A 62,326-nucleotide genomic window follows, 5' to 3' on the forward strand; every position below is an offset into this window, starting at 1 on the left:
CGTCTCTATCAGTCTTAGTTTCACTGGATCTCAGTGCAGCATTTGACACAGTTGACCACAACATATTACTCAAACGACTGGAGAACTGGGCAGGTTTTTCAGGAACTGTACTAAACTCGTTAAAAAACATACTTGAAGACTCACCTGTTCTCAGCTGCATTTGAATAAAGCACCAAATCCACACTTTTAAGCTTAAATTTCAAAACTAACATTTTAACTACTGATTTTATCTATTTCTGATTTTATTTGTTTGCTTGTTTAAATAACTTTTAAATCTTGCTTTTTATTTGTTTTTGTTTCTAATGTCTCTGTAAAGCACTTTGAATCACCTTGTTGTTGAATTGTCTGTGAAGGTTCTCAGTCATCCAGGTCATCGTAGTCAATGGAGCTTGCAAAGAAAAGCGTCTGGACTTCTTTAAGTTGCTTGAAGACGTTTCACTTCACAGCAGGGGCCCTTGACTCCAGCAGGGGCCCTTGACTCCAGCAGGGGCCCTTGACTCCAGCAGGGGCCCTTGACGCAAGTTGGTGCCCATGACTCCAGGTATGCGTCACTGGAGGCGCAGGGGCCCTTGACTCACGCAGGGGCCCTTGACTCCAGCAGGGGCCCTTGACTCCAGCAGGGGCCCTTGACTAAAGAAGGGGCCCTTGACTAAAGAAGGGGCCCTTGACTCCAGCAGGGGCCCCTAACTCCAGCAGGGGCCCTTGACTCCAGCAGGGGCCCTTGACTAAAGAAGGGGCCCTTGACTAAAGAAGGGGCCCTTTACTCAAGCAGGGGCCCTTAACTCAAGCAGGGGCGCTTGACTCAAGCAGGGGCCCTTGACTCCAGCAGGGGCCCTTAAGTAAAGCAGGGGCCCTTGACTCCAGCTGGGGCCCTTGACTCACGCAGGGGCCCTTGACTCCAGCAGGGGCCCTTGACTCCAGCAGGGGCCCCATTACTCAAGCAGGGGCCCTTGACTCCAGCAGGGGCCCTTCACTCCAGCAGGGGCCCCATGACTCCAGGGATGCGTCACTGGAGGCGCAGGGGCCCTTGACTCCAGCAGGGGCCCTTGACCCAAGCAGGGGCCCTTGACTCCCGGGACGCGTCACTGGAGGCGTCTCTATCAGTCTTAGTTTCACTGGATCTCAGTGCAGCATTTGACACAGTTGACCACAACATATTACTCAAACGACTGGAGAACTGGGCAGGTTTTTCAGGAACTGTACTAAACTCGTTAAAAAACATACTTGAAGACTCACCTGTTCTCAGCTGCATTTGAATAAAGCACCAAATCCACACTTTTAAGCTTAAATTTCAAAACTAACATTTTAACTACTGATTTTATCTATTTCTGATTTTATTTGTTTGCTTGTTTAAATCACTTTTAAATCATGCTTTTTATTTGTTTTTGTTTCTAATGTCTCTGTAAAGCACTTTGAATCACCTTGTTGTTGAATTGTCTGTGAAGGTTCTCAGTCATCCAGGTCATCGTAGTCAATGGAGCTTGCAAAGAAAAGCGTCTGGACTTCTTTAAGTTGCTTGAAGACGTTTCACTTCACAGCAGGGGCCCTTGACTCAAGCAGGGGCCCTTGACTCCAGCAGGGGCCCTTGACTCCAGCAGGGGCCCTTGACTCAAGTTGGTGCCCATGACTCCAGGTATGCGTCACTGGAGGCGCAGGGGCCCTTGACTCACGCAGGGGCCCTTGACTCCAGCAGGGGCCCTTGACTCCAGCAGGGGCCCTTGACTAAAGAAGGGGCCCTTGACTAAAGAAGGGGCCCTTGACTCAAGCAGGGGCCCTTGACTCCAGCAGGGGCCCTTGACTCCAGCAGGGGCCCTTGACTAAAGAAGGGGCCCTTGACTAAAGAAGGGGCCCTTAACTCAAGCAGGGGCCCTTGACTCAAGCAGGGGCCCTTGACTCCAGCAGGGGCCCTTGACTCCAGCAGGGGCCCTTGACTCCAGCTGGGGCCCTTGACTCACGCAGGGGCCCTTGACTCCAGCAGGGGCCCTTGACTCCAGCAGGGGCCCTTGACTCCAGCAGGGGCCCCATTACTCAAGCAGGGGCCCTTGACTCCAGCAGGGGCCCTTCACTCCAGCAGGGGCCCCATGACTCCAGGGATGCGTCACTGGAGGCGCAGGGGCCCTTGACTCCAGCAGGGGCCCTTGACCCAAGCAGGGGCCCTTGACTCCCGGGACGCGTCACTGGAGGCGTCTCTATCAGTCTTAGTTTCACTGGATCTCAGTGCAGCATTTGACACAGTTGACCACAACATATTACTCAAACGACTGGAGAACTGGGCAGGTTTTTCAGGAACTGTACTAAACTCGTTAAAAAACATACTTGAAGACTCACCTGTTCTCAGCTGCATTTGAATAAAGCACCAAATCCACACTTTTAAGCTTAAATTTCAAAACTAACATTTTAACTACTGATTTTATCTATTTCTGATTTTATTTGTTTGCTTGTTTAAATCACTTTTAAATCATGCTTTTTATTTGTTTTTGTTTCTAATGTCTCTGTAAAGCACTTTGAATCACCTTGTTGTTTAATTGTCTGTGAAGGTTCTCAGTTATCCAGGTCATCGTAGTCAATGGAGCTTGCAAAGAAAAGTGTCTGGACTTCTTTAAGTTGCTTGAAGACGTTTCACTTCACAGCAGGGGCCCTTGACTCCAGCAGGGGCCCTTGACTCCAGCAGGGGCCCTTGACGCAAGTTGGTGCCCATGACTCCAGGTATGCGTCACTGGAGGCGCAGGGGCCCTTGACTCACGCAGGGGCCCTTGACTCCAGCAGGGGCCCTTGACTCCAGCAGGGGCCCTTGACTCCAGCAGGGGCCCTTGACTAAAGAAGGGGCCCTTGACTAAAGAAGGGGCCCTTGACTCAAGCAGGGGCCCTTGACTCCAGCAGGGGCCCTTAACTCCAGCAGGGGCCCTTGACTCCAGCAGGGGCCCTTGACTAAAGAAGGGGCCCTTGACTAAAGAAGGGGCCCTTTACTCAAGCAGGGGCCCTTAACTCAAGCAGGGGCGCTTGACTCAAGCAGGGGCCCTTGACTCCAGCAGGGGCCCTTGAGTAAAGCAGGGGCCCTTGACTCCAGCTGGGGCCCTTGACTCACGCAGGGGCCCTTGACTCCAGCAGGGGCCCCATTACTCAAGCAGGGGCCCTTGACTCCAGCAGGGGCCCTTCACTCCAGCAGGGGCCCCATGACTCCAGGGATGCGTCACTGGAGGCGCAGGGGCCCTTGACTCCAGCAGGGGCCCTTGACCCAAGCAGGGGCCCTTGACTCCCGGGACGCGTCACTGGAGGCGTCTCTATCAGTCTTAGTTTCACTGGATCTCAGTGCAGCATTTGACACAGTTGACCACAACATATTACTCAAACGACTGGAGAACTGGGCAGGTTTTTCAGGAACTGTACTAAACTCGTTAAAAAACATACTTGAAGACTCACCTGTTCTCAGCTGCATTTGAATAAAGCACCAAATCCACACTTTTAAGCTTAAATTTCAAAACTAACATTTTAACTACTGATTTTATCTATTTCTGATTTTATTTGTTTGCTTGTTTAAATCACTTTTAAATCATGCTTTTTATTTGTTTTTGTTTCTAATGTCTCTGTAAAGCACTTTGAATCACCTTGTTGTTGAATTGTGCTATACAAATAAACTTGCCTTGCCTTGACTCCAGCAGGGACCCTTTACTCCAGGAACGCGTCACTGGAGGCACAGGGGCCCTTGACTCCAGCAGGGGCCCTTGTCTAAAAGCAGGGGCCCTTGACTCCAGCAGGGGCCCCATGACTCCAGGGATGCGTCACTGGAGGCGCAGGGGCCTTTGACTCCAGCAGGGGCCCTTGACTCCAGGGATGCGTCACTGGAGGCGCAGGGGCCCTTGACTCCAGCAGGGGCCCTTGACTCAAGCAGGGGCCCTTGACTCCAGCAGGGGCCCATGACTCCAGGGATGGGTCATTGGAGGCGCAGGGGCCCTTGACTCCAGCAGGGGCCCTTGACTCCAGCAGGGCCCATGACTCCAGGGATGCGTCACTGGAGGCGCAGGGACCCTTGACTCCAGCAGGGGCCCTTGACTCCAGCAGGGGCCCTTGACTCCAGCGGGGGCCCATGACTCCAGGGACGCGTCACTGGAGGCGCAGGGGCCCATGACTCCAGGGATGCGTCACTGGAGGTGCAGGGGCCCGTCACTCCACCAGGGGCCCTTGACTCCAGCAGGGGCCCATGACTCCAGGTATGGGTCATTGGAGGCGCAGGGGCCCTTGACTCCAGCAGGGGCCCTTGACTCCAGCAAGGGCCCTTGACTCCAGGGACACGTCATTTGAGGCGCAGGGGCCCTTGACTCCAGCAGGGGCCCTTGACCCCAGGGACGCGTCATTTGAGGCGCAGGGGCCCTTGACTCCAGCAGGGGCCCTTGACTAAAGCAGGGGCCCTTGACTCAAGCAGTGGCCCTTGACTCCAGCAGGGGCCCTTGACTCCAGCAGGGCCCATGACTCCAGGGATGCGTCACTGGAGGCGCAGGGACCCTTGACTCCAGCAGGGGCCCTTGACTCCAGCAGGGGCCCTTGACTAAAGCAGGGGCCCTTGACTCCAGCAGGGGCCCTTGACTCCAGCGGGGGCCCATGACTCCAGCAGCGGCCCTTGACTCCAGGGACGCATCACTGGAGGCGCAGGGGCCCTTCACTCCACCAGGGGCCCATGACTCCAGGGACGCGTCACTGGAGGCGCAGGGGCCCATGACTCCAGGGATGCGTCACTGGAGGTGCAGGGGCCCTTCACTCCACCAGGGGCCCTTGACTCCAGCAGGGGCCCATGACTCCAGGGATGGGTCATTGGAGGTGCAGGGGCCCTTGACTCCAGCAGGGGCCCTTGACTCCAGCAAGGGCCCTTGACTCCAGGGACGCGTCATTTGAGGCGCAGGGGCCCTTGACTCCAGCAGGGGACCTTGACCCCGGGGACGCGTCATTTGAGGCGCAGGGGCCCTTGACTCCAGCAGGGGCCCTTGACTAAAGCAGGGGCCCTTGACTCCAGCAGGGGCCCTTGACCCCAGGGACGCGTCATTTGAGGCGCAGGGGCCCTTGACTCCAGCAGGGGCCCTTGTCTAAAGCAGGGGCCCTTGACTCCAGCAGGGGCCCTTGACTCCAGCAGGGGCCCCATGACTCCAGCAGGGGCCCTTGACTCCAGCAGGGGCCCTTGACTCCAGCAGGGGCCCTTGACTCCAGCAGGTTCCCTTGACTCCAGCAGGGGCCCTTGACTCGGGAAGGGGCCCTTGACTCCAGCAGGGGCCCATGACTCCAGGGATGCGTCACTGGAGGCGCAGGGGCCCTTTGCTCCAGCAGGGGCCCTTGACTAAAGAAGGGGCCCTTGACTCCAGCAGGGGCCCTTGACTCCAGCAGGGGCCCCATGACTCCAGGGATGCATCACTCGAGGCGCAGGGGCGCTTGACTCCAGCAGGAGCCCTTGACTCCAGCAGGGGCCCTTTACGCCAGGGATTTTCCATTGGAGGCGCAGGGGCCCTTGACTCCAGTAGGGGCCCTTGACTCCAGCAGTTTCCCTTGACTCCAGCAGGGGCCCTTGACTCCAGCAGGGGCCCTTAACTAAAGAAGGGGCCCTTGACTCAAGCAGGGGCCCTTGACTCCAGGGACGCATCACTGGAGGCGCAGGGGCCCTTGACTCCAGCAGGGGCCCTTGATCCAAGCAGGGGCCCTTGACTCCAGCAGGGGCCCTTGACTCCAGCAGGGGCCCTTGACTCCAGGGATGCGTCACTGGAGGCGCAGGGGCCCTTGACTCCAGCAGGGGCCCTTGACTCCAGCAGGGGCCCTTGACTCCAGGGACGCGTCACTGGAGCCGTCACTGTCAGTCTTAGTTTTACTGGATCTCAGTGCAGCATTTGACACAGTTGACCACAACATATTACTCAAACGACTGGAGAACTGGGCAGGTTTTTCAGGAACTGTACTAAACTGGTTCAAAACATACTTAGAAAACAGGAAATACTTTGTATCAATAGGTAACTTCACATCTGAGCAGACAAGTATCACATGTGGAGTTCCCCAAGGTTCCATCTTGGGACCCCCTCTCTTTAACATTTACATGCTCCCACTGGCACAGATTATAAAGAACAACAAAATAAACTATCATAGCTATGCAGATGACACACAAATATATATCACAATGTCACCAGGAGACCAAGGCCCTGTACAGGCTCTTGGTAAATGCATTGAGGAAATTAATGACTGGTTGTGCCATAATTTTCTCCAGCTAAACAAAAACAAAACTGAAGTAATACTCTTTGGCGCCAAAGAAAAACGATTACAGGTCACCAGAGAACTTCAATCTATACACCTAAAAACCACAAACCAGGCGAGAAATTTGGGTGTAGTGATGGATGCAGACCTAAACTTAGAAAAACACATTAAGACAATAACAAAATCAGCTTACTATCACCTCAAGAATATATCAAGGATAAAAGATCTGATGTCTCAACAGGACCTGGAAAAACTAGTCCATGCATTCATCTTTAGTAGGCTTGATTATTGTAACAGCATCTTTACAGGTCTACCTAAAAAATCAGTCAGACAACTACAGCTCATTCAGAACTCTGCTGCTCGAGTCCTCACTAAGACCAAAAAAGTGGACCACATCAGTCCAGCTCTGAGGTCTTTACACTGGCTGCCTGTCCGTCAGAGGATAGACTTTAAAGTTCTGATGCTGGTCTATAAAGCTCAGAATGGTTTAGGACCAAAATACATCAGTGACCTCCTGACCCAGTATGAACCTTCCAGATCCCTCAGGTCATCTGGATCCGATCTTTTATCAGTTCCCAGAGTCAGAACCAGACACGGAGAAGCTGCATTCAGCTTTTATGCTCCTTATATCTGGAACAAACTCCCAGAAAGCCTCAGATCAGCTGAAACACTCAGTTTATTTAAATCCAGGTTGAAGACTCACCTATTCTCAGCTGCATTTGAATAAAGCACCAAATCCACACTTTTAAACTTAAATTTCAAAACTAACATTTTAACTACTGATTTTATCTATTTCTGATTTTATCTGTTTTGATTTTATATACTGTTTTGTTTGTTTGTTTGTTAATTAGTTAGTTAGTTTGCTTGTTTTAATCAATTTTAAATCATGCTTTTTATTTGTTTTTGTTTCTAATGTCTCTGTAAAGCACTTTGAATCACCTTGTTGTTGAATTGTGCTATACAAATAAACTTGCCTTGCCTTGACTCCAGCAGGGACCCTTTACTCCAGGAACGCGTCACTGGAGGCACAGGGGCCCTTGACTCCAGCAGGGGCCCTTGTCTAAAGCAGGGGCCCTTGACTCCAGCAGGGGCCCTTGACTCCAGGGATGCGTCACTGGAGGCGCAGGGGCCTTTGACTCCAGCAGGGGCCCTTGACTCCAGGGATGCGTCACTGGAGGCACAGGGGACCTTGACTCCAGCAGGGGCCCTTGACCACAGGGACGCGTCATTTGAGGCGCAGGGGCCCTTGACTCCAGCAGGGGCCCTTGACTAAAGCAGGGGCCCTTGACTCCAGCAGGGGCCCCATGACTCCAGGGATGCGTCACTGGAGGCGCAGGGGCCTTTGACTCCAGCAGGGGCCCTTGACTCCAGGGATGCGTCACTGGAGGCGCAGGGGCCCTTGACTCCAGCAGGGGCCCTTGACTCAAGCAGGGGCCCATGACTCCAGCAGGGGCCCATGACTCCAGGGATGGGTCATTGGAGGCGCAGGGGCCCTTGACTCCAGCAGGGGCCCTTGACTCCAGCAGGGCCCATGACTCCAGGGATGCGTCACTGGAGGCGCAGGGACCCTTGACTCCAGCAGGGGCCCTTGACTCCAGCAGGGGCCCTTGACTCCAGCGGGGGCCCATGACTCCAGCAGCGGCCCTTGACTCCAGGGACGCGTCACTGGAGGCGCAGGGGCCCATGACTCCAGGGATGCGTCACTGGAGGTGCAGGGGCCCGTCACTCCACCAGGGGCCCTTGACTCCAGCAGGGGCCCATGACTCCAGGTATGGGTCATTGGAGGCGCAGGGGCCCTTGACTCCAGCAAGGGCCCTTGACTCCAGGGACGCGTCATTTGAGGCGCAGGGGCCCTTGACTCCAGCAGGGGACCTTGACCCCGGGGACGCGTCATTTGAGGCGCAGGGGCCCTTGACTCCAGCAGGGGCCCTTGACTAAAGCAGGGGCCCTTGACTCAAGCAGGGGCCCTTGACTCCAGCAGGGGCCCTTGACCCCAGGGACGCGTCATTTGAGGCGCAGGGGCCCTTGACTCCAGCAGGGGCCCTTGTCTAAAGCAGGGGCCCTTGACTCCAGCAGGGGCCCTTGACTCCAGCAGGGGCCCCATGACTCCAGGGATGCGTCACTGGAGGCGCAGGGGCCCTTGACTCCAGCAGGGGCCCTTGACTCCAGCAGGTTCCCTTGACTCCAGCAGGGGCCCTTGACTCGGGAAGGGGCCCTTGACTCCAGCAGGGGCCCATGACTCCAGGGATGCGTCACTGGAGGCGCAGGGGCCCTTTGCTCCAGCAGGGGCCCTTGACTAAAGAAGGGGCCCTTGACTCCAGCAGGGGCCCTTGACTCCAGCAGGGGCCCCATGACTCCAGGGATGCATCACTGGAGGCGCAGGGGCCCTTGACTCCAGCAGGGGCCCTTGACTCCAGCAGGGGCCCTTTACGCCAGGGATTTTCCATTGGAGGCGCAGGGGCCCTTGACTCCAGTAGGGGCCCTTGACTCCAGCAGTTTCCCTTGACTCCAGCAGGGGCCCTTGACTCCAGCAGGGGCCCTTAACTAAAGAAGGGGCCCTTGACTCAAGCAGGGGCCCTTGACTCAAGCAGGGGCCCTTGACTCCAGGGACGCATCACTGGAGGCGCAGGGGCCCTTGACTCCAGCAGCGGCCCTTGATCCAAGCAGGGGCCCTTGACTCCAGCAGGGGCCCTTGACTCCAGCAGGGGCCCTTGACTCCAGCAGGGGCCCTTGACTCCAGGGATGCGTCACTGGAGGCGCAGGGGCCCTTGACTCCAGCAGGGGCCCTTGACTCCAGCAGGGGCCCTTGACTCCAGGGACGCGTCACTGGAGCCGTCACTGTCAGTCTTAGTTTTACTGGATCTCAGTGCAGCATTTGACACAGTTGACCACAACATATTACTCAAACGACTGGAGAACTGGGCAGGTTTTTCAGGAACTGTACTAAACTGGTTCAAAACATACTTAGAAAACAGGAAATACTTTGTATCAATAGGTAACTTCACATCTGAGCAGACAAGTATCACATGTGGAGTTCCCCAAGGTTCCATCTTGGGACCCCCTCTCTTTAACATTTACATGCTCCCACTGGCACAGATTATAAAGAACAACAAAATAAACTATCATAGCTATGCAGATGACACACAAATATATATCACAATGTCACCAGGAGACCAAGGCCCTGTACAGGCTCTTGGTAAATGCATTGAGGAAATTAATGACTGGTTGTGCCATAATTTTCTCCAGCTAAACAAAAACAAAACTGAAGTAATACTCTTTGGCGCCAAAGAAAAACGATTACAGGTCACCAGAGAACTTCAATCTATACACCTAAAAACCACAAACCTGGCGAGAAATTTGGGTGTAGTGATGGATGCAGACCTAAACTTAGAAAAACACATTAAGACAATAACAAAATCAGCTTACTATCACCTCAAGAATATATCAAGGATAAAAGATCTGATGTCTCAACAGGACCTGGAAAAACTAGTCCATGCATTCATCTTTAGTAGGCTTGATTATTGTAACAGCATCTTTACAGGTCTACCTAAAAAAATCAGTCAGACAACTACAGCTCATTCAGAACTCTGCTGCTCGAGTCCTCACTAAGACCAAAAAAGTGGACCACATCAGTCCAGCTCTGAGGTCTTTACACTGGCTGCCTGTCCGTCAGAGGATAGACTTTAAAGTTCTGATGCTGGTCTATAAAGCTCAGAATGGTTTAGGACCAAAATACATCAGTGACCTCCTGACCCAGTATGAACCTTCCAGATCCCTCAGGTCATCTGGATCCGATCTTTTATCAGTTCCCAGAGTCAGAACCAGACACGGAGAAGCTGCATTCAGCTTTTATGCTCCTTATATCTGGAACAAACTCCCAGAAAGCCTCAGATCAGCTGAAACACTCAGTTTATTTAAATCCAGGTTGAAGACTCACCTATTCTCAGCTGCATTTGAATAAAGCACCAAATCCACACTTTTAAACTTAAATTTCAAAACTAACATTTTAACTACTGATTTTATCTATTTCTGATTTTATCTGTTTTGATTTTATATACTGTTTTGTTTGTTTGTTTGTTTGTTTGTTTGTTAATTAGTTAGTTAGTTTGCTTGTTTTAATCAATTTTAAATCATGCTTTTTATTTGTTTTTGTTTCTAATGTCTCTGTAAAGCACTTTGAATCACCTTGTTGTTGAATTGTGCTATACAAATAAACTTGCCTTGCCTTGACTCCAGCAGGGACCCTTTACTCCAGGAACGCGTCACTGGAGGCACAGGGGCCCTTGACTCCAGCAGGGGCCCTTGTCTAAAGCAGGGGCCCTTGACTCCAGCAGGGGCCCTTGACTTCAGCAGGGGCCCCATGACTCCAGGGATGCGTCACTGGAGGCGCAGGGGCCTTTGACTCCAGCAGGGGCCCTGGACTCCAGGGATGCGTCACTGGAGGCGCAGGGGCCCTTGACTCCAGCAGGGGCCCTTGACCACAGGGACGCGTCATTTGAGGCGCAGGGGCCCTTGACTCCAGCAGGGGCCCTTGACTAAAGCAGGGGCCCTTGACTCAAGCAGGGGCCCTTGACTCCAGCACGGGCCCTTGACCCCAGGGACGCGTCATTTGAGGCGCAGGGGCCCTTGACTCCAGCAGGGGCCCTTGACTACAGCAGGGGCCCTTGACTCCAGGGATTTTTCACTGGAGGCGCAGGGGCCCTTGACTCCAGCAGGGGCCCTTGACTCCAGCAGGCTCCCTTGACTCCAGCAGGGGCCCTTGACTCGGGAAGGGGCCCTTGACTAAAGCAGGGGCCCTTGACTCCAGCAGGGGCCCTTGACTCCAGGGATGCGTCACTCGAGGCGCAGGGGCCCTTGACTCCAGCAGGGGCCCTTGACTCCAGCAGGGGCCCTTGACTCCAGCAGGGGCCACATGACTCCAGGGATGCGTCACTGGAGGCGCAGGGGCCCTTGACTCCAGCAGGGGCCCTTGACTAAAGAAGGGGCCCTTGACTCAAGCAGGGTCCCTTGAATCCAGCAGGGGCCCATGACTCCAGGGATGCGTCACTGGACGCGCAGGGGCCCTTGACTCCAGCAGGGGCCCTTGACTCCAGGGACACGTCACTGGAGGCACAGGGGCCCTTGACTCCAGCAGCGGCCCTTGACTCCAGCAGGGGAGCTTGACTGCAGGGACGCGTCACTGGAGGCGCAGGGGCCTTTGACTCCAGCAGGGGCCCTTGACTCAAGCAGGGGCCCTAGACTCCAGGGACGCGTCACTGGAGGCACAGGGGCCCTTGAGTTCAGCAGGGGCCCTTGACTCCAGCAGGGGCCCTTGACTAAAGAAGGGGCCCTTGACTCAAGCAGGGTCCCTTGAATCCAGCAGGGGCCCCATGACTCCAGGGATGCGTCACTGGAGGCGCAGGGGCCTTTGACTCCAGCAGGGGCCCTTGACTCCAGGGATGCGTCACTGGAGGCGCAGGGGCCCTTGACTCCAGCAGGGGCCCTTGACTCCAGCAGGGGCCCTTGACTCCAGGGATTTTTCACTGGAGGCGCAGGGGCCCTTGACTCCAGCAGGGGCCCTTGACTCCAGCAGGCTCCCTTGACTCCAGCAGGGGCCCTTGACTCGGGAAGGGGCCCTTGACTAAAGCGGGGGCCCTTGACTCCAGCGGGGGCCCATGACTCCAGCAGGGGCCCTTGACTCCAGCAGGGGCCCTTGACTCCAGCAGGGGCCCTTGACCCCAGGGACGCGTCATTTGAGGCGCAGGGGCCCTTCACTCCAGCAGGGGCCCTTGTCTAAAGCAGGGGCCCTTGACTCCAGCAGGGGCCCTTGACTCCAGCAGGGGCCCTTGACTCCAGCAGGGGCCCTTGACTCCAGGGAAACGTCACTGGAGGCGCAGGGGCCCTTGACTCCAGCAGGGGCCCTTGACTAAAGCAGGGCCTCATGACTCCAGCAGGGGCCCTTGACTCCAGCAGGGGCCCTTTACTTAAGCATGGGACCTGACTCCACGAATGTGTCACTGGAGGCACAGGGGCCCTTGATACCAGCAGGGCCCTTGACTCCAGCAGGGGCCCTTGACTTAAGCAGGGGCCCTTGACTCCAGCCGGGGCCCATGACTCACGAGTTGCGTCACTGGAGGCGCAGGGGCCCTTGAGTTCAGCAGGGGCCCTTGACTCCAGCAGGGGCCCTTGACTCCAGCAGGGGCCCTTGACTCCAGGGACGCGTCACTGTAGGCGCCGGGGACCTTGACTCCAGCAGCGGCCATTGACTCAAGCAGGGGCCCTTGACTCCAGCAGGGGCCCTTGACTCCAGCAGGGGCCCTTGATTCCAGCAGGGGCCCTTGACTCCAGGGATGCGTCACTGGAGGCGCAGGGGCCCTTGACTCAAGCAGGTGCCTTTGACTCCAGCAGGGGCCCTTAACTCCAGGGACACTTCACTGGAGGCGCAGGGGACCTTGCCTCCAGCAGGGGCCCTTGACTCAAGCAGGGGCCTTTGAGGCGCAGGGGCCCTTGACTCCAGCAGGGGCCCTTCACTCCAGCAGGGACCCCATGACTCCAGGGAGGCGTCACTGGAGGTGCCGGGGCCCTTGACTCCAGCAGGGGCCCTTGACTAAAGCAGGGGCCCTTGACTCAAGCAGGGGCCCTTGACTCCAGCAGGGGCCCTTGACCCCAGGGACGCGTCATTTGAGGCGCAGGGGCCCTTGACTCCAGCAGGGGCCCTTGTCTAAAGCAGGGGCCCTTGACTCCAGCAGGGGCCCTTGACTCCAGCAGGGGCCCTTGACTCCAGGGATTTTTCAGTGGAGGCGCAGGGGCCCTTGACTCCAGCAGGGCCCTTGACTCCAGCAGGGGCCCTTGACTTAAGCAGGGGCCCTTGACTCCAGCCGGGGCCCATGACTCACGAGTTGCGTCACTGGAGGCGCAGGGGCCCTTGACTCCAGCAGGGGCCCTTGACTCCAGCAGGGGCCCTTGACTCCAGGGACGCGTCACTGTAGGCGCCGGGGACCTTGACTCCAGCAGGGGCCATTGACTCAAGCAGGGGCCCTTGTCTCAAGCAGGGGCCCTTGACTCAAGCAGGGGCCCTTGACTCCAGGGATGCGTCACTGGAGGCGCAGGGGCCCTTGACTCAAGCAGGGGCCCTTGACTCAAGCAGGTGCCTTTGACTCCAGCAGGGGCCCTTAACTCCAGGGACACTTCACTGGAGGCGCAGGGGACCTTGACTCCAGCAGGGGCCCTTGACTCAAGCAGGGGCCTTTGAGGCGCAGGGGCCCTTCACTCCAGCAGGGGCCCTTCACTCCAACAGGGACCCCATGACTCCAGGGACGCGTCACTGGAGGTGCCGGTGCCCTTGACTCCAGCAGGGGCCCTTGACTAAAGCAGGGGCCCTTGACTCACGCAGGGGCCCATGACTCCAGGGATGCGTCACTTGAGGCGCAGGGGCCCTTGACTCCAGCAGGGGCCCTTGACTCAAGCAGGGGCCCTTGACTCCAGCAGGGGCCCATGACTCCAGGGATGCGTCACTAAAGGCGCAGGGGCCCTTGACTCCAGCAGGGGCCCTTGACTCCAGCAGGGGCCCTTGACTCCAGGGACACGTCACTGGAGGTGCAGGGGCCCTTGACTCCAGCAGGGGCCCTTGACTCCAGCAGGGGCCCTTGACTCCAGGGATGCGTCACTGGACGCGCAGGGGCCCTTGAGTCCAGCAGGGGCCCTTGACTCAAGCAGGGGCCCTTGACTCCATCAGGGGCCCTTGACTCCAGGGACGCATCACTGGAGGCGCCGGGGACCTTGACTCCAGCAGGGGCCATTGACTCAAGCAGGGGCCTTTGAGGCACAGGGGCCCTTGACTCCAGGTAACTCTAATTTGTATTTACTTCAGTTTGTTCATCTTGGAGCTGTGTGCAGCTGAGGACAGTCTTATTATTACCAGGTGAGGATATGTAACAGCCACAGTCTGTAGAGATGATGTCACCATGGAGTGGTGATGTCACTGGAGCTGCCAATATGTGCTCCAGCCAAAGCTACACCAGAGGGTTGTGCTGTGTAACAGGTTGGTGCAGGTGGTGTTATCTACATTTGAACATTAGGCAACAGTCTCATGAAGACACTTTCTATTGTTCACTAAAGACCAACAATAACAGAGACAAAGGGAGAGCAGCAGAACTAGTGCTAACAATTAGCACTGCTAGCCTGCCCACCAACACCAGCTAATGTTCTAAAAACGATGATCAATGATTTTGCTGTAACGGCTCCAGCTGTCTGTGTCAGGGACACGTTGGAGATGAAGTGAGTGATCCAGTGACAAAGGTTTGGAAAGCTGCAGTCAGCTGAGACTAAAGGAGTCACCTGACCGAGAGACCAAATGTTTCACTGAGAACGTCCAGATGAACAGAATCAACCTTTGGGATAATCTGTTCCACACATCCATGTTTCACTTACTGCATTATATTTCCTCATTGCTGTGCACACAGGCCTGTGGCTTATAACCAACTCCAAGTTCAGACTCAGAGGCTGCTGAAGCTGTTTTCTGGAACAGAGACGTGTTGGATATAAAACCAACTCTTCTTTATGTATCAGCACTGAGGAAAGGAGCAGCTTCGTTTCTAAGTGTATGAAGGACTGTAGCAGTGTGTGTGTGAGCTTTATTTCACAGACAGAACCATGTCAAAAACACAACTTCAGGTAAAAACAATACAAAATCAAAGAGTCTGATCAGAAGGATTAAACAGAGGAGTGTGGGACTGTTTTTAACAGACAGCAGGTTAAGCCAGGCTGGAGGAGTAAACTGAGCCTCGGTGTGAGCAGCAGTGTGTTTGACAGGAAGCTGAGATAAACAGTCTGGAGCCCATTTAGTGCTTCATATGAAAGTGTGAGGATTTGAAAGCAAATCTAAAATCAAGCAGGAGTCAGTGTGAGAATGATTTGTGCTTTTCCTCAGTCAGATGCTGGGAGTTTCAGTTCATCCATGTTCAGCGTGCTGTGCTTTGTGTAACAGGAGAATATGACAGTATAAATCAAGTCTTCATGTCACTGAAAGCCTCCACAGTCTGCTATGGAGGTGCATCAGTTTGGATTTACAAGAAGAACATTTCTTAAACCTGCCACAAGATGGCGCTCCAACAGAAGGGATGTCCACAGTGTAACACAGACACACACATACTGTGTGAATGTGTGAGTGAATGGGCTTTCAACACAAGGCTTCTGCTGCTACCTTTAATTACATAATTAGCTAACAAGAACAAACTGTTAATTACCACCAAAGAACGGCTCCAGATTTTAGCTGCTGACCATTTTGTGAAACGTTGATTACATCAGCTTATTGTTGATTTTTCAACCTTAATATCAGCTGCTTTAAAGGAGCCTCGTTCTCTCGCAGTAACACTTTTCTTCACTAGATGCAGTGCAGGCACAGTCTGTGTTTCTAAACTACACACTAATGTTCATTGTTGTGCAGCTAAATCCTCCCTCTGGATGGGAAGAATCCCTGTCAGGCTTCAAACACCTGGCTTGGTGTTCTGGAGCTAATGTGTCACCTGTGAGGACTCTGAGATGAACACACAGCAGACACTTCAGTTCTCCATCTGTGTGTCCTCAGTTTCCCAGCATGCCTTGGCTGTGGTGGTGGAGGTGAATGAGGGGGAACATGCGGCTCTGTCAGCACTCAGGTTTCATACCTGGTGATCTCAGAGGACAAAGCGGCGTTACAGCAGCGCACGTTGATGAGACCTGATGCTCTGAACAGTTCAGACTTCAGCCTCACTCTGAGAAAACAAACGACTGACTGTCAGCAGCAACTACACCTGCTCCATCAGTGACGGAGAGAAGAACTGAGACTGAGAGACATACAGCTGCAGGTCAAAGGTCAGAAACGCCCGCTCTTTGTACGGGTCAGGAGTTAGTACTGCAGAGGTCAGAGGTCAGCTTGCTGACAAACCATTTGAAACAGTTTGGAGCTAAAAGCACAACAGCAGAGGAAAGAAGAGACACTGCAGAGATGATGCAAAATATTGTGTTTTGTTCTCAGCTGTCAAAAAGTGTAACACACGTGTTCCAGCACAGCCTTTGTGTACTTTCACTTCTCCATACTGTCCATTGGAAATCCTGTTTGTTACTTTTTGATTTCAGTCCATGTGTCCAAAGCAAACTTCTGTCCCACACTTTCTCTGCTGACTCTTCACCGATGCTCAGATGATCTCAGATGATTTCACCAGAACTCATCAAAATTCGGGCTCCACAGAAACCCAGACGTCACTAAACAAGCGTAACAAGCAAAGTGAAAACTGGTCGTTCAGCTTTATTGACCAAAGATAAGCTCACATGTCACCTCATGACACAGACACTTATTTCCACAGCATGCACGAGGACTGACAATAAGTGTCTATAAAGCCACTTCTATCTGCCACACCTGTGCTTCTGTCATGGTTGCTCTCCTCTCACTCTGTCATTTATCCACAGTCTGCCTCCCTCTGCTCCGTCAGCTGACGTCCTCTCTACACCACCTGCTGTGTTTTATCCTGCAAAAACACATTTAAGAAGCGTTGCACCGAGTAACGGGAGTAACTGCTATAAAATCCATTTAAAGGAGGTGGTGCTGAGTGCTGTGACTGGGGTCCCACCACTGACATCACGGGTGGAGGACATGTTGGAAAACTGCTACAAAGTGCTGTGCAGCCAGCAGAGCTTACAGTCTGTCCTGTGTGTCATACAGGCTCTCACACTTAGTGTTTCTGTGACACATTGAAGAGAAGTTTGTGTTGTTCACAGTTGTGCTTGTACTGAGTGACAGCTGACATGACCTAACAGGAATAATGTGTCTGGGCTGAATGAGAAGTAACACACAATGAAGTCTTGATGCATCTCAATCATCCAGGAAAGTGAGTCTGTTGCTTCTGTTCATCTGGACGCAGCGTTTTGTGGGAGAAACGTGTCGTCATCATCAGGTGACGTCTTCAGTCTCAGCTGCAGGTTTCAGTCTTACAAACAGGACATTTGCATAAAGACTGAAAGCAGCTGCAGGAACGATGGGCTGGGAGCTCCGTTCCTTCATCTTAATTATGCAGATTCTCAGGACCATTGATCAACAACCACTGATCCATGTCCATGAGTCCCATTCACAGAGATGTGGGAATGGCTGCAGTCACAGCATGTAAGATGGAAATAAATGAGAAGTATTTAGCTGAAGTGGATTTGATTTATGTTACTTCTTTTTTAACTTGTAGTTCTACATTGGAAGATTATTGTGATATTGAAATATAAAAATACATTTATATTCTATTATTTTCTCAAAATAAGCGTCACACTCGTGGAAGCCGGTGTAGCCGCCGAAACGCCTGCATTTATGGAGACTTTCAGCCCCAGGTAGGCCAGTTATGGATCTTGGGATCCACATTATGTCAGCAGCTGTTCTCCACCGTGAACTGTGTTCAAACAAACACGCTCACGCCTCACAGACGACAGCTTACAGTCTGTAGAGATAAAGTGACTTCGTACAGCCCCGTCTTCAGTCTTGTGGAGATGATCTCGACGCTTTGGTGGATGTTACTAGCTCCTGTGCAGTATTTTGTAAAGACATGATTATACCCCGTAAGCGCGTTAAAATTTACGCTAACAATAAGCCATGGGTCACTAAAAGTGTCAAATCCTGTTTAAGGAAAAAGAGACAGGCCTTTAAAGAGGGGCTGTTACCGATTTTCAGACAGCTACCAAGGAAATGAAAATCGAGATCTTGAAAGCAAAACAGACAAAAACCTTCTTGAAAGCAAATTTGCTGCAAAACCTTTTGGGTCTGCCTGGACTTGTATGAAAACCATAGCAGGGTTTCAAAATCCCCAGAGCAGCAGTCAGGTCATTTTAGATGTTTTAATTCAGACAGAGATTTTCAAATGCTTTAAACATGTTTTATGCTCGTTTTAGTTCTTCTGATTTCAGCGAGGATATTTGGGAACTGAAACAGAAACTGAGAGATACTCAGCACTTTATCATTGAACTCAGCGATGTTAAAAAGGCCTTTCATACAGTCAATGTGAACAAGAGCCAGGGTCCTGATAATATTAGTGGCCGCCTAATTAAACCTTGTGCTGATGAACTCAGGCCTATATTTCAGGTTATTTTTAACAAATCCTTGCAAACACAACATGTGCCCTCTCTTTGCAAAGAAGCAGTCGTGGTTCCTGTCCCTAAATCTAAACGACTTCAGGCCTGTTGCCTCACTTCAGTTGTCATGAAAGTCTTTGAAAAAATCCTCAGAAATGTGATTATGAAGAGACTGAAGGTCAGCTGGATCCAATGCAGTTTGCATACAGGCCCAACAGAGGAGTGGAGGACGCACTTTTGACTTTACTAAATCTGATTCTTAAACATGTAGAGAGTAAAGGGACTTTTGCAAGACTTCTTTTCATTGATTTTTCTTCGGCTTTTAATACAACACAGCCCCATATTTTAATTAAAAGACTTTTAGAACAGTTTGAAATCAGGAAAAACCTGCTGGGCTGGATTTTAGATTTTCTAACTGACAGGTCACAAAGAGTGAGAATAAATGGGGTTCTGTCTGACCCAGTGTTCTCCTCCACAGGTTCTCCTCAAGGCTGCGTCCTATCGCCCTTATTATTCACTCTCTATACAAACATGTGTCAGGGCAGACATGAAAACAGGGTCATTATTAAATATGCAGATGACTCTGTTATTGTCAGCTTACTGAAAGAGGGTGAAACTAACCATGGCCCAGTCATTGATGACTTTGTTCAGTGGTGGGAGGAGTCTTATCTCCAGCTGAACATATCTAAAACAAAAGACATGGTTGTTGATTTTAGGAAACAACAAAATGGGCACGGAGTCACTTTAATTAAAGGTCAGAAAATAGAGCAAGTACAATCATATAAATATCTTGGGACCATAATCAATGAAAAACTGAACTTTGATCAAAATTGCAAATCAGTTTGTAAAAAGGGTCACCAGCACCTTTATTGCCTTAGGAAACTTGTTCATTTCCACATTGACCAAAAAATTTTAACTTTGTTTTATCGTTCTTTTATTGAGTCTGTTTTATCCTTTTGTTTGGTGGCATGGTTCGGTCAGACCTCTGTCACAGAGAAAAACTCTCTGAATCAGATAGTGAGATGGTCCAGTCGTCTGATAGGTGAGCCACAGTCTTGTTTAGCCTCCCTGTACTCTGAGCAGGTACAGAGGATGGCTTTATCAATCCTTAAAAATGGTTCCCATCCTCTAAGGGGTGAATTTCAGCTTCTTCCCTCAGGACGGAGGTTTCTATTTCCGAGATGCAGGACAAAGCGTTATAAAAACAGCTTTGTCCCCGTTGCTGTCACTGAATTAAATAAGAACTGTTTTTGATTCGAAATATTAAAGTATGTGTCACAGTGAGCTTTATATATTTACTAGGTATGTGTGTTTTTAAAGGGATGTCAAATGCTGTCATTTTTCTGTAAAGCAAATTTACCTTGCCTTTGGGTATAAATAAAGTTACCTTACCTGCAGACGCTGTGCGCAGAGGTTCAGGAGCAGAAGTCCCGTTGTAAACATATCACGGCAGACCCGACGATGTTTGCATGAACGCGCTTTTCAGCATCTCTTTATTGACCACTGTACACACACGGTTGCTGTACGCACACAGCCGGCTGTAGCTTTGCAGCTCACAGCCCGACACACACCAACAACAGCAGAGAGAGCACAGACGTTAAGGCGTGATTGCGGGTGCCGCTCAGGTGCGTCCGCCTCCCCTGCAGCGGCGCTGCAGACCACGCCCACCACACGCATTAACCAGGTAAAATACATACTTGGGCAGAATTTTGCAAATATCTATTTTTCATTTTGTAGCAGCATAGAGCTTTTTTCCAATTATTTTTTAAAAGTCAGGTCAAGGCTCCAAAAGCCCAAAGGCGATATAACAGTTTGTGTTTGCTACATGGATCATTGTAGTTCAGCTTTCCTTTGTTATATTTCTTTAAGAGCTCAAAATGTGTTCATTACATAAATCAAATGTAATTTTCTCTGTAGCACTTCATGGATTTCATAAGCAACACACTGTAGTTGTTCACACAAAGCATAAAGGTAAAAACAATATACACAGTGTTATCTTCATTTTAGATGTCACAAAGTATTTGCGGCTCCCAGTGTTTTCCCGAACCCTGACCCTTTGCGTGGAAACCGGGTCCAAAAGGCTCTTTGGGTGTTAAAGGTTGCTGACCCCTGCACTAGGCCCAACTGACACATATATTTGATTCCAAATACAAAAAATAATGTGTAACCTGCTGGAAGAATGTAGGAGGTTGAGACAGGATCTCAACACTTGGTGTCTGCAACAAAAGACAACAATATGTGGGCCGATCGTGGCTCAAGAGTTGGCAGCTCGTCTTGTAATCGGAAGGTTGCTGGTTCGAGCCCCGGCTTGGACAGTCTCGGTCGTTGTGTCCTTGGGCAAAAAAGCACTTTGGGGTCCTTAGGGACGAGTAAAGCGCTCTACAAATACAGGCCATGTAATGGCAGAAACGTTCTCTAGTGTAAATCCTGACTAGTTCATTAACTACAGATCAGTTTCAGTGAACATTATTCACAGAGGGATCTGAGTTCCTTATACCAGACTCTACAGAAACTGTAACACTGTACAGCTCTGCGACTCAACAATATGACAACAATGTAACACACACTAGAATCATCAAATAAAGCCCCACTAACCACTAGAACTAACTAACTAGCACTGGACACTTGCATATTAGAGATTTCTACCACCATAGGAGGCGAGATATCATCCTTGAACCAGAGCATCCAGCCCTCAATTTCGGACATAAAAAGCGACGTGGCCAGGCATGATAACACTTTGACTGAACTGCAGGACTGTGCCTCGAACCACTCTGACACCATCGCCACTCTCCAGGCCACTGTGGAGCGTTTGTCTGCGGAGGTAAAGAAGTTAGATGAGAGATGTGGAGCTCTTGAGGCACTCCAGGAGGAATAATTTAAGAACTGCAGGAATACCAGAAGGCACAGAGGGACCCAAGATGACTGAGTTGGTTCACACCTGTTGGCGGAGGCGCTATCTCTCGAGGAGAAGCCACTCATCGATCGAGCACATAGAGTGAATCGCCAGCGTCCCAAACAAAGTCATCTTCCTCGGCCCATCATCTTGAGATTGCACTACTACCACATTGGTGAGGAAATTCTGCTGAAAGCTGCAGAGAACAAGAACCTGATGTATAAGGGTTTTTAAAATAAACATCCTCCCAGATTTCCCTCCCTCTGTTGGAAACGCAGAGCCGCATTTGCAAATATGAGAGGAAGACTACGTGGGATGACCGGCGTCAGGTACAGACTGCTATACCCTGCAAAGCTGTTAGTGACCCATGGTGATGTGAGGAAAAGCTTTACCGATCCCAAAGAGACCGTAGACTACGCGGAGAAGCACCTCTCCCACCCACCTTCAAATGTATTAAAAGCAAGGATATATCTAGATGTCTAACGCTGACACAGCACTGTGTTTCTTCTTTTCCTTTATATTCCATGTAAAGGTGAATATGGAGCGTTTATGGAGCTCGTTTATTGACCAGCTGTCAGTTAGAAGGTAAGAGTTACTAGGTTAACAGAGGTTAGCAGTAACAGTACGGGGAAGTATATTGTGTTGTTCTTTTGTTGGTTTTTATTTTATCGTACTTTACTTTGTTATTTTGATTTTACCTGTTGTGAGTGCTTCCCGTAATTCTCCTTTTTCTTGCGCCGCTGCGGCCAGAGTTCACAACATTACATATTTTTGTATCTATAAACAGGAAGCTGACACTCTCCAGACTTTATCAAAGGTGTGAGCGTCACAGCAGAGGCCTTTGTGTCAACGTAGCTGAAGACAAAACACAGAAACACATGAAGGAGATTTTCCTGGCCTGGATTTTATACAAATATTCTGCAGTACATCAAAAATGAAAGAAAACCATTAGTCAACATATGAACATCACCTCTGAAGTTACAGAGCTTTGACTGGAGACACAGCTGAGCGTTTTGCATTTTGCATAATTAATTACACAATTAATTATGTAACCATAATTAAATGGTTACATCATCTTTAAAGTCCCCAGAGATCAGGAAAAGGGCCTGAGGGTGCTGTGTTTGGAGTCTGCTGGTTACAGTGTGCAGGACCTCACAGGCTGCTGCAGCGTTAGCAGAGGGCGGGACATACACAGCTATCATAATCACGTGTGTAAACTCTCGCGGTAGATAGTATGGTCTCATGCTAACCGCTAGCAGCTCAATGTCCTTACAGCATAGCGTCTCTTTGATAGAGAAATGCCCAGAGTTACACCATCTATCGTTCACAAACACAGCCAGACCCCCTCCTCCCTTCTTACCACTCTCCGCTGTTCTGTCATAAGAGGCTCAGCAGCTAAAGCAGCACACCTGGGTCTCCCAGCCTATTAAAAGCAGCCCTTTGCTTCACCTGCTTCACTAAACATTATTATTTTAAGCAGAGTGGTGTGATTTATGTAGGCATTGCTGTGTGACAGGATGACTTTTCTTGCACACCCACCAAATGAGGGCGCACATGCTTCCACGCCCACTGGTGACTGCACACATCCTTTCAAGGAAGCATTTCATTCATCCCTAACAAATGGAACAAAACACTGTGCAGCGTGTTCAGGTTTGAACGTGGCCCTGGCCTCTCTCTGCATCCACCTGGCACATGCAACACACATCCACTCCCTGCTGAACTGCTTGTATTTGATGTGTTGAAGTTTTGGTAAAGTTTGAATAAATTCCACTTTATTTATAGGAACATTTCATCTGTGGACTCCTGCTTCCCCTCTCCTTGAGCCAGTTTGTGACGGGAACATGACATAAGAAAAGTAATTTATCCCTTTTTGATTCTGTGTATCTGGCGCTCATCCAGTGAGTTCACACTTGGCAGAAACAGACTGAATTTGTCTGGAGAACTTTGGCTTCGGCCAAGTTAGATAAACACACTGTGTCTCTGTCAAAACAGCAGTGTAGTTGTGGCACCCCTGTGAGGGAATGACCACATGAATATTATTTTGTGTAAAACACTCATGTAACGGGACATTTTTCATTGCTATATGTATTTATTTTCAGTTTCTTTAAGAGGATAGAAAATCCATGTAACAGGGATTCATTTTATGTTAGAAAGCAGTGAGGGCGGAACTTTGGTGCTTGCTCCGGGGTTTCGGGGAGCAGTAAGTGGAGCCCACCTTCCGCTGCTTCCTCAGACACGTTCTGGAGGAAAGCAGAGACGCATCGTGTCTTCCTTACTCTGCTCTTCACCTGCTTTTACAGGTCGGTACACGGTGCTCGCACCGAAAATGTTGTTTATTGTCACCATGGTTACCCACGTTAATGTGAATGGGAGAGTTAAGGCGGTCCGCCAAAGTTATTTATATGTAAACACGGGAGAAAACCAGAGGAGTGTCCCGCGCGACCGCACCGCGAGCCCGCTCGTTAGGTGGAGCGCTCGTGAAGCAGAGTCAGTGCGCTCCTATGCTCTGTGCAAACGTGTTGTAATGCTCCAATCAAATCAGTTCTGTGAGATGTGAATGTTAATAGTTCTGTTAAAGTGACTGAGTAGATTAGCTAGTGTAACACAAGCACTCTGAGCAACTCTGTGTAGCTAACAGAGGCATTCATGGGTTGATTAAACAAGCTGTGTTTCATGATGCACTAAATAGTGATTTTGCCAGTAAATTACTGGAGGGAACAAATGTAATGTATTTACCAATGCTGTTATTGAATAGAACTGTTTAGCCAGTAAGACACTGCAGAAGACAATGTGATGTGTTTATTGATATGATAAAAGGATGTAGCTGTTATGGAAAGAAGTGTGAACTTGAGAAACTGAACCAGTTAAAAAGAGTATATTTCACTGATGTTGTGAAATAAGTAAATGTAATTGATGTGAATGAGGAACCAGCTGAACAGTATATTGAAAGCTCATGTTTAGTGTTTTATAGCATTTATTTGTGTGAAATAAATCAGACTCAGACATGTTCTGGAGGAAAGCAGAGACGCATCGTGTCTTCCTTACTCTGCTCTTCACCTGCTTTTACAGGTAACATATTTGTCATCGAGGTCTTCATCCTTGGGACCCGTAACATAGTAACTTCTTCATTGTTATACTTCTATAGTTTTCCCATTTTGTGAGCTGTGGATGTGGAAAGTGTCTCAGTGACACATCCACATGAAAACGGCGTTACCTTCGTTCATTTGCACGTCAAATGAACGAGCTGTTTGGACTTTAACGTCACAGCTGATGCTTCGATACTCGAACTCAAGAGTTCAGCTTCCACTCAGAGGTACAAGTACACACAGCAAAGATAAACGTGTACACAAGGTGGAACCCACAAGTGCACAGCTCCAACCAGAGATGGGAAGTAATCCGATTACTTTTTTCAAGAAACGAGTAAAGTGAGGGATTACTATTGCAAAAAAGGTAATTAGATTACTGTTACTTTCCCTTAAGCACGCTGCGTTACTGCGTTACTAAAACCGCAGCTGTGTGCAGATGAACAATGGATAATCTATCGAGTGTGGAGAGAGTGTGAGCGTGCAGCGTTTAAAGCGTGGAAGCACTGACCTTACTTTGAGTTTGACTCTGTAAAAAGTGACAAAAACATTAGCGTCCGCTGTTCACTGCGTGGGAAGACAACATGCTCACTCACTATGTGTTAATGGGCACGCTTATTTATAACTTTGATAAAATGTCATAAAAATAATTCCATGCCAGCTCACCATTGGTGATCAGGTAGTTTCTGTTCCAGTTCCAGTCCCATAAATCATGAAGCTTGCTGCCAGAAAAGCTTCAAATCTCCTTTGAAAGCTGTTTGTGGTCTTGATTGTGGGAGCTTCAGTTGTCTGACTCCAGCTGCCACACGGTGCTCACTGATATCATTTGCAAAAACCCCAGTGTGACAATATTTATCAGTGAAGCAGAAATCAGGAAGTGACGACTTTTCTTTGAACATTTGCTAAGGCTAAGCTGTGCTTTCTACCACAGTTGGGAATTTCCTGGTTTACAACAAATTATTGTGTCAACACCGCATAAGATTTCAAACTACAGGAAAATCACTGGAGTTATAAGAGGCAGACAACGACACACACACCACATGCATGCTGTTGCTATTTATTGTGGATTAACCTGTCAAGGGCAAGAACAAAATAATTCTGCCTCAAATACAGGAAATCATAGCTTTCCTGTATTTCCTCCATTGTTGGCATGCTGGTTAGTGCTGTTGCTCCACAGTAAGAAGGTCCTGGGCTAAATTATCCATGAATGTAAACGGCTGTGTGTTTCTATCTGATAGACTGGTGAGCTGTCCAGGGTGTACCCTGCCTGGTAACCTATCACTTCAGGGTTATTTCCCAGCCCTGCTGCAACCAGGATAGAGATAGGAGGATGGTAGTTGTTGTAGACCCATTCAATTTCAATTGAAGGATTAAAATGTTCCAGGAGCTCAACTTACTCCATCTGAACATGTTTCAATCGTGTTTTATGAACACAACATGCAGCTTTACTGAATATGAAAAGGTTGTGTTGATTTAACTCAGTTGTTTAAGTTTCTGCCAAAGCAAAACCTTTGTGTGCAACCAGTGTCCACTATTGAATCAAGTCAATCCAACATGTTTTTGTCAGTGCAAAAAGGAGTTACGGTGCCTGTATTCCTGCACAATATTGTCCCGGGAGGGAGAAAAACTTTCTGGTGAAGTTTTGGTTGATTTTTGGGTTTTGCTTGACACTAGGTTGATTTTATCAGTGAGGTTTGGATTGTTTTCTTTCTCTAAGAGAGAGAAAGATGGTTTTATCCTTGGACATGTTTGCAATGGGCCCCAGTATTTGTTACTTTATTAGTATTTTATTGGTTGTGTTTGTTTGTGCTTTTGTTACAGTGCACTGAGATAAGAACATCTGAGAGGTGTGATCCACCGGTGGTGATATTTTGGTATTTTGTGAGTTCCCGATTTAACAAATCAGCTCTTTAATCCAGACCTGAGAGGTTGAACTTTAAAGCGCTATAAAATATTCTTACTGGAAACAGTGGCAAAGTGTTTTTCTCCATGATTATAATGGGCTTGGGAGAAATTCACTTATATGTGACATTGATCACATGAGAAGTCCTGAGCCTAAAAGGATTGCAGCGAGTCAATCCAGTCCAAAAACAAGGAGCTGTTTTCCTTTAAAATGATGACGTCATCTTGCTGGTGATGGAGGCTCGAATAGGCTGCGCGTGAGACTCCATTATCAGCAATATCTGGTATGAATGTGTGTGGATGTATGCATGTGACTGGACTGTGATGGACTGACGACTAAAAGTTTAACTGACTTGATACTGAGACAAAAACGGTGCCGACTTTAGGATTAGTGAATGTCCACAACAATTCACCCAGCCTGTAGAAGAAGGGTGGAGGTTTTGTCTTGCTTTGTTTGTGCAGGAGCAGAAGGATGACAGAGACTAAAGGGGGAGGCTGTAGCTTCACATGAGTGTGAGCTGCAGACTGAACCCTTTGGTTGCTAATGTTGAGTCACTGATGTTTGCATTAAGAAAATTGTTTTTTATTAGCTGTGTTTTAATTAAGGTATCACATTATATTGTTGGGAATGTTAAATGCTAAAGTGAAGAAAAGCTTTGATTTCACTCATGACTGAACATGTTATTATTAACCATAGCAGGCCACTGTAAAGAGTCAATTAGCTTTTATAGATGGAAAAAAAGGCCAAAAACTCTGTGAATACCTATGAATAACAGGGAATGATAGACTTGTCACATTCAAAATAGAGATATGTAATAACAAACACGGGTCCGTGTCATTTAGGTTCTCCAATCATTTAGAAAAGTAGAATATATATATATATATGTCTCAATGCTGTTTCTCAATAATATTAAAAACCTAAAAACTATTGTTGTGGAAGATAGAAGTCACTGTGACAGCCCTCTGACTGTGGAGGACGTTTGTAATCCTATTTCTGCACTTAAGGCCAACAAATCTCCCGGCACAGATGGTTTAACTGCAGAGTTTTATGAATCATTTTCTAATCTCCTGGCTCCGTTCTTACTGCAGCTTTTCATAGGAAGTGTAGAGAATAACATCCTCCCTCCTACTCTTACTCAGGGTCTCATAACACTTATTCCAAAGCCAAACAAAGACTTACTTCTTATTGATAATTGGAGACCCATCTGTCTGCTCAATGATGACTATGAGATTATGGCTTTAGTACTTGCTAACAGAATGAAAGAGTTCTTGGACACAATTATCGATGAGACACAATCAGGCTTTATGAGAAACAGACACCTTTCTAAGAACATGAGACTGGTTTTAGATCTACTTGATTACTCTGATTTGGTATCTGACTATAGCTTCATTCTCCTCCTGGATTTTTTAAAGGCTTTTGATACAATTGAACATCAATTTATTTTCCACTCTTTGGAAAAATTTGGCATTTTTCTGTAAAGCTATCAAAACCTTGTACACAAATGGCAATAGCTCAATTAAAATGATTAAGACTCCACCCCGAGATTTGACCTGTTATACAAGGAATCAGCACAGCTGATAAGGAGCTCATCATCAGCCAGCTAGCTGATGACACCACACTCTTCTTGAAGAATGCAAATCAAATCCGTCCAGCCCTTAGTGTTATTAGTGATTTCTCTGAGGCATGTTAATACTTTTAGCTATTTTATATCCATAAATGTAAGTTTATTAATAAAACACCATATTTCTGCCTTTTTATAAGGATATGAATTGTACATACAATCAATTTCAGACTCAACCAACAAAAAGCCTCTCAGAACAATATTTATATTGTAACAGTTGCTATTGTAATGCAGTGTATCACCACATGGCGGCGCCTCCTGTCTCACGACTGGTGTCACCCCCTTTGTGTTCTTCTTCGCACTCCTCCTGTAATGGATGCTCCCGTGTGTACGCGGACTAGTGTGCTCTTTAGTAATGTGTGGTAGAGGTAGCACTTTTATTTTTGATATTGTAAATAAATGAGTACTTTTTGGAAAGTCAGAAGCTGTTGCTCATTCGCTATCCACCTGCACACCTCCGCGGCTGGCTTCATCTCCACTGCACGTTACAATATGTTGATTTTTTTCGCCTACTCATATCATAATTTTTTTACTCCTGGTTCTGTATGTTCATGTTCTGTTCTTTTGTAAACTTCATCTGTTTGTATGTTGTATACTCATTGTGTTTCAATAAAGTTCGATTTAAAAAGAGGTACGTTCTAAACGAAGCTTCAGACGTCACTGATCACGTGACTCTGGCCAAACGAATCAAGCCTCGACACGGTGCTTCTGAAGCAGCGCGTTGATCTTTCTGACACACGCACCGGAGCGTCAGCTTCAAGCGGACCATCACTACGTCTCACATCTAAAGGTGTCAAGGTAACTTTGAACTGAGTTCAGTCAATCTGGAGTTTTCCCAAGTTTTCTGTTGCTCTCTGTGAGAGAAGAGCGTTAAAGGCGGGGCTCTCCAGAGTCCAGCAAAACAGGAAACCACAGCTGGGTGTGTGTAAGTGTGCAAACCAATAGAATGCATCGTGGTGGGGGGGCATCACGGGCATTGGCAAGAAAAAAATAAAATAATCGGTCGTACCCATGCTTCCCCGACGTCATGCCAGCGCATATTGGGAAATTCGTAGGCACCGATCGGTTTTCTATCAGCCATTTGCTGGGAGTAAGGGCGCCCTCCGTTTGCGAGGTGCGCCTGCTGCTGGCGGCACAGGGAGGAGAGGGCGGGGCGGCGGGGAGTCTCTGGCTGGCTGGAGCGGCATCTAATAACCAACTCGCAAAACAAAATAAAAACAACACAACAAACAGATATTATGATACAGACTTATAATCTGCACCGATGTTTTTTCTAAATTCTATAAAGTGAGCGCGAGAGCCCTCGGTGCGCCTGCGCGCTGCTGAAGTCAAAGTAAACTTTATTGTCATCTCCGCTACAGACAGTCCAGCATATAGAGAGACGAGACGACGAGGCTGCAGTTACAGCGGTGCAAGTAAACAAACAATAAATATAAGAAGAGTAAGAAAATAAATCTACACTTTAGGACTCGGGATAAAGGATCAATAACAATTTAATTTATAATTTACAGTTTGATGATTTAAAGTCTCACACAAGCCGTCAAAAGGGGCGGGGCCGGCTGCTTCCAAGTAGAGCACATTTCATTTATAATGATGTAAATCCAAGCCCATCATGGATTCACGATCTGAATCCTGGGTTGTGTGAAATCCCAGAAATCAACCTTAGACAAAGTGAATCTGTGAACTAAGGTGTAGGTCTGTTAGGTTAATTGTGCTGATCCTCGGGTTGGGGGATTTGTGTTTGTACTGGAGCGCAAAATTCAAACCAATGGAAGATGGACAACAAAAGTTCAAAGCCATCAGGTGCTCAGGTTAGAAAAAAGAGAAAAGATGCAGGTAAGCAGACGTGTGATTGGATAATGGCAGCTCATCCTGAACCAATCAGACTAAACTCCAAACAATACATTATGTTACAGATTTTAATATTAATTAGTCATTGTTACTTGTTGATTTGTCCTTTTCTCATTGTGTGACGAATTATGACGACTGTTTGGTAGCTGTTATTGTCTCTCTCTCTCTCTTCATGTGTGTTTCTCTGGTGAAACAATAGTTTTGTGTTAATGTTAGGGCTGCACGATTTTGCATAAAATGAGAATCACGATTTTTTGGCTTAGAATTGAGATCATGATTCTCTCATAAGAATAAATAAACATAAAACAACAAACGTCTCACGTTTTGTTGTTGCAGCAAAATGTTGTACTGCTTGAAATTCCGTCTCCACCGTTGCTCGACGCTGCGTGTACAGAGCAGGTAGTGCAACAATAGAAAAATAGTTGTGGGACGGCACTGTGTAGCGTTTGTCTAGGGTGTTGATCGTTTTCCTAAATCCCTCGTTTTGCACAGTGTTGATGGAGCCATATCTTTGGTCATGTGATAAGTGATAGCCTCCGTGATGTCTTTGTGCCTGCGGGAGTTCGACGTGTATAGGGAAGCGCTGTATAAGGTTCCCGTTATTAATGTTTGGGTGGTTGACCGGGACGGATTTTCTCCTGTCACTTTCTCGTCATCCCTGACGTGCTCTCCGTTGTTGTTTCCCTGCTAATTTTAGCATCACACGGCACAGCTTCTGTATCACGTGGTATAAGGCTCCGCCCTTGTCATTTGTTGAGCAGGAAGAGTGAGCGCTTGGTTTCATGCAGAGTACGTCCCGGATCAAAATGTGAAGTTTTACAAATCACCACTTCTTTAGTTAATATCATTTCAGTCTCAGACAATCTCGTTTCTCTTACAGAGGTTGAATGCACCTTCTGCGGATGGCGGTACCACACAGTGTGCGTGGACTTCCCCTGCACAGAAGGCAACTACAAATGCTGTGAATGCTAAATAAACAGAAACAAATGATCCCTGTTGTCTTTGCTTGATGATTGGTTTGAGTCTTGACAATCCACATTGCTGGCGTTGCATCTTTCAATGGCAGCAATGGCAGGTATCAGTGCTCAAACCTTTTGTGTTTGTTTCCAACAAGTTGCCCACCTCGGGAAACAAAAATGTGTTCTTTTACTTGTCAGATGAACATATGAGACACTTTGACTCTTCAGTGCAGTGTGGAGCCTAACAAAGATCTGTTTTGTGTCCCAGCTGATCAGCAGGAGGAGGAGTCTGACGGAGCAGCAGAGGAACATTTTCAGCTACTTGGACTCAGCTCAGCCACTACAGAGGAAACAATGAGCTCAACACAGAAGGTGACAGACAGAGCAGGACCATATGACCAAAGATATTTATCACCATATACATTTGAACATTTGCCATAACGATGTAGCTGACGATAGAATTGACACCAGACAAAATACTTTACAGCTGCACAACTTTATTAAAAAGCCATCAATGTATTTTCACTGAAACAAGCAGCTGTTGTTTATGTGCATTAAAGTTATATAAAAATGTAACAGTGCAAATGCAAATTCCTCGCTGACAGTTTAACCAAAAGGCGTTTCCAGTGGAAACTGGCCGACACATCCTGAGCATAACCATGTATAATATCCACTAAACTTCAGAAGAGGTTATACAGTCGTGGCCAAAAGGTTTGAGAATTGCATAAATATTGGAACCTGGAGAAGTTGCTGCTTAAGTTTTTATAATAGCATTTTGCCTGCACTCCAGAATGTTATGAGGAGTGATCAGATGAACTGCATCGTCCTTCTTTGCCATGAAAACGAACTTAATCCCCAAAAAGCCTTACCACTGCATTTCATTGCTGTCATCAAAGGACCTGCTGAGACCATTTCAGTGATCGTCTTTGATAGGTTTTAGAGTATAAACCTATTCGCTGGAACGTTGAAGACAATATAATTACACTGCAAAAGCAAGACACTTGTAGGCAAGCTTCTTCATGTTACTCGTGCACGGGAGAGAACTGGACAACCGCTTGACTCCAGTTGATCTCGTCCGTCCTCCCATACCACTGTCCTTTTATTGAGGTTACATGAATATGCATAGGTTCATTAACATATGACGTCCACATACACACAAAGAGTACCTTGCCTGTGTGTGTGTGTGTGTGTGTGTGTGTGTGTGTGTGTGTGTGTGTGTGTGTGTGTGTGTGGTACTGCTGATCAAAGGGTCATAAAAGCACACAAGCAAACATCCTTGGTCAGGAAGAGGGTAGACTAGACCCCCCCCCCCCCGGTAAGGAAGTCCAGCAGTTCATCTAAACAGAAAAGCACTCAGACTAGAACAGACATAGCTACGTTAATCCCACCATAAATCAGCAAGGGAAGATACGATCTCTCCTCTCTTCATGCTACTGTAACACTGGTGGTGCAATACTAGACCTGTTAGTGCTACTTCTTGCCTTCTTTGCATGTAGTACGGCAGTATAGTTACCTTTAACCACAGTACAAGGACAGAAGGGAAATATGGACCAGATCAGACAGGTTCTAGATTCGTAGGAGCCAAGGGTGTATGACAACAGAGGACTTGTACACAGTAGGTGCAGAAAACACAATTGCATTTATTAACAATTATTAAAGTTGTGCACATTTAACAAAAGTAGAGCGCTCTTCTTGAAAACAAAATAAAATAAACCCCACAAATGGTCGACCTAAGGATATATTGTCTTTTGTGTCTTTTTTAAAGTCAATTTCAGTCTTTCAACGTTCAATAGTCACTCAGTGTGTGTGTAACCAGTCGGGTTACAATCTACCAGTTCATCCGGCTCTTTGGGCTGGGCTCGCCATCCAGTACTGGAAAAGGGATCCTCGATTCTTCTCAGGTCCTCAAAACCAATCCAATCCAAATAAGCAAAGGGAAAAACCTGACCTGGGGACCAGGCCAGAACACAGTAGTTCAACATTTAAGCTATCATGCCTGTAACTTATTATTACTACTGGTTGCTTGTAGTGTTTCTAAATTTCTTTCAAAATATTCTATGTTGTACAACAAATTATTCTCATTTCAAAGGGAAAAAGTACATAGGAAACACACATTTAAAACAATACAAAATAGCTCAGTAGTGCATTAGAAATACACATTGGCTTGAGACTTATCAAGTTTCAGCTAAGTAAAGTGCAGGTGAAGGCACTTAATTTCACATTGCTAATACTTAGTGTGCAGAACTATAATTAGCACCATGAGAGAAGGGAACATGTGCTAACATAACAACATCGCACAAAACCATACATTATACATCAATACCACAGTAATGTGACATAAACCTTTAAAGAACATCTCGTATAAAGTGCAGCAGACTCAGTGCTAATTGCTTTAGCCTCGGAAAAGGCACTTTCATTGCAAAATGGCTAACGGAAGTTAGCATCGGAGCTAGCGGCAAGTAGCATGCTATGCTAGCGCACGTGTGCTGCCTGGGACTTACCATGCGAAGCAACAAATGCTACACGGGGCTTCACAGTGCTCACGTTGGCTCACGGCCTCTGGAATACAGTATCACTCTTATTATTCTTGCCGAAAAAAGGACTTTCACTATCCAGCTAGCTTCTTCGCCACACGGGTAAACTGATCTTTCACCGTCTGTGTCTCTGGCGTATCTGACTGGCACACGAAGGCACACAGGTGTCTGAGCAGCGCACAGACTGGGGGAGGGTCAGACCAGCCAATGATTGGTCGCTGAGTGGATCTGACAAACACACTCTAAAGGACTAAGTCCTGCCCCCACACCATTTATACATTACATACATATGTACATATTAATTAAACTTATGTTTACATGCTTTTTATCAGTATTTATTATAATTAACTTTGTTTTTATCAATATTTATTCCCATCGTGAGAGTATGAATATTTATACTTTTAATCCTGTTTTTAACACTGGGTTACACTACACAGAGTTGTTACAGACCTCTTAGGATGACACATTCTTTAAATCTACAAATGATTATATACTTCTAAGCATATATGAGTAAATGTTTCTAAGCATAAATGACAATCAACAATACAAACTCTAACATTCCCCCGTTTTTTGGCCTTTATGCTAGAAAAGTTCCCAGTCATGTCTGACAGTTTCAATGCAAACATTTTCATACTCAGCATATGTCAAATCACCCTAAAGTACTGTAAAGATACACAGGTTAACAAATGTATTAGCAGTTATCCTATTCATTGAGCTCATCTCATGGCAAACTGCATCCTACAAGCAAACAAAGAAATTGTTGATTTAATAGTGAAAACAAGAAAGTAACATTTTCAAACACATCTCAGCTTCGTGATGCTTCCTCCAGGTGTGCAAATCACATGTCTCTCTGCAGAGTGGTTTGAGTTCTGCAGGGCGTCATAAATGTCTCTTCCAGTTGTTTCCATCATTGTCCATAGGACCAGAGTCCAAATGTATGTAGAATAAACGTTCAAACATACCAGTTGGTTTTGTTGTTTGTCAACATGGGTCTCAGCTATTTCCAAAGCTGCAGACCTCTCAGCACTCTAGTTTTATGGCCTCCACCAACCCCCATCACCTCGTTCAAGCCTTCGTCCTGTGAGGGGGATATTTATGACTCCTTCATTGTCCACGCTCTGCAGAAAACACCTCCGTGGAAAGGGTGCAGGGTTGACTTACTGCTGTTATGATCCCAGCAGTTCATAGGAAACTGCTATCATCACCACCATAGCTTCTGGTTCCTGTGCTTTCACAGAATCACGATGTCATCCTCGAACTCCTTCTGTGCTGTCGATGGAGCTTGGCACGCTCCCCTCATTCATCGAGTTTTCATATTCCAACGCTGCTGAAGGTTTAAGGCAGAGCACGTCGTACACCTTAGTTGTCTTCCTCAGCGTCAATATTGAATCTTTCATTTTATTTAAAATCTCCTGGAAGCTCAGTAGCACAGCTCTCTGTGTCATATCTGCTGTGCTGAAGATGATCTCTGATCCTCCTGAAGTCTCTCTCCTGGTCTCAGCTCCCATCCTGTGGATCCTCTCCTCTATTTTGCAGGCAGTTTCATGGTCCTTGCTGTGACTCCAAGGTCTGATTTCATGATGGGCCCCAACCAGCTTGATCTTTGACGTCAACCACTGCCTGGGCTATACCTGGAATGTTTCTGCTTCTCACTGCTGCACCTATATTTCAGAAAGACTTCTATTTGGAGAGCATGTCAACAACCATCAAACCACATTCTTTAGTTCAGTGAACTTCACTTATAGGCCATCAAAGCCTCATCTGAACATGGGTGCACCACTTGCATAGATTTAATACTTGTAAATAAACGGCTAATCACACAAATCACTGCAACACTAATAGTAAACATTGTTTAATGTTACTTCTGGACCCCACCTCTTGACGCATGGACTCTCTCATGCGTCAACTCACCAAACCTGGATCCCTGTCTTAAAAACTGGCTCCACCAGGAGCCTGCATACACACCATCATGGCCTGGAAAACAAGATCTGGAAAAAAAAGCAAACTTCACATGTACAAACAATTATATCAAAAGAGTAATAAGCATTCAGCACGGGCAAGACAAGTGTCATGTGCAGGTTTCCTCAAATCAGGAAACTACAATTATTTCCCTAATTTGCCTCAGACATGGATCATCCCATGTGCTCAGTTAACATTAATGTAATCGGTGACTTCTCTTAAGCAAAGTCACTCCACTCATATATTATTATTATTATTATTATTATTATGGGTTCAAAGTGGCCAGCTAAGAGCCCATATTCAACTTGTCCATAAACACCGTAATCTCTTATTTGTTTCACTCATGTCACTTGTCCGTTTTTGAATCCTCCACATGCAGTCCCAGAAAAAACAAACATAAGCAATACGCATTGACTGTGGTCAGATGGAGGTCAGACACAGGTCAACAGGTTCCAGAGGTGCCATAAAACACCATAAAAATCCATTGCTGTGGAAAATATGTTATTCATATCATCAAAGTAACCGTCACATTTTCCCAAAACACAATGTAACAGCATCACCACTCATAACCTGTAAACACAGTTTTCCTCACACATAAACCCAAAAATCCTGTAGTAGGAAAAACATCAACCAGTTGTCCTGGTATAAATCATGTGATCAAACCACATGAAGAACTGTAATGCTGTAGAAAAGAAAATGCAAATGTTAGCGCTGCGCAGGTGTGTACACCTTTTCACAGTAATTTCTGTGAGCAACACAAGCCCATGAATAACACACCTCTGATAGATTCACAAACATAAAAATGGCATTTAAAAGGTTAAACCATCACGCAACCCCAGATGTTGCTGTCATCTTTCTGCTCCTGTAACAGAGACACACACAGAGATACATCCACCCCTTTGTCAGGTGGGGGTTGACTTCACACAATGGTGTTAAGTCAGTCAGTCTTGTCAGCTTTTACCAGTCAGTCAGTCAGTTTTTATTTCCATTCATTCATTCTTTCTTTCTTTCTTTGCTGATAGTGGAACCTGTCGTCGCATTTAGTTTCCACTCTCAGCAAAATGACGTCATTTCAAAAAGAAAAAGAACTTTAGATAGGATTACATCGCCGAATCCTTTTTTTAGGCCGGGACACTTATAATAAGCAGCCTTCTCCAAAGCCCATTTTAATGTGGAGAAAACTCACTTGACACAATTTTCTCGACGACGTGTAGCACTTTCAATTCCCGACGTGCAGATCTGCTTAAAGAAAAGAAATAGACAAACAAAATCAGTGCCTGTTCAAAAGATAAAAATGAAAAATATCAAACCAAACTCTCAGTGCACTGTGAAAGTATCAAAATAAAAAGGCCTTGTTAAGTCATGACACAAACTCCTCATCTCAGGAGGGTAAATCATACCATTAGCATGGTTCATCATACCATCATACTAATCGGCAGGCTCGACTTCACAACAGAAGAAAAATCATCCGCTAGATTCACTCCAAATCAACCATCAGCTGCACAACACACACATAAGCCTAATGTGTCTTATTAGCTATGAGTTTAATCACCAGGTCTGTGCTCTTCACTCATCTAAATCACAGATCTACTTTATTCAATTTTCCTTTTTCCCTTCATCATAAAACATGTGACATGCTGTCATGCACTTCACAAAAGACGTTTGTTCTGACGTATTCAGAGTTGTGTATCTAGATACAGAATTCACTCGCACATCAAAGCAGGAAACTCAGTGTTTTAGAGTTTCCACTCAACACACAACACACTCCAACACATCTCATTCACTCGTACTAGAATTCAGTCACCTTTCATTAATCTAAAACCGATCAACTAATTTGCATATCAGCTATTAACCCACTAAGTTGACAGGACGACAGAAAAGCATGTTCAAAATAGTATCACAAAAGACAATTCCCCTCATACAGTAAATCACTTATGCTGCATTAATCAAGCAGGAAGCTTCTCCCAATTTACTATATTAACAACTAAATTTATTGTCTGATCACTGATTGGTCAAACCAGGATTTATTTTTTTTTTCAAAAGTTAAATTGCTGTCCTGCAACCTAGAGAGTCAATTTTTTGCATTGTATAAATTCAGTATTTGATAACAAGTGTCTGCTAAATTGACACTATTTTAACACTGATGAAAGATAACAAGCTAATTTTCATTGCATGTCTGTGGAGCTGCATATCCAGCAGAGCATGTAATGTGCTATGAGTTTCACTGGTCTTTGCATCACACGAGGTGACTTGGACAAGATGATAAACAGACTCATACACTTAAAATGTTGTCTAATCTTCATGAGCTCTCTTGTGTTTGGAGTGTTAGTATGGTTAATGCATGTTCTGCTTTTGTGTGTGATTTTGTATATGCTTCTATTTTCGCAGTGTTTAAAACTCCGTCTCAATTTCCCACTTAAGCAGTCAGTTTTCTTTTCCCCAGGTTTGCTAACCCAAATTTTGATTTCCCACATTTAATAACAGCATTCCTCTGTGTTTCCACTTACTCTCACTCTGTTGTCATCTCACTCTGTTGTCCTCTCCCACTTTCAACAGTCCACAGCCGGCAGTTCTCCTTCAGCTTTGTCCTGTGTTCAACTGTCTCTTCTTGCCATCTTACTCCACAGGTGGCAAATGTCAAACTCCAACAGTCTCCTCAGTTCTCCTCAAAAGTTTTCTTCACATGCACAGTGAAGTTGCAGCTTGTTGTAAACACAGTGCCATTCATCCGATCAGTCAGGATGATGGGTTTGCTCTTCTTCTTCTCTGATGCTGTTTGTCCACATTGCTGCCGCTCGCTGAGACGAGACTTTTTGCTCAGGACTTGCTGCTGTCTCTTTATCTGCCATGTTATTGCTTTGGAGCTGCATTCTTCAGGGAGGAGTGAGCTTGCTTGTGAGTTTGAGAGACACATACACATTGCGCTGTAAATAAGTCAGCCAGAACTTGGCCTGCATGTTTCCAATGATGTTTAACTATAAATTTCTTCCGTCCGACCGCTGCATGTGGAAAATTGATACAGGTCTGCTTTTCACCTGAAAGTGACAAACTAAGACATGTTCATTATCATCATCACTGCTTAATCAACACACATCTCTCTCCCTCTCTCTCTCTGTTTTTGTGAACAATCCTTTCTTAAAAGCAGAAAACGACATTGTAGTTGTTTTTCGGCTGATCAACACAAAACCTTTTTCCTATGATTATTTTTCTTCGTCTACAATGTAACTTGTCTCTTTTTCACTCTTTTTTTAAATTTTATTTTATTTCTTTACAATAGCTTGTGATCCGCAAAATCACCGCTCTCACTCACAATCAAAGGCAATTACTTTTGCACAGTGCACAAAAACACTGTGATGTCAGACACATTCACACTCACTTTTTCATCTGCATAAATAAACCATATGGCTGGAGATATGTGCCATGGTGATCCATAGGCATGATCACACGTTTATTTAAGTATTTTCAACCCAACAAAACAAATAAACAAAAACATGATGTTGATGCTACACACACGAGTCAAGGTGCAGAAAAACTGCTCATGGAGACGCTGAACACTCCAGTTATCACAGTTATCATAACTCTGTTTCCCTCTCTTTGAGCAGCTCTCAGACAGCTCTCGATCTGATAATGTGTAGCCTGCTCATCAGCTCAGAAAAAAACTGCAACGCAACATCACACAGTAGTTGCATGCTCTGCCCACAGCGGCAAAGTCTTACACTTTCATATTCAATACAGCTTCTCCATCATGTACTTCAGCATATTAGTTGTTTTCACAGATGTGCTGCATATCTCAACAATGGCTCATAATAAGACGACAGTCTTTCACACAGGTCAAGTGCCTCTATGCACTTCATTAGTTTAAATATTTACCTATATCACGTCACCTCACATGTCATTGTACTGAATTTAAGCAACCACAAGCTTAATGTAGATTACTTTTAACAACTATCCACCTCAATTACGTCCATGGTCTGGCACACAAGCTAAAGAGTTAACACTTTGTGTCAGCAAAGGGGGTGGGGGAAAAACCCACCCACCAGAGCACAGCTGCTGATGTGGGCTGGCCTTCTCCACACACTCCTGGCTGCTTAGGAAACCCATGATAACAACAACAGCTGCTGACGTCACACACCACGCGGTCTGCTCCGCACACACAACAACAACGAGGACGAAAATAACAATAACACAAAATAGGCCTACTGTCCAGCATAATCTGGACCCCGCGGAACTTCTCAACGCCTCACAAAGTGGCGGAGAACTCACCTCTCTCTCCACAAAGCAGCGAGGAACCTCTTACCCCACAAAGCGGTAAGGAACCTCTTGCTGCACACAGCAGCAAGGAACCCGGGTTTCGCTCCACAAAGCAACGAACTTCTCAACGCCTCACAAAATGGCGGAGACTGCACAACGACATGGTTATAGAGTCGGCCTCTTCAAACTTACTTGGCGTTGCTTAGCGTGTAATATCACCCTCGAATCCCGCCGATCGACATTCATCGAGGAGAAAGATAGACCGCGAATCCACAGGAACTTCCTGGCTGACGTCAGTCTTTCGGCGTGTCCCTCCCCCCCTCGGTGAATGCGATCCCAGGGAACCGGCATAGAAGGACCAATTAATGATAGGTTTTAGAGTATAAACCTATTCGCTGGAACGTTGAAGACAATATAATTACACTGCAAAAGCAAGACACTTGTAGGCAAGCTTCTTCATGTTACTCGTGCACGGGAGAGAACTGGACAACCGCTTGACTCCAGTTGGTCTCGTCCGTCCTCCCATACCACTGTCCTTTTATTGAGGTTACATGAATATGCATAGGTTCATTAACATATGACGTCCACATACACACAAAGAGTACCTTGCCTGTGTATGTGGGTGTGTGTGTGTGTGTGTGTGTGTGTGTGAGGTACTGCTGATCAAAGGGTCATAAAAGCACACAAGCAAACATCCTTGGTCAGGAAGAGGGTAGACTAGACACCCCCCCCCCCGGTAAGGAAGTCCAGCAGTTCATCTAAACAGAAAAGCACTCAGACTAGAACAGACATAGCTACGTTAATCCCACCATAAATCAGCAAGGGAAGATACGATCTCTCCTCTCTTCATGCTCCTCACTGTGGTAATGTAAATATAATATGACCAATATTATAGTTATTATATTAATCACTTCACTCACAGACAAGTATCTGTGACAGCGTGTATATAGATGTATCATATATAAGAGACAAATATTGTTCATTTAATATGTTGGTACTAAATTTGGCTCAGTGCTTACATATATGTGTAAAAAGCAAATGTAGGAGCTGTGATAACTGTGTCTGATAGAATGAAGAGTAGACTGATATATGAAATATTCCTTTATTGGGTGAGAAAATCAGACCATGTCATAACTGCTTTAAGTCACACAGAATAGATATCAGAGCCTTAAACAGGCTGACTTCTGCTAAATGGGTCAAACTGGGCAGAAAGTCTACAAACACATAACATCCTTGTAGAATACGATGTAACACTATAGATCAACTTAGCTCAGAATATATAAAGCATATAAACAGTTACAGCAATACGTTGGCGATTCTGTTCTCAGACATGTGAAGCTAGAGACACCGGCAACCATAGTCAATTGTCTTCCAGGGGCCAGAGCAGGCGACATTGAAGGAAATTTAAAACTGCTGGCTAAGGGTAAACGTAAATTCAGTAAAATCATAATTCACGTCGGCAGTAATGACACCCGGTTACGCCAATCGGAGGTCACTAAAATCAATATTGAATCGGTGTGCAACTTTGCCAAAACAATGTCGGACTCTGTAGTTTTCTCTGGTCCCCTCCCCAATCAGACCAGGAGTGACATGTTTAGCCGCATGTTCTCCTTAAATTGCTGGCTGTCTGAGTGGTGTCCCAGAAACGATGTGGGCTTCATAGATAATTGGCAAACCTTCTGGAGGAAACCTGGTCTTGTTACGAGAGATGGCATCCATCCCACTTTGGATGGAGCAGCTCTCATTTCTAGAAATATGGACAAATTTATTAAACCCCCCAAAATATGACTATCCAGAGTTGGGACCAGGAAGCAGAGTTGCAGTCTTACACGCCTCTCTGCAGCTTCTCTCCTCCTGCTACCCCCCCCCCCCCCCCAAAAAAAACCCATCTCCATAGAGACTGTGTCAGCTTCCAAAAAGACAAAAAACAAACTAAAAACCAGCAACAAACAACTTAAACATAAACAATTACAAAGAAAGAACAATACAGTATCCACATCTGAACCAAAGAGTAAAACAGTGAAATGTGGATTATTAAATATTAGGTCTCTCTCCTCCAAGTCTCTGTTAGTACATGACTTAATAATTGATCAACAAATTGATTTACTCTGCCTTACAGAAACCTGGTTGCAGCAGGATGATTATGTTAGTTTAAATGAATCAACACCCCCGAGTCATTCTAACTACCAGAAATCTCGAAGCACAGGCCGAGGGGGCGGTGTGGCAGCAATTTTTCACACCAGCCTATTAATTAATGAAAGACCAAAACTAGGGATGGGTATTGATAAGATTTTAACGATTCCGATTAGAGCAGGGCGATATGGCCAAAAATATTTATCACGATATATATTTGAAAATTTGCGATAACGATATAACTGACGATATAATTGATGCGAGACAAAATACAACTCCACAACATTACTAGCGCAAAAAGACAACCTTCCATTTATTTTCACTTAAACAAGAAGCTGGTTTTTATGTACATTAAGCTTTATAAAAATGTAACAGTGCAAATGCAAATTCCTTGCTGAAAGTTTAACCAAAAGGCATTTCCAGTAGAAATGGGCTGACATATCCTGAGCATAACCATGTATAATATCGACTGAAGTTAAAAAGAGGTGCTTTGCAACATTAAACTGCAGTGTGCAGTACGTATTTTTCGGACCATAAGGTGCACGTGATTATAAGGCACATTAAGCGAAACAAAGCAGTCAGATAAATCAAACTTTATTAAACTCATTCTTCTTGCTTCCTCCACTTCTGTACCATTGATTCATTAATGTTGAATTCTCTGGCAGCTGTTCTATTCCCATGTTGTTGCAGTATATTAATGACTAACCTTGTATTGTGGATGGATTATCTCAGTTGTTCTCCTGACTGCAGTTTGGTCCGTTTACAGCATCCTGCCATGCGATTGCATTTGTCTCTAACTATCAGGCACGTTAACTTTTCTAAGTGGAAAAGTGTTGGTGTTCGTCCTCCAGCTTCACTGTTTATGTTATGCTAACATAGCTGTGTTGCTAGCGATCACGTAGCATATCGTTATATACCAGTTAGCCCACCTTCAGTAACCCTACAAACGTCACTGCTGTTTAGTTTCCTGTCTTCATTTATGTTGGAAGTGATAGCAGAGCTGTACGTTTGAATTTTTCCAGAAATCTCTGTCAGAACATGGTATATCATTCTTGGGTAACTAGCGAAACTAGCGAGCTAACTTCCGCTAGCTTCCTGCTAACTTCTAACTCCGTTAAATGTAATAACTTTTGTTTTCATGGATGCCTGGAAGCTAAACTTCATAGTTACACCTGGTAAAGCAGCAATGCTGATCGTTTTATTAAAGATGAAAGAATTTAGACAGTTTTTAAGTCTAGGTGATGCTGCAGTGTTCGTTTGACCTATAGCATACGGAGTTTAGGACCCAGATTACTCCCAGATTTAAGAGCATCTTAGTCCGACAAATACGACAATAACGACGGCCGCTTGCATGTTCTGCAAAAAATGTGCTTTGTGTATCTGACGGACAAACACCAAACCAGTTCCACATCACTGAAGTTGCACCATTTTTACAAACCAATTCTGGTTCATTTGTTTCACTCAACAATCGGCCATGTGCGTATGAAAACAAAGGCACTGCGCATGCGCGTTTTACTCATATTCTATCGCGATATTTCATCTTCCTATCGTTGCCTAACTTTATACCGGTATTACCGTGAACGGTATAATATGGCCCAGCCCTAATTCCGATTCCATTTTCGATTTTTTATCGATTCTCTTATCGATTCTTATTTTTTAAAAAGGAGAACACTGAGGTCGATTAGCTTAGAACTTTATTTTTTATCTTCTCTTTGAACAAGATAGAAATTTAGGAGTAACATGGCCTTACAAACCCAACAGTGAGATCTTAAGAGATCCAGCCTGCGGCTCTTCAATGGGGTGTCACAGGGTCCCCAGGAAAAAAATGTAAATGTAAAATAATAAAATAAATATTCTCCTGTAGCAATAACAAAGTGTAACATAAATTATTCTGTAGCAATTACACAAGAATATCCAGTAATGTCCCTGCCTACAATTAAACACATTCACTTACCAAAGTGAAATCGGGGGCATCTGCTGTGGCAAACGGGTGCAAGCCTTTGACCACAAACTCAGTCACTGCTCGGTGACATTCGTCTATCCTGGCCTGAAAGGAGGCGCTACCGGTAGACTGCAGTGAGAACTGCCAGCATCTGAGCCAGCCAGACTCTGTCTGTCTCATCACGGTCCCCTAAATGCACAGTAATGGCAGGTTTGTAATAAGGCAGATCGCGCTAACATAATATGCACTGTTAGTTGATTATTTACCTGCCGCATTAACGGGAGAGGACGTGCAAACGTTACTGCTGCTGCTGGGTTGAGATTCACGAGTCCGGAGCGGAATTAAAAACACGACATTCATTTAAGGTTATCACGTGTTTTGTGAGCAAATGCTTTTGCATATTCGTAGTGTTTCCTCCCTTAAATGAAATATCTACTTTGCAAGTATTGCAAGTTGCCCTGTTGTCATCCGTTCTCGTAAAGTATAACCAAGCTTTTGAGCATTTGAGCCGCTGGCGCTGTGTTTCCTGCCAGGTAAATGACGCTCCGCAACGTGGTGACGTCATTCGGGGCGACTGGAATCGATAAGGGAATCGTTTGCAAAAATGGCAAACGATTCCAAGGAATTGAAACAGTGGGAACCGGTTCTCAACAAGAACCGGGTTTCGATACCCATCCCTAACCAAGACAGACTTTTAATTCATTTGAAAGCCTGATGCTTAACATTGTCCACCCCAGCTGTGAAACTCAGAAACCAGTCTTACTTGTTATCATCTATCGTCCACCTGGGCCTTACACAGAGTTTCTGTCTGATTTCTCAGACTGTATATCTAATTTAGTTCTGAGCTCAGATAAAATAATTATTGTGGGTGATTTTAACATCCATGTAGATGTGAAGAATGACAGCCTCAACATGGCATTTAATCTGTTATTAGACTCAATTGGTTTCTCTCAAAATGTAAAAGAACCCACCCACCACTTTAATCACACTCTAGATCTTGTTTTAACATATGGCATCGAACCTGAACATTTAACAGTGTTTCCTGAAAACCCTCTCCTGTCTGATCATTTCCTGATAACATTTACTTTTACAATAATTGATTACACAGCGGTGGAGAGTAGACTTTATCAAAGTAGATGTCTTTCTGAAAGCACTGTAACTAAGTTTAAGAATATAATCCACCCACTGTTATCATCTCCAATGCCCTGTACCAACACAGAGCAGAGCAGCTATCTGAACGCTACCCCAACAGAGGTCGATTATCTTGTTAATAATTTCACCTCCTCACTACGTACGACTCTGGATACTGTAGCTCCTGTGAAAACTAAGGCCTCAAATCAGAAGTACCTGACTCCGTGGTATAATTCTCAAACACGTACCCTAAAGCAGATGACTCGTAATCTGGAGAGGAAATGGCGTGTCACAAATCTAGAGGATCATCATTTAGCCTGGAGAAATAGTTTGCTGCTTTATAAGAAAGCCCTCCGCAAAGCCAGAACATCTTACTATTCATCACTGATTGAAGAAAATAAGAACAACCCTAGGTTTCTCTTCAGCACTGTAGCCAGGCTGACAAAAAGTCAGAGCTCTTTTGAGCCAACCATCCCTTTAACGTTAACTAGTAATGACTTCATGAACTTCTTCACAAATAAAATTTTTATCATTAGAGAAAAAATTACCAATAATCATCCCACAGATGTAATATTATCTACAGTTACTCTTAGTACCATTGATGTTAAGTTAGACTCTTTTTCTCCAATTGATCTTTCTGAGTTAACTTCAATAATTACTTCCTCCAAACCATCAACGTGTCTTTTAGACCCCATTCCTACAAAACTGCTCAAAGAAGTCCTGCCATTAATTAATTCTTCGATCTTAAATATGATCAACCTATCTCTAATAATCGGCTATGTACCACAGGCCTTCAAGCTGGCTGTAGTTAAACCTTTACTCAAAAAGCCATCTCTAGACCCAGCAGTCTTAGCTAATTATAGGCCAATCTCCAACCTTCCTTTCATATCAAAAATCCTTGAAAGAGTAGTTGTCAAACAGCTAACAGATCATCTGCAGAGGAATGGTTTATTTGAAGAGTTTCAGTCAGGTTTCAGAGCTCAGCACAGCACAGAAACAGCCTTAGTGAAGGTTACAAATGATCTTCTTGTGGCCTCTGACAGTGGACTCATCTCTGTGCTTGTCCTGCTAGACCTCAGTGCAGCTTTCGATACTGTTGACCATAATATCCTATTAGAGCGATTAGAACATGCTGTAGGTATTACAGGTACTGCACTGCAGTGGTTTGTATCATATCTATCTAATAGACTCCAATTCGTGCATGTAAATGGAGAGTCCTCTTCACACACTGAGGTTAATTATGGAGTTCCACAGGGTTCAGTGCTAGGACCAATTCTGTTTACATTATACATGCTTCCCTTAGGCAGTATCATTAGAAGACATAGCATACATTTTCACTGCTATGCAGATGACACCCAGCTCTATCTGTCCATGAAGCCAGATAACACACACCAATGAGTTAAACTGCAGGAATGTCTTAAAGACATAAAGACCTGGATGGCCGCTAACTTTCTGCTTCTTAATTCAGATAAAACTGAGGTTATTGTACTCGGCCCTGAAAATCTTAGAAATATGGTATCTAACCAGATTCTTACTCTGGATGGCATTACCTTGGCCTCCAGTAACGCGGTGAGGAACCTTGGAGTCATTTTTGACCAGGACATGTCCTTCAACGCACATATTAAACAAATATGTAAGACTGCTTTCTTCCATTTGCGCAACATCTCTAAAATTAGAAATATCCTGTCTCAGAGTGACGCTGAAAAACTAGTTCATGCATTTATTACTTCCAGGCTGGACTACTGTAATTCATTATTATCAGGATGTCCAAAAAACTCACTGAAAAGCCTTCAGCTAATCCAAAATGCTGCAGCAAGAGTCCTGACAGGGACTAGAAAGAGAGAGCATATTTCTCCTGTTTTGGCTTCCCTTCATTGGCTTCCTGTTAAATCCAGAATTGAATTCAAAATCCTGCTCCTCACATACAAGGTCTTAAATAATCAGGCCCCATCTTATCTTAATGACCTTATAGTACCATATCACCCTATTAGAGCGCTCCGCTCTCGCTCTGCAGGCCTACTTGTTGTTCCTAGAGTATTTAAAAGTAGAATGGGAGGGAGAGCCTTCAGTTTTCAGGCCCCTCTTCTGTGGAACCAGCTTCCAGTTTGGATTCGGGAGACAGACACTATCTCTACTTTTAAGATTAGGCTTAAAACTTTCCTTTTTGCTAAAGCATATAGTTAGGGCTGGACCAGGTGACCCTGGATCCTCCCTTAGTTATGCTGCAATAGATGTAGGCTGCCGGGGGATTCCCATGATAGTGTTTGAACAGTCATGAATTATCTTTAACAGCAGGTTGGATGTAATGTGTTAGAACTACCAGCAGGTGGGGATAAGAGACCTTTAAGGTGTTTGGTGCCACGCTCCACCTTCAGGTTTAAAACTAGTGTTAATGGAGTTTGAAGGTTGAGTTTGTTCCACGACTGCATTTCACTCACTGCCTCTGTTTGTATCTCTGTCACTGCAGGACCAACATGGAGCCAGAAGTCAGCGCTCTCAGGAGGCCGACAAACCTCACAGAAGAAAGGGAGAGAAAAAACACACCTGTGACGAGTGTGGGAAGGGTTTTACTGTGAGGGCTTCACTAAAACGGCATCAGGTCATCCACACTGGAGAGAGACCGTTCAGCTGTGACTTGTGTGGAAAGTCTTTTTCCTTGAAGGGTTCCCTAAAACAACACCAACTCGTCCACAGTGGAGTTAAAGCGTACAGCTGTGATCAGTGTGGCAGAGCTTTTACTCGCAGTAGCCACTTACAGAGTCATCTAGTTACCCACTCTGGAATTAAGGCATACAGCTGTGATCAGTGTGGCAGAGCTTTTACTCACAGTAGCCACTTACAGAGGCATCTAGTTACCCACTCTGGAATTAAGGCATACAGCTGTGACGAGTGTGGGATGGAGTTTACTCTGAAGGCTTCACTAAAACAGCATCAGGTCATCCACACTGGAGAGAGACCGTTCAGCTGTGACTTGTGTGGAAAGTCTTTTTCCTTCAAGGTTTCCCTAAAACAACACCAACTCATCCACAGTGGAGTTAAAGCGTACAGCTGTGATCAGTGTGGCAGAGCTTTTACTCGCAGTAGCAACTTACAGAGTCATCTAGTTACCCACTCTGGAATTAAGGCATACAGCTGTGACATCTGTGGAAAAACTTTCAGCCAGAGAGGGCACCGAAATACACACCTACGTACACACATGGAAGGAAACTACAGCTGTGACCAGTGTGACAAGAGCTTCAGGAATCTCATATCATACTCTGCACACAAACGATACCACGTTACTAATAAACTGTTTCACTGTTACCAATGTGCCCAAACATTCACCTCATTGTCTGCTCTGTGCAAACATCAGCGCGATCACTCAGGGCTGAAATCACTCCCATCACTGGATCACAGTGAATCTGAAGACACAGAAAGATCCTCTGGTCAGACTCAAAAAGCTTGAGATCAGGCTCCACAGAGTTCAGATAGAATCATTTAAACTTGTGTTGAACTGAACTGGTTGCTGGGCTGAACTTCTACATAATACAGATCTACATGGGATCTTCTTTTCTGTTGTTTTACTGAGTCAGTTTTGTCCTTTTTTCTCTGTCCTGGTTTTGCTCGTCTGTAAATGATTGAAACTCAGTCCAATAGTTCATTGTTCTCCAGCAAAACGTTTTGGAAACTCATGTTTAACCTTTAAAACTCTAACATGTTTTAGCACACAAGGCTTCATCGGGGAGTTCACTCATGATTGGACCATGAGAACAAAGGTTTGTAGTTCTTTCAAAGAGAGTCTTGGAGATGTTTGATGTTTCTGTTTTTTCTACATAAAGGAATAAACTATTTTTCTTGCTTCATGTAGTGTGGAAGTTTTTAATGTTTCTTCATCTGTTATGTTCTTGAATGTGTTCACGTGAAGATGGTACAAATAAACTGTTGTCAGAGATTTACAGTTATCAAACAGTTAGGTGAATAAACAACACTGAGACACTTGGAGACGGTTAACGTGCTGCACGGGTGAGGGCTCAGAGAGGACTCACACCGAGCTGCAGTAGTCGTTTATTATTTATAGCAGGGTGAAACAAGCATAGCAGTTTCCTCTAATTTTGCATATGTGTGTGTGTGTGTGTCTAAGTTCGTATAAATGTCATAGGGTGAACTTCCTCTTTCTATAAACAGAGCGAGTAGTACATTTTGTTCTTTTCCTATTAAGAGTAAAATATGAACATATACTTTAATGCAACATAAAACTCATAAAAGCGTTTCTTCTTTAACATCCCCTCCTGATGTTAATATTTTTCACTTAATCATACTTTATTATCAGCCAACAATCACTTGCTTATAACATTTTCAATTGTAGCATCATTCAGTATGTGTGTGTGTGTTTCTATACTAAATCTTCTTCATCCGGTTCATCTTCTAGTGGCAGTCCAACATAGGTAATTACTGTGGCCTGTACCATTTTGTCAATCATGGATCTTATGCATGGTAGGATACATGTAGAAAACAAGCACAATAATAGAAGCAGAACTCCTATCAGTACGAGTCCTTTTATCACGAGGGTCTTCCAGCTGCCACTCAGCAGCCAGGTCAGCCAGTCCTCATTGTTCATGACATAGTCTTGTTGCTGCGCATTACTCAGTTGTCGCAACTTGTCTAGGGCGGTGGTCATGGTCAAGGATTGCACGTTGTCCGGGATATAGGTGCAACAAGTAGTGTTGAATAAGACACAGAGGCCCCCTCTCTCAGCGAGAATCATGTCCAGGGCGACCCTGTGTTGCATGACCACTATTCTGATCGCGTCGATTTCCTCATTCTGAGCCTTACCAAGAGCCTGCACAAGGCCCTGTGCAGGCTCTTGGTAAATGCATTGAGGAAATCAATGACTGGTTGTGCCACAATTTTCTCCAGCTAAACAAAAACAAAACTGAGGTAATAGTCTTTGGCGCCAAACAAAAAACGATTACAGGTCACCAGAGAACTTCAATCTATACATCTAAAAACCACAAACCAGGCGAGAAATTTGGGTGTAGTGATGGATGCAGACCTAAACTTAGAAAAACACATTAAGACAATAACAAAGTCAGCTTACTATCACCTCAAGAATATTTCAAGGATAAAAGATCTGATGTCTCAACAGGAACTGGAAAAACTAGTCCATGCATTCATCTTTAGTAGGCTTGATTACTGTAACAGCATATTTACAGGTCTACCTAAAAAATCTGTCAGACAACTACAGCTCATTCAGAACTCTGCTGCTCGAGTCCTCACTAAGACCAAAAAAGTGGACCACATCAGTCCAGCTCTGAGGTCTTTACACTGGCTGCCTGTCCGTCAGAGGATAGACTTTAAAGTTCTAATGCTGGTCTATAAAGCTCTGAATGGTTTAGGACCAAAATACATCAATGACCTCCTGACCCAGTATGAACCTTCCAGATCCCTCAGGTCATCTGGATCCGGTCTTTTATCAGTTCCCAGAGTCAGAACCAGACACGGAGAAGCTGCATTCAGCTTTTATGCTCCTTATATCTGGAACAAACTCCCAGAAAGCCTCAGATCAGCTGAAACACTCAGTTTATTTAAATCCAGGTTGAAGACTCACCTGTTCTCAGCTGCATTTGAATAAAGCACCAAATCCACACTTTTAAGCTTAAATTTCAAAACATACATTTAACTACTGATTTTATCTACTGTTCTGATTTTATCTGTTTTGATTTTATATACTGTTTTGTTTGTTTGTTTGTTAATTAGTTAGTTAGTTTATTTGCTTGTTTTAATCAATTTTAAATCATGCTTTTTATTTGTTTTTGTTTCTAATGTCTCTGTAAAGCACTTTGAATCACCTTGCTGTTGAATTGTGCTATACAAATAAACTTGCCTTGCCTTGCCTTGCCTTATTCATCTTTGTTGAGCTGTTCAGGAAAAGTCCAAATTGGTAGTCAAGAGTCTCAGTTCTTAACGTGTTTTTTCCAGTTCCGACCCATGGGAACAGTGAGTGCAGGACCTTCTGTCCGGTGGTCCACAACTTGAACTCCGCTGGTACATCACTGCCCCAGATTGGGTCATGGGGTTGCACGTCATCAGTGTTCCTCTTGCGTCGTGGTTGGTTCTGATGGAATACTCTGAATGTGTGGTCTGACACTAAAATTGGGGCGCAGAGTCCGGTACTGTTGGGTGGGATGGTGAAGTATGTCCTTGAGCCACATGCCCATGCTGTACCCTGCACCCAATATGTGCCATTCAGGAAGCTTGTCTGTGCCTTTCTGTCCTGCGGCATTCGGAAAGTCTGGGAGCAGTTTCGGTTCCTTCCCAGCTTTCTGTTGCCGTGTGCAAAGTTGAAACACATTGGATGTTGTATTCCTGGTTCCGTTCTGACGTTGAATGTTCCATTGATGGCTTTGGAATATACATAGGGCTTCGGGAAGGCTGGGTGATTTTCCATATAGGGTGGCTTGCATTGCTGTTGTTGGGAGGTGAGAACAGACGTAGCAGCCTGTGTGGTTGTCTTCTGCATGTACTCGGTTGTAGACGTACCGGTACCAGGCATTGTTCAGCCAGGGGTGGTTGTGCTCTTTGTCCATATCCTTCAGGTGTGAGTTGTCATATGACCATTTCTTCTGCAGGTGGTGCTGTGGGACCTCGTCCTTCCAGGTGAGTATCAATAGGCTCACTAGGAGCGCGATGCCAGCCACTATGAGGACAAGTTTCTTCATGATTACCAGGCACACCTAGACTTCTGGTGAGTAGACTACCAGCGAAGTGGAGAGGCGGGATATACCCAATCAGCCCTTCCTCCACCGGTAGATCACCTGGAAGCTAGGGGAACCGGCGTCTAAGCGTCTGGATTGTCACTCACTTTTTTACAGTGGCGTTGGTGGATCCAAGATAGTCTTTCTGATATTTTGCAGGCGGTTGGCGTGGTGAGTAGGACCTGATATAGGCCCTCCCACCTAGGTGAACTCCAATTTTTCCTCTGGAGCACTTTGATCAGGATCCAATCTCCTGGTTGTAACCTGCAAGACACTGGAGAGATATCACTCGGCAGTTGGTTGTTTAGCACAATCTCTTTATTCTCAAGCAAGTGCTTAGGGAGGATATCTGATATTCCCCCCTTTCGACACACGTGTTAATCCGTGTGTCGCTAATGCTGCTGTCTTGTGTAGGGATTTTAGCAATACTGGTTTGCCATTACAGGTCATTAAGTCATTGTGTAGTTCTGCTCCACACTTTAGCCATTTCTTTTGCTCTGCGATAGGTGCGGCTTTCTGTTCATCTTTAAGTACATCAAGTGGTATCAGCTGTGAAGTTTCAGATACTAAAGTTTGTATTGGTTGCTGTGCGGCCTTCTTTGCGGCTCGGTCATTTTGCCATATTTTTGCAAAATGATGCACTGCTGCAAAAACATATTGACTGTCAGTGTGTATATTTATGCACTTCCCCTTGTGCAGCCTGCACGCTCGCACAACAGCCGTCAGTTCCGCACTTTGTGCAGAGTTTGAGGAAGTTAAAGGCTTTGCTTCTATAACTGTTTTTAGATGCTGAGCCATCTACGAAGACGTCTGTAAAGGTAGACTGTGGTATACTGTAAATATCACTTCTCGGTTTCGTTTCCTCTTCCAGTTTTTTTATACAGCAGTGTTTTTCACCATCTACTGATGCGGGGAGAAGTGTGCTAGGGTTCAACTGACCACAATTCTCGATTGTAATGTGTGACTGTGAAAGCAGAATGCCTACATATGAAAGTTGTCTAGCATGAGTTAAATAAGATAAGTTTTCTTGTAAAGTAAGTAAGTAAACTTTATTTATTAAGCGCTTTTCACAGACAGGCAATCACAAAGCGCTGTACACAAATATTAAAATATTAAAATAAACAATAAAATCAGTAGACATTATATACAATGTAAAAGATCAAATGTAGATAATGTAAAAAAAATATAAAATATGTAGATCAACAAAAGGCTTGTTTGAACAGAAGAGTTTTTAACTGTTTTTTAAAAGAATCCACAGAGTCAAGCAAACGTAATTGTAGTGGTAAACTGTTCCACAGCCTTGGTGCAACAGACTGAAAGGCTCTGTCCCCTTGTAGCAAGATGGAGGTTACAGCGTGAGGAACTTCAGCTGATTTTTTAACTGCCTCTGCTGCAGCGGCACAAGCTTGTACACATGTTGGTAAACTTTTTAACTGCCTCTGCTGCAGCGGCACAAGCTTGTACACATGTTGGTAAACCGGAGGCGACTGAGTCTAATTTGCAGGAATAGAATGCAAGTGGGCGTTGTTTTTCCCCGAAAGCTTGCGTTAGAACGGCTTTCATATAACTGGCCACGCCGTCAACATGCAAATAAAAAGTTTTTTCATAGTCTGGCAATGCTAAAACTATGCGCGTCTGCAATGCAAGTTTTAGATCATTAAATGCTTTTTCTGCTTCTGGTGTCCATTCTATTTTATCTTTCAGTGCTAGATTTTTTCTATAAATTAAGTTTTGCAATGGTTCAGCTAACAGAGCATATTCAGGTATCCAGCATCTGCAAAAATTGCAGAGACCTAAATAACTCATCATTTGTTTTTTTGTAAGTGGTTTTGGAGCATTCTGCACTGCTAGTTTTCTGCTGTCTAACAGTGTTCTGCCTTCTCCTGTAAGCTTATGTCCGAGGTACGTGACCTCTTTGCTCCACAACTGTAACTTGTGTTGTGAGACTTTGTGACCTTGCTCTGCTAGATGTTGCAACACTGTCAGTGTGTTGCGTGTCTCCTGTGTGTTTATCCTGGGCTCAGGATAAAGCCCAAGCTCGTCAGGCAGAGTTGGAACTTCGCAGGTTGGAAGCAGAGACAGAAAAGGTGTTAAAGCTGAAAAAGTTGGAGCTGGAGTTGCAGATTGAAAGGGAGGTCAGACTGCGTCAGTTGGAGTTACAGGCACAGACTTCAAGAAGTACTACTACTCAACCTAGTTCTGCAAATTCATCTGTTGGTGAAACAACCTCCTCCCCTGTAAACCCAGGTGGTTTCAATGTGAGTAAAAACATTGTGTTGGTACCTCCATTTCGTGAATCAGAAGTTGATACATATTTCAATGTGTTTGAACGTGTTGCTGCCTCATTGCACTGGCCGAGAGAAGTTTGGCCATTGCTTCTTCAGTGCAAATTGGTAGGCAAAGCACAAGAAGTCTGTTCTGCTTTGTCTTTGGAAGAAAGTTTGAAATATGATGTAGTGAAGTCTGCTATCCTTGCTGCTTATGAACTTGTTCCCGAAGCGTATAGGCAACACTTTCGCAATCACAAAAGAACAGCAAATCAGACTTTTGTAGAGTTTGCTCGTGAAAAAGCTACTCTTTTTGATAGATGGATAACAGCAAGTAAAGTTCCTGACTACAACTCCTTACGTGAACTGATACTGCTGGAAGAGTTCAAAAATGGCCTGCCAGAACGCATTGTTGTACACCTTAATGAACAGAAGGTTTCCACTTTGAAAGAAGCAGCTGTGATAGCTGATGAATTTGTGCTGACTCATAAAACTGTTTTTGTGCAGAAACGTGAAGTTACCACCAGAGAACCTCCCCCACGAAAGGATCCTTCAAGCCCACGACAGACTTTTGCTCCAAGGACTGAAAGGGAATGTTTCTATTGTCATAAACTTGGTAATGTTGTTGTTGAATGTCCCGCTTTGAAGCGCAAGAACCAGTCACCAAAAGGAGTAGGCTTAATTAAAACCATCCGTGCTGAGAGAAGGGACCAAAGTGAAGGAGTTGATCCCTGCTTCAAACCCTTCCTCTTAGATGGCACTGTGTCATTGACTGGGAAGCCTGAGGATGAAAAACCCATTCGAATACTCCGAGATACGGGAGGGTCAAGATCTGTGATTTTATCTGATGTATTACCCCTGAGTGACCATTCCTCTTGTCATGGTAGTATTCTGATTCAAGGAGTTGAAATGGGCTATGTCGAAGCTCCTTTGCATTATGTACACATCAAGTCAAAGTTGGTTAATGGCATCTTCTCTGTGGCAGTACGCCCCTCACTTCCCATAAAAGGGGTGCAGTTCATTTTGGGAAATGATATTGCTGGTGGAAAAGTGCAACCTGTTCCCGAAGTAACAAATGATCCAGAATCAAACTTGAAGAGCAACGACCTAGCAACATGTTTCCCATCTGTTTTTCCTGCTTGTGTTCTCACCAGGGCTCAAGCAAGACGTAAAGCTGCAGAAATTGATTTGTCAGACTCTTCGTTGGCTCAGGCTCTAGCTACAGATGATTTGCAAACCCTGATTGATCTTAAAAGTGGTTCAAAGGATACTACTGAGAAGTGGAAGGATCTACATCTCCCACAGTTAGACTTGCCAGTCACACGTGAAAGCCTTGTTGCTTCTCAGAAGTCTGATCCCTCATTGACTAAATGCTTTACTTCTCTTTCTGAAACAGGAAATAAAAAGGCTTCTTATTTCTTGGAAGATGGGGTCTTGATGCGCAAGTGGACTGCCCACCCAAGTCTAACAGCGGACGTAGAGGAAAGCTGTTCTGTGATGCCAGCTACCAGAATGCTTAATTCTGAGGTACTGTCCCAGTTGTCTATATATCTGTCTCACTTGACCCGTGAGCAACAGTTGGACATTGAAAGGCTCGTCACCATTCATTTAACACTCTTTGGGGACATGCCTTCCTGTACTACTGTAATAGAGCACGACATTGATGTTGGGAATGCGGTGCCTATTAAGCAGCATGCTGTCACAGGCTGGGTCTCCGACCCAGCACTCTGAGTTTTCTTTGTATTTTTTGATATGTTATTAGTTTGTGTTATTTCCTATTTGCCTTTAGTTTAGGCAGTTATTGTTCCTGGGTTTTCTATGTTTTGGGGTTTTCTATTTATTTCATCACGTATTAGGTCTGTTAAGTTGTGTTGTCATTTCCTGTTTTATTCTGACAATGTCATGTGTTCTTTGTTCATTATATTTAGCTTTCCTCTCCTGGTCCTGTCATTAGGTTTATGTCTGTCAGCTGTTTCCCCCATGTGTCCCTACTTCCCCTGATCACCTCATGTCTGTATTTAAGCCTTTTGTTTTCTTCATGCCATTGTCGGTTCGTCTGTTTACATCACCGCAGTCATAGTTCTAGTTTTCGTCTGTTTATTTCACCAGAGTTACAGTTACAGTTATAGTCTTAGTCTGTTTATTTTCCACCTCAGTTATAGTTTTTGGTCTTAGTACCTTTAGTGTTTTGTTTCTTAGTGTTTTGCCAGCTTAGTGTTTTGTTTCTTAGTGTTTTTCCTGTTTGTTTTGGTCTCTTGGTTCATTTCCTGCCGTCATCGCAATAAAGGTTCACTTTTCTGTTAATCATTACAATTCCTCGTCATCATCTGCTTTTGGGTCCTGTTTCCACATACATCGGCGCACCACGCCGTGACACATGCTTACCGTGTGAATATGGCAAAAAGGGAAATGATGAACACAGAAGTAGACTACCTTCTGAAGCATGGATTGGCTATCCCAAGCTATAGTCCATGGAGTTCTCCGTGCCTGGTTACGCCAAAATCAGATGGAACACCTCGCTTTTGCACAGATTTCCGCAAGGTAAATGCAGTAACAGTACCTGATTCCTTCCCACTACCCTGTGTTGAGGACTGTATTGACAGCGTCGGATCTGCTGCTTATATGAGTAAGCTTGACCTTCTTAAAGGTTATTGGCAAGTACCTCTGACAGAAAGAGCATCAGAAATCTCAGCTTTCGTAACACCTGATCACTTTTTTTACATGCCATGACTTTTTTACAGTCATGGCATTTGGAATGAAAAATGCTCCTGCTACCTTTCAGAGGTTAATGTCAACTGTATTATCTGGTGTGGCGAATTGTAATGTTTATCTTGATGATGTGGTCATCTATTCTTCCAACTGGTCAGAGCATGTCGACACTTTAACTACTGTGTTCAAGCGTTTAGCTGATGCTTCCTTGACCTTCAACTTGGCTAAATGCGAGTTTGGTAAGGCTACAGTGACCTACCTTGGAAAGGAAGTTGGACAGGGCAAGGTTCGCCCTATCAGTGCAAAGGTTAATGCCATCCTCAACTGTCCTGTGCCAACAACACGCCGTGAGCTGCGCAGATTTCTGGGGATGGTTGGTTACTACAGGTGTTTCTGTAGGAATTTTTCTGAAGTTGTAACACCACTGACAAACCTGTGCAGCCCGAAGGTACCATTCATTTGGAGTCCTGAGTGTCAACATGCTTTTGAATGTGCAAAAGGTCTTCTGTCGAGTTCACCTGTTCTTATCACTCCAGACTTTTCTAAACCTTTCAAGCTTGAAGTGGATGCCAGTGGGGTGGGGGCTGGAGCTGTTCTTCTTCAGGATGATGGACAAGGAGTGAGTCATCCTGTCTGCTTCTTTGGCAAGAAGTTCGATACTCATCAAAGGCGGTACTCGACAATTGAAAAGGAGACTCTGGCCATGCTTCTGGCTCTTCAGCATTTTGACGTGTATGTGGGATCTACTTCCCAACCTGTAGAGGTCTTCACTGATCACAATCCTCTCATGTTCCTCTCTCGTATGTATAACAACAATCAGCGACTGATGAGGTGGGCTTTAATTTCACAAAACTACAACATTGAAATAAAGCATAAAAGAGGATGTGAAACTATTGTGGCCGATGCCCTCTCAAGAATGTGATGGTGTAAGGTTAACAAACTTATACGTTTGTTTTTCTGGGTGGGGGTGTTACATCCCCCAGGAGGATGTCTCTTCTCCCTATTAACCCTTTGTTTTGTCCAGGCTCCACCTCCTCTGTCCTGATCGAGGACGCTGAAGATATCTACCTATTCGGAACCATGATAACAGGGTTCATGCTGATCGGCGTTGGCTTAGCCCTGGTTTATCAGAGAAATAAGAAAACGGAACCGGCTGTTCAAACCCCCCCCAAGGCTGCCCGCTGGATTCGAAGCGACGGGACGAGGTGCGACCTCTCACAACGAACGTAATATGGTCAACACTTTGGAGACGCTTACAGCTGCCGTGAAGGCTCAAAACAACACCATTGAGCGTATGACGGGATACATCAGAGAGAGGCCTGCTCAAAATGAGACCCTTGAGCGACAGTTGGAAAACATCGTGGAACGGATCACTGCAGCTGTGAGGTCTCAGAATCAAAAGACTGACAACACCACGGAACAGAAGTTTGATACCATCATGGGGAGGCTCGCAGCTCTTCAACGGGAGATCGAGAGACCAGTCTCGGAGTGCTAGAATTCGAGCTGCTCACAAAGGAGAAATCAACAATATTCAACATTTGGACACCACGGAGCCGAACAATCACTCCCTGATAACGACTGTGTTACGGCTGTTCTTCCCGTCCCATGAAGGACACCTGGATTGGCTGGAGGACTGTTTACTTAGCCTGATAGGCCGAAGGACACTGTCTCAGCTAAACTATGGACACGCACACACACACACTTACACTGATAAGCACTCACTCATCCCCCCTCCCTTCCAAACGCCTTTGATGCTTGTGCCCTACCGGGGAAGATGGCAGTCAACTGGACCAGCACAGATGCTGCAGGACCGGATGCGCTGTCTACGCCGGCTCTCTCTCACCTTTACCCGCCCCTGTTGCTTGTCTCGTGTTTCTGTGGTGTGTTGATAGTCATGTGCTTTTGTGCTGAGGTGTTTTTTCTGTTATCAAACTGTTCTCCCACTAGGAGCTCAGTCTGAGTGGAGTTTTTTTTCTCCTCCTCTTACCTCATGTAGTGTATTTTCGTTGTTTTTTCCTATCAGCCTACCTTCTGACATGTCTGCCCAATGTGATGTTTGTGTGAAGTTGGTCAGAAGGTTCCTTTGTAAGTGCGCATGCGCCATTAGCGTGCTGCCTGCTGTAACCCTAATTTCCCTCGGGATGAATAAAGTATTCTGATTCTGATTGGATGTTGCGCAGAGTCTGGCTGATTGGTAATCAGCAGAGCACTATTTAAGGCCTGTGGAGCTGTGCTTTCTGGGCCCTCCGGCCATTTTGGTTGCCATACTTGTGCAGGCTTGCATGCCTTTGTATTTTGTGTGAGCATTATTGTTTCATGTTCAGACTGCTTGTAGGGGAGAGCTGCCTTTTGTTTTGACACCCTGTTTTCTCCTGTTTATGTGTTGTTAGGTAGGTTATGGTTATAGGTTGTATATTTTGTTTCTTTGGAGTTAGGTAAGTTTCTTTTATTTCTACGTCAGGGATGTTTTGTTTGTTATGTTGGCCTTGGCTCTCCCTGACGTTACACCTCGGTCTGAACCCACGTCCCATCACCAGTATTAAATAAACCTTTTAAATTTACCATCTTGGCTCCTCCTTCTCTATCCACATTTATGTTCGTCACTCCAACCCCCTAGACTAGCCAGGGGACGTAACACCTGTAACGAGAATATCATCAACGTATAGAAAAAAAAAAAAACTGACCTGTGGCAGGGAGCGTGCATAATGACATAGATTTCTTTAATGCCTCTGCATTCAGGGTGGGGCTATTTTGAAAACCCTGCGGCAGTCTGGTGTAGGTGTACTTTTCATTGTCAAAAGTGAATCCGAACAGGTTTTGTAAATCTGGGTGTAATGGCACAGAGAAACGCATTTGAGAGATCTACAACTGAGAACCATTGTTCTTTTGGTGTCACTTGATTTAAAATTGTGTGTATTTGCTACCACAGGTGGGATTTGTTCTGTTACCTCATTTATTGCTCTAAGATCATGAACTAGACGATATTTTTCTGTGTTTGCTTTTTTCACTTCCTGGTCACTTGCTGTTCCTATCGTCTTCTTCCTCACTGTCATTCCTTTTCCTTTGCCTACACTCGCGGGCAAAATGCCCTTGTTTTCCACAGTTGTAGCAAATTGTATTTTTTGTTCTACGATCTGTGTTCCTTCGACCTGCCTTTCCCTTCCCTTTGTAGGGGCCTGGCTTATGTCTCCTATGTTCACCAGAAAATGCTACAAATCCTGTTGCAGGATCTACGGTAAAAACTCCTCCTTTTTGTTTTTGTACTTTAACCGCATGTTCAGCGTATTGTAAGGCGTCTGGCAGACTTCCTGTATTTTGGGTCCTTACTTTTGGGAGGAGGCCATTTAAAAATGCATTTTTTTTATTGTTGTTGATTAGATGCCAATGCATTCTAATTAGCTCAACTGCTTCTCTCCACGACTCAAAACCTTCATTTAATGGCAGAACGTCTTTCAAAACATTTTCACTTGAGGCATTTTCAGATACCTCCTAGTTTTTCAAAGAATCCACACATCTTACATATGTCAAACTTTGAAGTTAGGGTTTTGTATGTGTGTATATATGTGTGTGTGTGTGTGTGTGTGTGTGTGTGTGTGTGTGTGTGTGTGTGTGTGTGTGTACATATAAATAAATAATTAAACTTTACATAGCTCACAGCTCTAAAACTGGGCATTTGTAAATCTTATGCCTAATCACTATGTGTCACTGTGATCCACAAGTATTGGCACAAATTTGTTTCCAAAATAATCAAACAAAACAAAAACATACATGAGTCAGGACACAAAAAGACAAAGAAAAAATGCTGCCAGAAAGAAAGCAGAAGTGTGAGGGGAAACTGAGCTCACAGACAGCTGCATGTGTTGGCTTTTAATAGCATGCAGCCTCTGCTCTAAAAAACAAATAAAAAAGAAAATGTGTAACATGCTGTTATGGTTCAAAAATATTGGGGATGGAGACAAGAGAAAAACCACAATAACAACACTGGTCCGGTCGGGTTGAGTCAAACGATGATTTTAATGATCACACACGTGGGAGATGGAAACTGTATGCAGACAGCATCAGATCTCAAAATGGTGGAGCATTGCTCAAACTTTTATAGCCTCTGGTGTCTCCACCTTATCATACAAAGCCTAAACATTCACATGCTTTCTCTCACACAGCGCCTAAGCTACGACCTTGGCTCACTGTTTATCTGCTCCTGCTGAGATGGGGCAGAAAACTCCAGCATATTCTGTTCTCTTCTAATCAGACAAATAAGGCGATGACTTTCTGCAAACAGTATTTCTTATAACTCAGCAGTATAATGCATCATAAAACAATATCATTCATTCACAATAAGTCAACAGTTTAATATAATGCACATCAGTTTAACTAATGCAATAGTTATCAGCTTCTTCTAATTCAGGAGAATAATGCAAACTAAAACTACATAATAATTCACAATCTTTAATTAGGGGTATAACATGGCATAAAATAATATTATAATCTAACAATTCCCCCTGATGAGCTCATTAGAATAATGACCTCACCAACACCCTTCAATTCAGTGTGGCCGGGTTCATCTCTTCTCACTCCTGAGGTCTTCTGTCCCCCTGAGGGGCGAACCATATGTGGGATGACCTCTGTGTTTGCGCAGTTCAGATGCAAGAAAAACTATTATTCCAACAATAGCGGGTACAGATGACACTCCCCAGGTCTCCCACAGCTTTTAGCCTTTATTTGTTAGGTTAGCTGGATTACACAGATGGATTACGTGGCAGAAACACACACGGACGCAGAATAGTTTGTGATGCAAGTTTTTATATACACGAGTAAGGGGGAATATTTACAAGGGAAAGGGCTATATACAGTGATAAATAAAAATGTGCCAGGAGAAAAACACCGAGGCGATGAGATGGAGCCGAAGCATACAGGTAGGTAGCAGACGCACCGGAGCTACCTGACAACAGGGAACAAAACAGGGTTTATGGCGTACCGTTGATAGCCGAACGTTAAACACAAGTGGACGGAGAGAGTTGGAGAGCTTACTTGACCACCCAAACCACAGCTGCTGCGGTGATCGCCGCCTGATGGTACGTAGCACTCCGTCGCGGATCCAGAATAGCCAACACAAAATCCTATGTAGGCGGGCAGGCGATGGAAGAGGCTAAGACAAAGAAAAGTAGGCGAAACGTGGATCCTTTAAAACATACAGCTCCACAGCGTAAAATCAACAGATGCAGCCTGTGCTAACTCGTTACCACTTGTGACAGCGATAATACTCCGACACCAGACGTCCGTGACTCTGCTCCCTAAAAGCGCTCACTGATGACGTCCGATGCGTCGCAGGTGTGTTGGAATGCCATCAAGCCCCGCCTCGCCTACCTATAACCAAAAGGAAAACAAAACCCAAACAACAACAGTACACCTACCCACCACCTCCTAACAGTATCCCCCCCTCAAGGAACGCCACCCGGCGGTCCTCCAGGCTTGTCAGGATGCCTCCTGTAAAAATCCACAATAAGCGCTGGGTCCACAATGAAGGCCCTCGAGACCCAGGAGCGCTCCTCCGGGCCATACCCCTCCCAGTCCACCAGAAACTGGAAACATCGGCCACGACGGCGCACATCCAGCAGCCGCCGGACTGAATAGACAGGACCCCCGTCCACCACCCGGGCGGGCGGAGGAGGTTCCACGGGCGGGCACAGCGGGCTGCGAGAGACTGGCTGCAGTTGAGAAACATGGAACGTAGGATGAATCCTCATAGAAGCCGGTAGTTGCAGCCTCACAGAAACAGGATTGATGATGTGTTGGATGGTGAAAGGACCCAGGAAGCGAGGGGCAAGCTTCCTGGCCACGCACTTCAAAGGAACATTCGCAGAGGACAGCCAAACCTGTTGGCCCACGGTGTATTGAGGCGCAGGCGTTCTCCTCCGATCAGCAGCCCGGCGAGTCTGAGACACGGTCCGGAGCAGCGCCGCCTTGGTCCGGCGCCAAATCCTCCGACTGCGACGTAGATGATCCCGCACGGCCGGAACCGCAATCTCCGCCTCCTGAGAAGGAAACAACGGCGGCTGATATCCCAGACAGAC

The 62,326-nt window shown here is 45.6% G+C and overlaps 1 long non-coding RNA gene across 1 annotated transcript; it reads left to right on the forward strand.

Annotated features, from left to right (window-relative positions):
- The first annotated feature begins 23,435 nt into the window (after nt 1–23,435).
- Nucleotides 23,436–50,398, forward strand: LOC143416621 (uncharacterized). Its single transcript, XR_013097000.1, has 3 exons — nt 23,436–24,247; nt 30,864–30,967; nt 47,013–50,398. It is a non-coding gene; the product is annotated as an uncharacterized LOC143416621 (long non-coding RNA).
- Nucleotides 50,399–62,326: the final 11,928 nt, after the last annotated feature.

Source organism: Maylandia zebra, linkage group LG3 (assembly GCF_041146795.1).
Source record: "Maylandia zebra isolate NMK-2024a linkage group LG3, Mzebra_GT3a, whole genome shotgun sequence".
Classification (NCBI taxonomy): domain Eukaryota; kingdom Metazoa; phylum Chordata; class Actinopteri; order Cichliformes; family Cichlidae; genus Maylandia; species Maylandia zebra.